The sequence below is a fragment of the Gorilla gorilla genome, chromosome X (genome assembly GCF_029281585.2).
Source record: "Gorilla gorilla gorilla isolate KB3781 chromosome X, NHGRI_mGorGor1-v2.1_pri, whole genome shotgun sequence".
NCBI classification, from domain to species: Eukaryota; Metazoa; Chordata; class Mammalia; order Primates; family Hominidae; genus Gorilla; species Gorilla gorilla.
In genome coordinates, this window is record NC_073247.2 from 85,557,620 (window position 1) to 85,629,708 (window position 72,089).

Sequence of the window (72,089 nt, forward strand, 5' to 3'; positions counted from 1 at the left end):
TTAAACTTTATCATTGAGTGTTTTTATCCCATTATGAAAGAATTAAGGTTTGAAGGACTGAGGTAAGGGTGGATATTTACTCTTAATTGAGTAGCTTAACCAAGTCAAGCCACAGATTAGCTGAAGCCAAAAAGCACTGGCAGCATTTGAAACAACTGAGAACATATTATACTTAACACTTTATTATCTAAGAGAGGCACTTGAAGTTGAGACCTAGAAATTTGATTCTGGGTTCTTTGTTTCTAAGGGGCAGGGTGAACCCAGCTATAGCATTCACAGATGCTATAAAATTATATATATTCTATATATAATTATATATATTACATTCATATTAATATATGTTAATATATTCTATATTATTCATATAGAATTTACAGATAATCCAAGTGCTTTTTTAATTCATTGATACCAAATCTCTCCTGCTCTCAAAAAAAAAGCCCAAGGCAAAAATTTTTGATTAGCCTGTATCTGCAAATTCATAGTGCATGACATGATGGGTACTCTACATTCCTCCTCCTATTGCACTCACTGTGCCCAGATGAACCTAAAGTCATCAGTAATAGTGCTAATGTAGTAATGGGCCCAAGCTTCAAAAGAAGGAAAATTAATATTCAGTATTTAAATGTGGGAAAGAGGAAGAATATAGAAATTATCAATTTTATAATACCTATACATATTCTTACCTGCATTAATGTGAATAGACATCAATGATAAACAGAATAATGCCCCATAAAGATGTCTACACGGTAATCTCCAAAACCTATAACTATACTATATCACATGGCAAGAGGGAATTAAGGTTACTAATCAGCTGAACTTGAGATGGGAGATTCTCCTGGATTGTATGGGTGGGCCCAATGTAATCACAGGGTCCTTATAAATGAAAAAGGCAGAGAGGAGATTCAGTGTCAGACTGATACAATGAGGGAAAGACTACCAGCAGTTGATGGCTTTGAAGATAGAAGAAGGGGGCCCTGAGCCAAGAAATGTGAGTAGCCTCTAGAAGCTGAAAAAGGCAAGAAAACGGATTCTTCCCTAGAATCTCCAGAAATGCAGCCCTGCCAACATTGTGATTTTAACTCAGTGAGATGCATTTTAGACTTCTCACATCTAGAATTGTGTTATTTTCAGCCCTCAAGTTTGTGGTAATTTGTTACAGCAGCATTAAGAAAATGTACAATGACCATGTGCAGTGCCTCATGCTTGTAATCCCAGCACTTTGGGAGGCCAAGGTGGGTGGATCGCTTGAGTCCAAGAGTTCGAGACCAGCCTGGGAAACATGGTGAAACCTTGTCTCTACAAAAACACAAAAACTAGCCTGGCGTGGTTGTGTGGACCTGTAGTCCCAGCTACTCTGGAGGCTGAGGTGGGAGGATGGTTTAAACCCATAAGGTGGAGATTACAATGAGCCAAGATCATGCCACTGCACTCCAGCCTGGACAGTAGAGCCAGAACTTCTCTCAAAAAAATAAAAAAGAAAAGAAAAGAAAAGAAACTATACAATGCTCCTGTGATTCTAGTGCTATGTACATATATCTTTCATAGGGAATTAAGGAGGTTATAGACACAACCAGAAGAGGAGGCATGGAATAGACTAATGTATAATGGATAGGAAAGTGTATCTTTTACAACTTCTCTGTAAAAACACCTTCACCTACTTTATGAGTTTGCCTCAGCTGCCATAACAAAATATCAGACCAAGTGGCTTAAATAACAATTTATTTTCTCACAGTTCTGGAGGCTAGAAGTCTAAGATGAAAGTGCCAGCAAGTTTGATTTCTGGTGAAGTCTCTCTTCCTTGCTTGCCAATGGCCACTTTCTCACTGTGTCTTCAAATGTCCTTCCTCTGAGTATGTGAGGAGAGAGAGGTTTGATGCCTCTTCACCTTCTTATAAGGACACCAGTCCTACTGGATTAGGGCTCCACCCTTATGACCTCATTTAACCTTAATTACCTCCTTAAAGGTTATATCTCCAAATACAGTCACATTTGGAGTCAGACCTACAACATATGAATTTTGAGAGGACACAATTCAGTCTATAACACCTAGATGGAAGGCAATTTCATATAAAGATGATATGCAGTCTATGACAGCAAAGTAGCTAGTGGAAATCACAACCCCTAATTCTATTTTTATGTCATTCCCTAAATCCAGGTCCCATGTGGATATAGCATTGTTCAGGGCTATCTCTTTGCTGTTCTTTTTTTTTTTTTTTCAGACTCACACAAGCAATGTGGAGAAGGAACATGAAAACATCTTTGAGATAGAGCTTAATACAGATGTCAATCTCTTTGTAAATAAGCAATTAAAAGTGGAACCACTGTCCAACATGTGAGAAGAGTGACTGGCTATTGCTAGATATTTTTAAATACACATAAAATGTGGTATAAATGGTAGAATGCCAGGGATAGAAGGAGTATTTTATAAGTTACCTAGTCAAGGTTCTGGCTTCTGGGCGGAAAACTATCTAAACTCAGCCAGATAATCAGTTTCAACTAAATCAGGAAAACATGGAATCATCTTTATCTAGGTAGTGTTATAGTTACATTGCCTCATTTATCTACACATCAGGAAATTCTTTCTCATTGCTAATATTTATCATTCTTATCATAGTATAAGCAAATGTTTTAATTCTATTATGGTAAAGATAAAGCTTCTGTAATTAAAACACTTTAATCTGGAAAGACAGCAGTAAACCCTTCAAGCAAAAGCCCAAGTAGGTTCAAATATAATAGCCAGAGAGGTTAAAGGTAAACCAATAGAGTGATATGTTACAGCAACTAAGGGAGAGAGGCAGGAGTTTTTTAAAAGAGAGAAGAGGAATTATAACAACAGAAACAGGTTAGCCAGCTGCCAGTTTAGATGAGCATAATGAGTCCCTTAGATAGATCATTGGTGATTTTTATCAAAACACTATCAGTGGAGTTGTGGGAGTGGTAGGCTGACTATAGTGGATTGGGGAATTAAATAGTGATGAACCCAAAACAGAAAGTCTGAAGAAATTCCCTTTGAGCCAAAAAAAAAAAAGGCTGGGCGCAGTGGCTCACACCCATAATCCCAGCACTTTGGGAGGCCGAGGTGGGAGGATCACCTGAGGTCAGGAGTTCAAGACAAGCCTGGCCAACATGGTGACTCTACTAAACATTGTCTCTACTAAAAGATACAAAAATTAGCCGGGAGTGGTGGCAGGCAACTTAATCCCAGCTACTTGGGAGGCAGAGGCAGGAGAATTGTTTGAACCCGGGAGGTGGAGGTTGCACTGAGCTGAGATCGAGCCATTGCACTCAAACCTGGGGGACAAGAGGGAGACTTCACTCAAAAAAAAAATTCCCTTTGAGCATCTCTACTGTAGAGATGAAAGAAGAGAGAAGTGGATTCTTTAGTATAGAGATGGAAAGGTATGGAGCTAGAACATGTGGGTTGTGAACAGTGGCTAACTAAACCAGGACCAGTAACCTAGATATCACATTGGGCTTAATTGCTGGGTTATTCATTCATTCAGGCAACATGTATTTGTTGAGAGCCTGAATGTGCCAGGTAATAGAGACACAAAGGTGGTTAAAATAGACCTTGGCCTCTGTCTTCAGGAAGCTTCCAGTCTGAAGAGGGATGAAGACACATATTAATCAAACAATCCCACAAATGCAGGTATAATCTGCATAAACTGACAAATATATCTACTTTGGAGTCAAGAAATTAAGAGAAATCACTGATGTGATCAGTAAACAAGTAAGATTTATTAGGAAGATGGAAGGATGACATTACTTCAAATATATTACAGGAAACCCCAACCATGGTAACAACATCAGGCCTATCTTTACATATGTTTAATAATGCTTAACTTCACTTTTGCTCCTATCCTCCCCAAAGCAATCTTCAAGTTCTTCTGTATCTTTGTTTTATTTTCTTTGTTCTTTTTTGTCTCATTTCCTATACTGTTTTTATTCCATACTTTGACAATTCAGTGAACTCCTTTGATAGATCCCAAGTCCTCCTTTTTCAATATTTACACTTATAATCATTTTTGATCACTCCAAAACTGAGAACTTTGAATGTAGATTTTCTAGGCTTCTTATTTTATTTTTAGACATTATATAGAAAAATTAGAGGGAAGGGAAAAGAAGGATGGCAACATGGTAACTGGGACAGTGTTCAAAAGGTCTAAGTCTTACTTCACACTCCATAAAAATTATCTGCAATTTTTTTATTTTTGAGACAGGCTCTTATCTCTCACCTGGGCTAGAGTGCAGTGGCGCAATCATAGCTCACTATAACCTTGAACTCCAGGGCTCAAGGGATCCTTCCATTTCGGCCTCCTGAGTAGCTAGGACTACAGGTGTGTGCCACTACACACAGCTAGTTTTTAATTTTTTTTTATTTTCATAGACACAGGGTCTCACTATGTTGCTCAAACTGGTCTTGAACTCCTGGCCCCAAGCAATCCTCCTGCCTTGGCCTCCCAAAGTTCTAGAATTGTTACAGGAAAGAGGTCCCAATCCAGGCCCAAAGAGATTTTATTTATGTACTAGTGTGGAGCCTAGCCTAGGGCACATCAAGCAGAAGTGCAGATAAGGTCTGACTCTTTCCAGTACAGCTAGGGTGCCTGGCTCTCCACATGTCCCCAAGCCTTATCTAGAATCTAATGTCTCCAAGGTAGGTACATTGAACAATTTTCAAAAGTCAAGGAAGCAGTTTATGACCTTAAAGTAGTTAGCAAACTTAATATCTGACCTGCCTAATTTAGACCAAATGTTTACATTTTTGAAGATATTTTTATTTTATCAGTAATCTTTAAAACTATTTTTTATTTTCCAAAGATTATTTAAGTCAAATGAACTAAAAGGCATTATACATTTTACTTTTCTGATGAAATATCTGATTTAAGCACTTATTATTTTTGAACCAATTAAAGCTTTTTTATATCACACACACACAACACATATAAATACACAGACAGGCTGGGTGCAGTGGCTCACACTTGTAATCCCAGCACTTTGGGTGGCCAAGGCAGGCGGATCACGTGAGGTCAGGAGTTTGAGAGCAGCCTGGTCAATGTGGTAAAACCCCATCTCTACTAAAAATACAAAAATTAGCTGGGCATGGTGGACGATGCCTGTAATCCCAGCTACTCAGGAGGCTGAGGCAGGAGGATAGCTTGAACCCAGGAGGTAGAGGTTGCAGTGAGCCAAGATTGTGCCACTGCACTCCAGGCTGGGTGACAGAGGGAGACCCTGTCTCAAAAAATTAATAAATAAATACACAGAAGAAGATAAAGGACTTATCCCCTAAGGCAGGAATCAAACCCTGAACACAGGCCACCATTGTGAAAAGAAAAAGCACGGCCACATGGTTACAAGGTCAAGCTCCCAAGGACATACAAAACAAGAAGGAAACCTCATCCAGTTTTTTCAGGGACCTGCAGCAAAGTTTGTAACTGATAAGTTTACTGGGCCATCTTGAACAGCAGGTTTACAGGTGTCCTAAGCTCATGTTCTATCCTAAGATACCCCTCTTTATGACAGAGCAATACAGAAAGACACACAACAGATTTGCTACAACTTAAGACTAGCCTCATAAATCCATTTTTTCACTAATCAAAACTTTACAGAGGAAATGAACAGTGATTTTTGCCATCCATTCAACCAGTTTTATAGAGAGAGAGGAAAGCATTGCCTGAGGCAGGGTGGGGAAGGCCCAGCACTCCGAGTGCCAGAGAAAGCCCCACCGATTGCAGCAACACTGAAAAGTTCATGCAGCTGCTTGTCAGTCATGAATGGATTTTTTCCAGCAGTCCCACCAGCTCTCATTTCCCTTTTTAGGGAGGGAAAAGCTCCCCATGTTCTACAATCCTGTACATGCCTAATTCTGTCAACCATAGCCATCAGCAAAGAGTGCAAGGCAGATCAATCCAAAGAGAATAGCGGTTAACATCCTATAATGCCAAACCTGTTCTTAGCCGAAAGGGACTTTAAGGAGAGGGACTTTACTGAGAGGGGCCTCTAACCCCCTAAATCTTAAAAGGGACTCTAATCCTCTTAAGTTGGGCCTCTAACCCAGTGTCAGTCAAGCATCCTTGCCTTTTATTGAGAGGAAGCTTTAACCCTCTCTTAGGAGAGACTCTAACTCCCCTAAGTTGAGCTCTAACCAATCCCATCCTTTGCCTGAGTACCCCCACCAGTTACCCAAAGTTGTCCAATTAGTAATGCTGCAGTCTATTTCCTTTGTGCTGGGGGGTCTCCTCAGTATCATCCCTTCGAGTTTCACCAGAAAGATGTTATCAGACCCCACCACTTACCCAAAGTTAGCCTTTGGATCGGGGGTTTCTGCATTATAGTCACTTCAGTGGTTGCCAAAAAGATGTTATAGGACCCCCAACACTTACCCAAAATTAACCTTTGGGTCAGGTATTTCTGCACTATAGTCCCTTCTGTGATAATAAGAAAGATGTTATAGGAAAAGGATCCTGATCCAGGCCCCCAGGAGAGGGTTCTTGGATCTTGTGCAAGAAAGAATTCAGGGCGAGTCCGCAGTGCAAAGCAAAACCAAGTTTATTAGGAAAGTAAAGGAGTAACAGAATGGCTACTCCATAGACAGAGTAACCCCAAGGGCTGCTGGTTGCCCATTTTTGTGTTTTTTTCTTGATGATATACTAAACAAGGGGTGGATTGTTCATGCCTTCCCATTTTAGACCATATAGGGTAACTTCCTGACATTGCCATGGCATTTGTAAACTGTCATGGTGTTGATGGGAATGTAGCAGTGAGGATGGCCACACTAATGTGTTTTAAGCCTTTTCCTCAGCCAAACTACATAAAAGCAAAAATTACTTTTTTTCAATATTACCCCTAGTGGCTAACACACTAGCAGGTCATCAGAATATTTGCCATTCCTACAAAATTCCAAGATTCTGTGATGATCCTTTGAGTATAAGAATCACAGAGATACACACAATTGTTACATGCTCTATTTAAGTTTTCTATGTTATATTTTCTCTTTATACCCCCCATCCCATTTCCTGACTCTTTCTTTTTAAAGGGTCTTTGGGATCATGAAAGCAAAATGCAGCATCCTCAGTGTCACACGCGTCCATGTGAAGAGACCACCAAACAGGCTTTATGTGAGCAATAAAGCTTTTTAATAACCTGGGTATGGGCAGGCTGAGTCTGAAAAGAGAGTCAGCAAAGGGAGATAGGGGTGGGGCAGTTTTATAGGATTTGGGTAGGTAGTGGAAAATTACTGTCAAAGGGGGTTGTTCTCTGGCGGGCAGGGGTGGAGGACACAAGGTGCTCAGTGGGGGAGCTTCTGAGCCAGGAGAATGAATTTCACAAATGTCATCAGCTAAGGCAGGAACCAGCCATTTTCACTTATTTTGTGATTCTTCAGTTGCTTCAGGCCATCTGGATATATACATGCAGGCTTGGGCTCAGAGGCCTGACATTCCTGTCTTTTTATATTAATAAGAAAAATAAAACAAAATAGTGTTGAAGTGTTGGGGCGGTGAAAAATTTTTTGAGGGGTGGTATGGAGAGTTACTGGGTGATGTTTCTTAGGGTTGCTTTGAGTGGGATTAGGGGTGGCATGGGAACCTAGAGTGGGAGAGATAAAGCTGAAGGAAGATTTTGTGGTAAGGGGTGATATTGTGGATTTGTTAGAAGGAATATTTGTCACATAGAATGATTGGTGATGGCCTGGATACAGTTTTGTATGAATTGAGAAACTAAACAGAAGACACAAGGTCCCAATAACAGAAGGAGAAAAACAGGTATTAAAGGACTAAGAATTGGGAGGACGTAGGACATCCAATCAGAGTGCCTAAGGGGGTTCAGCATGATTATTTTCTTGGTTGATGAGTTTTGGGGCCCTATCCTTGAGTTTTTTTATATTGTCATATACCAAGCCAGATTGATTTAGGTAAAAACAACACTCTTCATTTAAAAATATACAGAGTCCCCTTTTTTTGAGCAGTAAGTCGAGGCCTCAGTGATTTTGGAGGAAAGAGAAATGCAAAGCCAGCAATCATTTTTTAAAGAAGGATTAGAAACAGCTTGGAGAGAGTGAATGAGATTGACAGTGTGGTGGAGATAGCTGGGGAGAGGTAGAGGGTTGCATAAGAACGGGAATGAGAATAAGAGTGAATATAAAGGTAAAGAATAGGACTTTATTAGGGTGAAAGTATTGGAGTGTACCTTGTCACTGAAGATCTTCTATCCACTTCAAGAGAGACTTAAGGAAGGTGGTTTGAGGTAAAACCAGGAGATATGAGTTATGATGGTTTGGAGGAAAAGTGTAAACTGGCAGTGTAAACAAGGCAGGACATGTACGAGTAGTTGAGAATGGTGAATAGGAGTATGACTAGACAGAAGATAGTAGGGATGACAAGTTTTGGGGGTGCAGTCCAAGTAGTGGGGGTGACTGCATAAAGCCTTGTTGCAAAAAGTAGGGTAATAAACTTAATAGAATGAAAGGATGTTTTAGGCTCATAAGGGTTACAACTGTTCTTCAGAAATGTGAGTGAGTTTAAGGGAAGTAGGGTTGAGTACTTGCAACTTCTAGGAGGAAGAGGAGAGATTAGGCTGGCTGTCCAATGGACACAGCTTTATTCTGGAATGGTGAGCCTAATAGGGAGGGTCTTACAGGCGGATGGCAGTTGGGGTATTATAGATGACTAAGTAGGGTCCGGTCTATCAAGGTTATAGAGTTTGAGGGGTCAGATTCTTAACAAGAACTGATCATCCATCTAGGGTGTCTTTATATGGCTGGGAATATGGAGTAGGCAAGAGAAGATTAGCAGCTTGGCAAATTTCCTGTGTTGCCTGCTGGAGGACCAGCAGATAGATTCCTAGAGGGCTGGTGTCTGAGATGAGGTTGGGGCCAAGCAAGACAGTGTGTCTATATAAAAGTTTAAATGGACTGTACCCTCTAGCATCTCAAGGACAGGCTCTAATTCTGAGAAAGGCAAGAGGTAAAAGTACTGTCCAATCTTTTTTAAGTTGGAGGCTGAGCTTGGTGAGATGTGTCTTTAAAAGACCATTAGTCCATTCTACCTCTCCTGAAGATTGAGAACGGTAAGGGGTATGAAGGTTCCACTGAATACCAAGAGCCTGAGAAACTGCTTGGGTGATTTGACTAGTAAAGGCCGGTCCATTATCAGACTGTATAGAGGTGGGAAGGCCAAGCCTAGGAATTATGTCTGAAAGAAGGGAAGAAATGACCATGGTGGCCTTCTCAGACCCTGTGGGAAAGGCCTCTACCCATCCAATGAAAATGTCTACCCAGACCAAGAGGTATTTTAGTTTCCTGACTCAGGGCATGTGAGTAAAGTCAATTTGCCAGTCCTGGGCAGGGCAAATTCTCGAGCTTGATGTGTAGGGAAGGGAGGGGGCCTGAGGAATTCCTGAGTAGTAGTAGTATAGCAGATGGGACACTGAGAAGTGATTTTTTGAGGATAGATTTTTACAAAGGAAAGGAAATGAGAGGTTTTAAGAGGCAGGATAGCAGCTTGCAACTTACATGGAAGGGGTTACAAAATGACAACAGAATAGAATGGGCCTGTGAGGCTGGAAGGAGATATTTTCCTTGGTCCAAGAACCATTTGCCTTGTGTGGAAAGAGATTGATAGGTGGAAGTTTCAGTGGGAGAGTAGGTGGGAGTGACAGATGAGAAGGAGAAAAACTGGCCATGAGGGACAGAAGTTGGGACACTAGCTGCTTCTTTAGCTACCTTATCAGCATAAGCACTGCCCTGAGTGATGGGATCTGATGCCTTTTGATGGCCCTTGGAGTGAATGACTCCAGCTTCCTTTGGAAGTAAAGTGGCCTTGAGAAGAGTTTTTATTAAAGAGGCATTAATGATGGAAGACACTTGCATAGAGAGGAAACCTCTTTTAGCCTACATAACAGCATGGTGGTGCAGGATATGGAAGGCATATTTAGAGTCAGTATAAATATTGATGTGTAATCCCTTTGCAAGAGTGACAGCCTGAGTTAAAGCAATGAGTTTGGCTTGCTGACAGGTAGTGGAGGTGGACAGAGTGGTAACCTCAAGGATAGATGTGGAAGATACTATAGCATAGCCTGCCTTTGCTAATGAGTGACAATTAGGCCTGATGGAACTGCCATCAATAAACCAAGTGTGATCAGGGTGAGGAACAGGAAAGAAGGAAATATGGGTAAATGGAGTGAATGTCAGGTAGATCAGAAAGATACAGTCATGGGGGTCAGGTGTGGTATCAGGAATAATGTGGGAGTCAGCCTAAAACAGTAAGATCAAGTTGCTTGGACAGAAAGGCTACAGGTCATGGTCCTGGCTCTTGTGTAAGAATTCTGACCACACAGCCCTGCACTTCAGCTGTGTGTAATGAAAAAGGGTTCGGATGAGTTAGGGAGAGCTAGTGTGGGAGCAGCTTCCAGGGCTGTTTTAAGGAATGGAAAAAGGAGTGGGGAAAGGATTTAGGATCTATGGGGTCAGCTAGGTTTTCTTTTGTGAGTTTATATAATGGTTTAGTCAGGACAGTAAAACTAGGTATTTAAAGGCAAAAGTACTGAACCATACTCAGGAAAGAAAGGAGTTGTTGCTTTGTCAAGGGGGTTGGGGTTTGGGAGATTAGCCAGACATGATCAGCAGGGAGAGCATGTGTGTTTTTATGAAGAATTATGTCAAGATACATAACAGATGAGGAAGAAATTTGGGCTTTGGAGGCAGATGTGCAATGTCCTTTTGAGAATAGATTGTTGGAGCAGCAGGAGGGTGTCCTGTTGGGAAGATTTGTAGGAGGGGCTATAAAGTAGAAGGTCATCAAAATATTTAATAAGGTGAGATGTAGATGGATGGAAAGAGAGTAAATCATGAGAAAGGGCCTGACTGAAGTAATAGGAGCTGTCCCTGAAGCCTTGCAGCAGTACAGCCCAGGTAAGTTGCTGAGATTGATGGGTGTCAGGGTCAGTCCAGGTAAAAGTAAAGATGGCCTTGGAGGAAGGGTGCAAAGGAATAGTAAAGAAAGCATATTTGAGATCCAGAACATAATAATGGGTTGTGGAGGGGTTGTGAAGGGAGGTATTAAGAATAAGAGAGTATATGGGTTTGGCACCATGGGGTGGATAGGCAAACAATTTGGTTGATAAGGTGCAGATCCTGAACTAACCTGTAAGACTTGTCCGGTTTTTGGACAGGTAAAATGGGAGAATTGTAAGGAGAGTTTATAGGCTTTAGAAGCTCATGCTGTAGCAGGCGAGTGATAACAGGCTTTAACCTTTTTAAAGCATGCTGTGGGATGGGATATTGGCATTGAGTGGGGTAAGGGTGATTGTGTTTTAATGGGATGCTAAGGGATGCATGATCAGTCCCCAAGGAGGGAGTAGAGGTGTCCTATACTTGTGGGTTAAGGTGGGGAGATACAAGGGGAGGATGCAAAGGAGGCTTTGAACTGGGGAAAAGGCGGCAATGAGGTGTGGCTGTAGTCCAGGAATAGCCAGGGAAGCAGATAATTTGGTTAAAATGTCTTGGCCTAATAAGAGAACTGGGCAGGTGGGAATAACTGAAAAAGAGTGCATAAAAGAATGTTGTCCAAGTTGGCACCAGAGTGGGGAAGTTTTAAGGGGTTTTGAAGCTTGGCCGTCAATACCCACAACAGTTATGGGGGCAAGGGAAACAGGCCCTTGAAAGGAAGGTAATGTGGAGTGGGTAGCCTCCATATTGATTAAGTAGGGGACGGACTTACCTTCCACTGTAAGAGTTACCTAAAGTGTCTGTGATGGTCCAGGAGGCTTCTGAGGTGATCAGGCAGCGTCAGTCTTCAGCTGCTAAGCCAAGCAGATCTGGGAAGGTGTCAGTCAGAGAGCCTTGGACCAGAGCTTTAGGGGCTGTAGGAGTAGCTGCCAGGTGAGTTGGACAATCCTATTTCCAGTGGGGTCCTGCATAGATGGGACATGGCTTACGAGGAATCCCAGGCTGCAGGCATTCCTTGGCCCAGTGGCCAGATTTCCAGCATGTGAAGCAAGATCCTGGGGGAGGAGGTCTGGAAGGAATGCCTGACTGCTGTGGCTTAGGTGCTATGAAGTTCTTGTGTGCTGGAGATGTGGCTGGGGTTTCTCTCACAGTGGAGGCAAGTAATTGCAACTCTTCTCTATTATTGTACACCTTGCAGGTGAGGTTGATTAATTCCTGTTGTGGGGTTTGAGGGCTGGAGTCTAATTATTGGAGCTTTTTCTAATGTCAGCAGCTGACTGGGTGATAAAATGCATATTGAGAATGAGATGGCCTTCTGACCCTTCTGGGTCTAGCTAGGGTGGTAAAGTGTCTAAGGGTTGTTGCCAAATGGGCCATGAACTGGGCTGGGTTTTTATATATGATGAAAAAGAGCCTAAACACTAACTGATTTGGGAGAGGTCAGCTAAAGAAAAAGGAGCATTAACCTTGACTATACCTTCAGCTTCAGCCACCTCTGTAAGAGGAAACTGTTGGGTAGATGGGGGAGGGCTAGCCACAGAACACAACTGTAAGCTGGACCAGGTGTGAGGAGGGGAGGTGATAGAAGGATTATAGGGTGGGAGAGCAGAGGCTGAGGAAAAATTGGGACCTGGCTCAGCCTGGTGAGGAGCAGCCTGGGGAGGAGGGGAGAGGTCAGATGGGTCTGTAGAAAAGGAGGATTCAAAGGACTCAGAGCTTGGGGTGCAGACTGAAGGAAGAGACAGGAGAGAAAGAAGAAAGATTTGGGATGAGTCACATTGGGAGCAGAGATTAGGAAAGGACTTGTTGCAGGAAGTCAGGGACCCCAAACGGAGGGACCGGCTGAAGCCATGGCAGAAGAACGTGGATTGTGAAGATTTTATGGACATTTATTAGTTCCCCAAATTAATACTTTTGTAATTTCTTATGCCTGTCTTTATTGCAATCTCTAAACATAAATTGTAAAGATTTCATGGACACTTATCACTTCCCCAATCAATACCCTTGTGATTTCCTATGCCTGTCTTTAATTTAATCTCAATCTTGTCAGTTGAGGAGGATGTATATTGTCTCAGGACCCTGTAACAATTGCGTTAACTACACAAATTGTACAGCATGTGTGTTTGAGCAATATGAAATGTGGGCACCCTGAAAAATGAACAGGATAACAGCAATTGTTCAGGGAATAAGAGAGATAACCTTAAACTCTGACCGCAGGTGACCTGGGCAGAACAGAGCCATATTTCTCTTCTTTCAAAAGCAAATGGGAGAAATATCGCTGAATTCTTTTTCTCAGCATGGGATATCCCTGAGAAAGAGAATGCGAACCTAGGGGTAGGTCTTTGAACTGGCCCCCCTGGGGCATACCTGTCTCTTATGGTTGAGACTGCAGGGGTGAAATAAACTCCAGTCTCCCATAGCGCTCCCAGGCTTATTAGAGAAAGGAAATTCCCACCTAATAAATTTTGGTCAGACCGGTTGATCTCAAAACCCTGTCTCCTGATAAGATATTATCAATGACAGTGGTGCCCTAAACTTCGTTAGCAATTTTAATTTCACCTCGGTCCTGTGGTCCTGTGATCTCACCCTGCCTCCACTTGCCTTGTGATATTCTACTACCCTGTTAAGTACTTGATGTCTGTCACCCACACCTATTCGCACACTCCCTCCCCTTCTGAAAATCCCTAATAAAAACTTGCTGGTTTTTGTGGCTTGTGGGGCATCACGGATCCTACCGATGTGTGATGTCTCCCCCGGATGCCCAGCTTTAAAATTTATCTCTTTTGTACTCTGTCCTTTTATTTCTCAAGCCAGTCAATGCTTAGGAAAATAGAAAAGAACCTATGTGATTATCAGGGCAGGTCCCCCGATAGGGACTGATGTGCAAAAGAATTCCTGGATATCAGGCACCCCAGACCATTTGCCCATTTTATGACAAGAATTATCTAGATCTTGCAGGATGGAGAAATCGAAAGTGCTGTTTTCTGGCTATTTGGAACCATTGTCAAGTTTGTATTGGGGTCAAGTGGTATTGCAGAAGAAAATAAGATGTTTAGGTTTTAGGTCAGGTGTGAGTTGAAGAGGTTTTAAGTTATTGAGAACACAGTCTAAGGGTGAAGATGGAGGAAGGGAGGGTGGAAGTTTGCCTATAGTGAAGGAGGCAAGCCCAGAGAAAAGAGAGGGTAGAGACACGGAGAGAAGTGGTGGGGGGTACTTGCCCCCCGGGGAGGTGGTACTTGCCACCAAGGTGAAGGATCAAGGCAGGCATCCCCATGGTGATCAGACACCTCTGAAATGTGGGTGAATAATCAGGTAGGCATCCCCGCAGTGATTAAACACTGAGGGAAGACTGTCTTCCCGAGACCATGACCATCGCCAGAGTTTTGGGTTCACACATAAAACATGTCTCCTCTGTCTCTACCAGAAAAGGAAAGGCACTGAAATTAAGGGAAGGGAGAGACTGAAGGGTAGCACAGAAATTGAAGGGAGAAAGAGGTTGAGGGATAGTGAAAGAAGTTGGAGAAGAGAGCAAAAAGAGGCCGCATACCAGATTTAAAATTGGTGAGATGTTCCTTGGGCTGGTTGGTCTGAGGACCAGAGGTCGTAGGTGGATCTTTCTCACGGAGCAAAGAACAGGAGGACAGGGGATTGATCTCCCAAGGGAAGTCCCCTGATCTGAGTTATGGCACCAAATGTCACGTGCATCCGTGTGAAGAGACCACCAAACAGGCTTTGTGTGAGCAATAAAGTTTTTAATCACCTGGGTGCAGGCGGGCTGAGTCTGAAAAGAGAGTCAGCAAAGGGAGATAGGGGTGGGGCAGTTTTATAGGATTTGGGTAGGTAGTGGAAAATTACAATCAAAGGGAGTTGTTCTCTGGCAGGCAGGGGTGGTGGTCACAAGGTGCTCAGTGGGGGAGCTTCTGAGCCAGGAGAAGGAATTTCACAAGGTAATGTCATCAGTTAAGGCAGGAATTGGCCATTTTCACTTCTTTTGTGATTCTTCAGTTGCTTCAGGCCATCTGGATGTATATGTGCAGGCTTGGGCTCAGAGGCCTGACACTCAGCAGCTACTACCACCATTGGCACCACTGGCACCACTGCCACCACCCCACTGCACCCCAGTTGCTTCACTCTCCATCACAGAAGCCTTTTCAGCAATAGCCAACATTTGTACCCTCACCAAGCCCTCTGATTTTCCCAATCACAAGGCCTTCACTACAATATTTTCTTTATTCACAAGTGTCACCTATTCTCCATCCCCAAGGTAAGTCAATTCTAATTTTTTGCAAGGGTTGACAGAAGTAAAACCTGTCCAGATACCCCAAAGGTGTTTCATCTTGGCAATTCTTGACTCTTTCAAGGAAATAAGAATAGTCAAATGTAACTAAGTAAAATAAATAAGAATATATAAGGTCTGTAAACCAAAAATGAAATTCTAAGCCCCCCAACCAACTGAATGGACCCCTCCTCTCAGCCAAGGGCATTCTAAAGTTAACCTGAAAGACTAGTTCAGGCCATGATGGAAATGGGTGGTCAGGCATGCCTCATTATATCCTCCTCCCTTTGGAATTTAGACACAAATGACCAACATTAACATTAAAACAGAGACCTTAAGATTGACAAAGCAGACTCTTTGTAGCAATAAGATATGAACACAACAGATAGCAGGCCCCAAAATATATTTATTCAACATATTTTTAAATGGCCCTGCAAAGCTGTCTCTTGTGGAGAAACCTACATTCTGTAGAGAATGCCCTTCCCTTTCCAGATCTTTTCGCTTATCCAGGAGAGAATTAACTAAGAGTCTGGTACCTTTTTAAGTCTAATAAGAAACATTTACAATCTATTCTCTCTGAAGCCTCCTATCTGGAGGCTTCATCTGCATAAGAGCCTTAGTCTCAGAAGCCCCTTATGTTAATGCAGATACTCCCTTCTATTGATTTCAAGACTTTAATCAGAAAACCTCTGAGTCTTCCTATGACCTGGAAGCCCCCACTTAGAGTTGTCCCACATTTTCAGACCCAACCAATGTACATCTTACATGTATTGATTGATGTCTTATGTTTCCCTAAAATGTATAAAACCGAGCTGTAGCCTGACTACTTTGGGTACATGTTCTCAGGTCTCTTGGAGCTGTGTCATGAGCTATTGGTCACTCATATTTACTTGGCTCAGAATAAATCTCTTCAAATATTTTATAGAGTTTGACTCTCTGTTGACAAGTCCTAGTTTTAAAACAGTTACCTTGTAGATGAAGGAAACCAAAATGCTCCTCTTTAAAATACTGAGGATTGTTGAGCTAAAGAAAATTAAAGTGCAGGGGGACACTGCCCTCCCCCTTCTTGCCTGATGGCAGGATAGCAATTTACAAAGACAAAAGGTTTTCCTGCCCTTCCCTCTGCCTTTTTTCACTCCTTTACAAGGCTTATCAGCTCAGAGACAGTGGCACTAGAAAATCTAGAAAATTTAAGAGCAGACTTGACTTTTCCCATACATTTATCTTCTCACATTTTCCTGCCTCTTAGAAGCCTGAAGATGCTCTCTTGTTTGTCTTGTCACTATAGGATTTATGACTTGTTGTTAAACTACTGTTTAAGGAAGGACCCTAAGCCACTGCCTTAAGGGAGAGATACTTTCAAACTGAAGCTTCTCCTGCATGATGGGTACAGCACAAATCAATAAGCTTCTGCTGGTTTTTCTCTTGTTAATTTGACTTTGATTTTCAGGAGAGTGTCTCAACTAAGAACCTATGAGGGAAAGAAAAGAAATTATATTTTCTCCCCTGCACAGATAATCTGACCACTTCTCTGAGCTCTCCTAAATATAACACAGCTAAATTATCTTAAATAACATATATCCATTAGTCAGCAAATCAGTATAGTGCCTCTGCTGGAATAGCTATAAACTAAATGACTTGTTTTTATTTCATTTATTTATTTTGAGATGGGGTCTTCCCTCTGTCACCCATGTTGGAGTGCAGTGGCACAATCTCAGCTCACTGTAACCTCTGCCTCCCAGGCTCAGGTCATCCTGCCACCTCAGTCTCCCAAGTAGTTAGAACCACATACGTGTGCCACCATGCCCAGCTAATTTTTTGTATTTTTGATAGAGATGGGGTTTCTCCATTTTGCCCAGGCTGGTCTCAAACTCTCTAAGCTCAGGCAATCCACCTGCTTCAGCCTCCCAAAATGCTGGGACTACAGGCATGACCCACAGCGCCCAACCAAAATGATTTGTTTTTAGACAAGAGGTTAGAAATTTTTTTTCCTCAAAGGGCCAGACAGTAAGTAGATTAGGCCAGGGTTTCTCAACCTCAACAGTATTCGCATTTTGGGCCAGATAATTCTTTGTTGTGGAGTGCTTTCCTTTTCACTGTAGGGTATTTAACAGCATCCCTGACTTCTACTCCCTAGGTGCCAATAACATCTTATTCTCAGTTGTGACAACAAAAACATTTTCCAGACATTTCTAGATGTCCCATAGGAGGTAAAATTGCCCCGAGGTGAGAATAACTGGTATAGACTTTGCATTCCATATGCTATCTGTCACAACTACTCAGCAGTGCCATTATAGCACAAAAGCAGCCATAGACAATATGAAAATGAACGGACATGGTACTTTCCCAATAAGTACTATGGAAACTGACATTTAAATTTCATATAATTTTCACATGTAATAAAATATTCCTTTAAAAATTTAAGCATTTAGAGATGGAAAACCCGTTGTTAGCTTGTGGGACAAACAAAAACAGGTGGTAAGCCATAGCTTTCCAACGCCTATTTGTTTTATTTTTGAAAGTTTAATAATATATGTAATTTAAACTACTGTATCCAAATAATATTTTAACATGTGGTAATTATAAAAATCAATTCATAAATTCAGTATGTATTTTACATTTACAATACATCTCAATTTGGACTAGCCACATTTTAAGTACTCAATAGTCATATATGGCTAGTAGCTACCATATTGGGCCATGATGCCCTAGAGTATTTGCTTTTAATTATTAGGCATACTTCCTCTCAAGAGGCCCTAGTCATTGGGAACATGAGGTCACTTTCTCTTTGAAGGTAAAAGCCTCTAAGTCCTGTTATTGATCTAAACTCACAAAAAAAAAAAAACTGAAAGTAAGGTTTAAAAGACCACCATCACAATATTTATCCAATTTGTGACTGTATTTCTGATTGGCAATTCAAAATTTTGTTTGGCTTAGTAAGTTTTCTTGCTATCTTGAATAGAATTAATCCCAGAAGGTCTGGTAGACAATGAGTGTTTTGGTGTAACTGGGTTTCTTTATGTACAAAGCTACAGAATTCCCCTTGAAGACACTGGCCTTGACATCCCTGAAACAGCAAAATAGACTTTTTTGTTTACTCCACGTGTAGTATATGACAGTTAGTGCATTGTAGATAGGGCAGATAGGGCCATCTATTGAAATCTACATGTGATTATACTCTATCGAACATCTACTTTAAAACAGCAAACATGAGAGCCTACAATTGACATCTCACTGTTTAAAAAAAACAATTTCACATATATATTCACAAACATACTAAAGTGGTCAATATTCAAAGTAAAGACTCAGATATTCCTCACTTTGCACCATGGTTTAGTTAAATAATACAAGTACCCCAACAACACAGTTTAAATTTCAGTTACCATGGTATATTGACTGTGATATTAAATAAAGTACAAATTTCACTGCTAGGTTTTCAGTATGTAAATTACTATATAACTAACAGATGTGCATCATGATCAATTATGAATCACATCACTTCTTTCACAGTCTTTGGTGACTGGTCACTTATCAGCTATTCAGTACATGTGCAGAGAACAAACCATGGGTTTGTGTTGCCTCTTTGTCTGCCAGTGATAAACCCAAGTGACATTTAACAAAAACATATAATGAAAGAGGGAATTGGCCAATAAAAATGAAAGCTCAAGAAAGAAACTAAAAGTCACAATGCTGGAAATGAAATTCAAATCAAAGGTAAATGAAGTTATAGAGGAAACAGCTGACTGTGGGAATGTTGACACTTACACTGGTTGGAAAGGCTATATAGATATGAAGCCAGAGGAACTTAGTTAAAGCAGACATTGACATAAATGAGGAATTTGGTTGTGACAAGCAATGCCTATTTTAGACCGATGGCTTGTATCCTCATTAGGGACTGTCAGTATACCAAAAGAATGGGTGTTAAGTCTAGGAAAATTATAATCATCATTAAGTTGACTTTTAGTTCCCAAGATTTCCTATAATTACTGTTTTCAGTATTTAGATATTACTGCTAATGGTAAAATGGCCTATGAGTAGAAAATATGAAATTTACATTTCTCTTTATCCAAATTTCCTAGTGGATCCCTGCCCCTAACAATGTTTACCACTTCTTACTGTCCATTTTCACAGATATGGGGGACATGATTACATGCCCTCAACCCATATGTTTTCTAGGTAACTCTACCACAGAATAAAGCGGTACTCAAATTACTCTCAGCTTGCTTAATATCCACTTTAGGACACTGAAAAACAAACACAAAGGGACTAAACAAGATGAACAGTACGTATCCCATTTCTTTTAAGTCCACTATCTTGATATCATGAGGCCCCCTCACTGGTTTTATGTAGATGGGCTACTGGAATGCATAAGCTAGTGCCAATTCTTATTTTCCAAAGATGTTAAAAGATTAATATAGGATGGGAGGAGAGTGAGGATCAAAAAATCTACCTATCAGGTACTATGCTCACTACCAGTGTAATGAAATCATTTGTACATCAAACCCCATGACACACAATTTACCCATGGAAATTTACCCATTGGCTTTTGCTGCAAAAGTACCCCTTGAACCTAAAATAAAAGTTGGAAGAAAAAAACTTAACATAGCAAATTCTTAGACATCGTTCTGACTTGTTTGCAAGACCTGTGCTTTCTTCCTAAGCTGGTGCTGGATAGTTCTTTTGACTTTTTTCATTATCGATCTTCTCTCTCCCTAGCATTGCCACCAAGGGAAACTATTTCATGTAAGACATTCTTTTCCATCCAGCCATCTGGTTGGCCCTAATTTCTCTGAGCACATCTTTCCCACCTGTATTGTGAACCATAGAGCAGGCCTAAGGGAAGGTTATAAAGAAGGTAAGGTTGGTCTGTATTGTCTCAGTCTCTTTTAATATCTATTCCCTTCTGTATGGTACTCCTTCTTAGAGACTCCTGTTCTCTAGCTTCTTCATAATCGGCTTTCAAAATAGGATCTGCTGTCAGCGATTTATCCCTTTAGTGCTAGGATGGTAAATAAATTTTATCTTGCATGCCAACCCTAAATTATTAGTAGCAGCCACCTGAAATGCTACGTGAAGGATTCTGGGGATGCATCCAGTTGAATTAGTTATGAGAAGAAAAATTGGCTACTATAGGAAAGAGAATCAACAATTCAATGGATTAAACAAAAAGAGTGTTAATTATTTCTTACATGACAGTATCAATGTAAAAAGTTCAAATCAGAGAGGGAATTCTGTTTCTTAGTCATTCAGGGACTTGATTTCCTTCCAAGTCATTGTACTTTCATCTCATAGGGAATCACTCCCATCTGTATACTGAAACTGGGTAGCCATTACATCTGAGTTGCAGCTGGTGGGAGAAAGTATGGAAAGGAGAGCATACCCTATGTCTTAGGACCCAGGCATGGAAATGGCACACATCACTTCTACTCACATTTTATTGATCATAACAATCATTTGGCTACACAGAACTGCAAAAGAAGCTGAGAAATGTAGTCTAGCTGGGCAGCCACACATCAAGCAAGAATGGGAGAATGTATTTTGGTGGGCAACGAGCATTTTTGTTCCTTACTAGGCTTAACAGGAATCAATGCTGTGATTAATTAATGAAATTTTCCACGAGTTGGAAAAAAACTGTGGCATCCACCCATATTATGGTATTAGCTGATCTTGCCTTAAGTGTGAAATGGAAGTCTTGTTTTCTTTCCTAGAGGGTTCTGAAGTTTAAATATAATTCCAAAAAATTTGACAGGCATTTTCCACTATGAGAAAGGTACTTTTGTTAGGTACAAAAATAAACTAGTCCCTGCTTTATCACTTAATGTAGAATCAAAGATTCATCTCCAGATAACAGAATTTCAGACATCAGCTACCAAGGAGGGAAAATATAGGCTTGGGAAAGAAGGCCTTCTTGTGTGAAATCACACCACACAGGCACTAGACAGCTCTACTTATATAAAGTTTAGCTCTATAAAAATGAGATTGGGGTGTTTCAGAGATTTTATTAGGAAATGTACAGAGAAAACAGTTGATGGGGCAAAAGCTATAAACACTAAGGTGAGAAGGAATCAGAATATAGGCAAGAGTTATAGAAGCATCTACATGGCATTTGTATCTGTTTAATCAGCCTATCAGGTAAATCTGCCCACTTTTCTCCCTACCAGTGAACATCTGTTTTGAACCTCTAGGATATGGGACCTCTTGCTTGATACCAGTCTTTCTGTGCCTACCTATTCTAAAGCCTGATGTCATCTTCTGTGCCTTCCCTTATAGGCTTACTTCCTTCAACGCTGACCATTCCTCCAGCATTTCTTATTCTAAAGATGAACAGGTAAGAAACTTCGTTGGAGGAAAAATTAAGCAGGGATTGGCATTAGAGACGGAGCTGTGCACAGTCCCTGTCTCAACAAAAATAGCTTAAGATGAGACAAGTACTTTACTTAGCATAATCTTGCTACTGAAGGGGCTATTCTAAATGTCCCCCCACCCAACACCATTATGTAAACATTCTCTAATATTCGGTACTTAATTTAGATAATCCACCCTTCCTTCTGGCCATTGCATTCCTTATCTAGCAATGCAGGAAAAGGGCAAGAAATCAAAGGGAAGGAATAAAGGGACTTCTGATTCCAGACTGTATTTTGAAGGGAAGTCATGGCTGGTTAGCGATTTTCTTTAGCTTTTGCTTTGTGTTTGCAGAATAGCTAATATTATTGTTTTACCTATGGGAACTGGTATCCAATCTAGTGCCTAATGGGGTTGTTGTTACTAGAGCTATTTTCTGTGAACCTCATAGCAGACTCTCTTCTGCTGAAAATGAGATTTACTATTCATTCTGGGTTCTCTCAAAAGCCAGCCTGCCATCTACAATTAGTGGTCACATCCATTTGGCTATAGTTCAGGTAAGTCCAATTCTTCATGTCCTGCTTCTCAGCTCTCTGCTGCTCAGAACCAAAAACCTTATCTTAGAACCCCAAAATACATGTCTAGTTGCTGTATCAAAGACCAGGTAGCAGCCTTTACAGAAAGTCCCTTTTCTCAGAATCTAGTTGAGCCAATACTATGCAGTGTCCACTATATTCTTCTTGGTTCATTCTCTTTCTTTTGGAGGCAACAGCTTACTATGGTGAGGACAACTGGAATCCATCTCTACCTATTCACCACTTTTTAAGTAGTAAAAGTGGTAGCTCAAAAGTAACTTTATTCCCTGCTAAGTCTCGCTCTTTCCAATTATTATTCAAACATGAGAGGTGACAGTGAGAAGATTGGTTTGGCATTATACGATGGTACCATGCAAGGTACTCTAACAACCAGCCTTCTCTCTCATGGTCTATCTCCCTGCAGATTCAGGTTGCATCAGCTGTCCTCCTATGTCCACAATCCAAATGCTATGGGATACTATGGCAGACAAGTTTTCCAGTTCTTCAGGAAGTAGCAACTGTGAGTATTCTAGCTCACAATGGGAGGAGCACAACGACTGGACTCCAGCCATGAGCAAATACAAGTAAAGGTTTAACTGAGACTGTCTGCTCCCCAGTTCTCCAACCCCTGCCTACCCCAAGCCCCTTTTTGTTTTGATTTATAGTAGAAAAGTAATAGTCGGTCGGGCGTGGGGGCTCACACCTGTAATCCCACCACTTTGGAAGGCCGAGGCAGGTGGATCACCCGAGGTCAGGAATTCTAGACCAGCCTGGCCAACATGGTGAAACCCCATCTCTACTAAAAATACAAGAAAAAAATTAGCTGGGTGTGGTGGCAGGCTCCTGTATTCCCAGCTACTCAGGGGGCCAAGGCAGGAGAATCATTTGAACCCAGGAGGCAGACGTTGCAGTGAGCTGAGATTGCGCCATCGCACTCCAGCCTGGGCAACAAGGGCGAGACGTCGTTTCAAAAAAAAAAGAAAAAGAAAAGTAACAGTCACAAAATGGATATAAAAAGAGAGGTAACAATGGGAAACTACAGGGGGGCAAATTAATACTTTTATAGTTTCAGCAGACCTGTAGTAATAGAAGAAAAACTGATTTTCACTTGGTTCAGACTATCTCCCTGGGCTAGAAAGTATAGGGCCAAGGTAGAGGAATCAGAGGTAGACGAATTATCTTCCTGTGTCTTCCTTTAAGTAGTTCACATTGCTCCCATTTAGGTACCAGTTAATAGTCATAATTACTATAATCCCTCTCTCTGGATATTCTCTAAGACTTTATTTCCTCGTGAGCATAAAGACATAAAATAGTACACTGGAGGTTAGCTATGATTAGGAAGAGCCATTCTAACTGTAAATTACTCATAATCCAAGCTCTTTCCTGATGAGCATGTATCCGTTATAAAAGAGGCTATGATAATATACAGTGAGAAAAGAATTTGTTTAGAAATTAAGTGAATTTGGATCTACGGTCACCTCAGCTATTTTGCACTGCGACATTGATCAAGTTATTTTCTCTGGGTTTCAGATGCCTCATCTTTATTTTTTGCATTTAGATACACAATTCTAATTGGCCCAATGGGAATTACACAGCTAACACCATCATGCAGCAAAACAAAATAAAATACAGTGGAACTGAAGTGAGGGAGTAAAACCACCACACTATGCAGATGAGACTATCTGCCTAGTAACAAGACATTTCTTGGACTCTGGTACTTCAGCCAAATGTCCTCTGGGAGTGGAGAGGCGGGGAGACAATATAGTCCACTGCCAGATAGAACCCACATCTGTTCCACCACTCTCATTGTCATTGCGTTTCCTGGGATACTTTCAGAATAATTCATTAGTAACAACAACAAAAAAAAAAACAGCAAGGAAAAGGCTACAAGGGGAAGGGTTTTTCTAGGTCTTTGGGATATATCTAATCATTTCTTCACGGAATATTATAAAGTAGGGTCCACTCAAAGCTCATCCCTCACAAGCCACTCAACCTTTGACATTCTTCTTCTATTTAATATGAGTCAGAATTCCTAAGATTTTTTGAAATCCTGCCTGCAAAGTCTGCTTATGAATTTTTTTCCTTACCACGGAGTTCCCATAAAGTGACAGGTTCTGCCTAAGTAGTTAGCTACCTGCAAGGCTGCTCGAATCCAACTTTCTTTCCCACTCTACTTTGCATTCTGCTCTCCCTTTGCTCTCCTCTCCTTAGGCCCTCAAGTGATGCCAGCTTTTGTTCTAGCACTCTAGAAAGGAGTTACTATTTTGATCCAGAGTACACAGAGAAGAGAAACTGGAGTGGGTAAAGGAAGCTCGTCACTGAGAATGCTGGTACTGGGAGCAAGACTGTGGCAAACCCAGGAAATACTAACAATAAGAACCCCTCAAAAGTTCACCTTTACCAAGCCAATGGAAACAATATAGCTGAGTGGGGTTTGAATTTTGAGACCTAATGACTCCTCAGCTACCATGTAATTGCCTTGGTGCTCCATTTGCTATAATTCATGGGAAAGGTACTAAGGTCCTTCAACTGGTTTTCCTTGCTACCTCCACCCTTTTCAGAAGTTGGACCTGTGATTAGCACACTTCCTGCCTATCCATTCACAGTGAATAGAATGGCTGGCTAAATTTTAGACCCCATTTAAATTATTCCACTTCGAAATTTGAATGATAGATGCTTGCCTAAGTCTACTAGCCTCAGTAACATTACCTTTTCTCATGACCAAGGGTAAAAGAGTAAACTGATAGGAGGCACAAGTTTTTGTGGATGTGGGTTGGGCTGGCACCAAATCCAACTACAAGCATACAGTGACCACTTCATATACACCACATAAAAAATACAAAAACTGAAAAATACTATCAAATGCTTTGACATTTTCTAAATATTTCCGCTGCCCCTATAAAATTGCCTTGTCTGACCTTTCCTCACTAACCAGGAGATACGGTGTTTTTCATTTCCTCTCCCTTCAAATTTTACAAGAGAATCAAGGAATTTGAGGACCAAAGCACCACAAACACAAGAGTAAGCACAGCAAATATGACAAGGGGACTGAAGTAAGCCCCTATGGGAATAGGATCTGCTGAAGGAATCAAGAGGGATGGACAGAGGAACAGAAGACACTCAAGAATAACTTCAGGAAGTCTCCTTACCGCCTCACCTGCTTTCCCTCTGTCCTACACATCCAGCCTTGCAAAGAAATAAGAGTAAAGAGAAAAGTCCATGTAGCACCATCCCAGTTCAGAAGCAACCCCCAGGATATGGGTCAACTTTATCACCTCAAACTCTACTCATTTATAATGACAAAATTCAACTGTTAACACATAGGTAAGAGTTCTTCAGGCATCGGTTTTAAAGGTCCATGTACTGGGACGGGTGCGGCGGCTCACACCTGTAATCCTAGCACCTTGGGAGGCCAAGGCTGGTGGATCACCTGAGGTCAGGAGTTCAAGACCAGCCTGGCCAACATGGTGAAACCCAGTCTCTACTAAAATACAAAAGTTAGCCGGGCATGATGGCGGGTGCCTGTAATGCCAGCTGTTCTGGAGGCTAGGACGGGAGAATCACTTGAACCTGGGAGACAGTGGCTGCAGTGAGCCGAGATCACACCACTGCACTCCAGCCTGGGTGGCTGAGCAAGACACTGTCTCAAAAAAAAAAAAAAGAAAAAAAAAAGTTCATATACTGAATAACCATCTGGGCCCAAAACAGCTTAAGACTTTCTGGAGAAAAAAAAAAAAAAAAGTTTCCAGTTTAATTTCCAACAAAGCAGTAGGAACTCTTGCCTATAGAATACTGTGCTGGGGGCTGGGCACGGTGGCTTATGCCAGTAATCCCAGTACTTTGGGAGGCCGAGGTGGGTGGATCATTTGAGGTCAGGAGTTAAGAGACTAGCCTGGCCAAAATGGTGAAACCCTCTCTCTACTAAATTAAATACAAAAATTAGCCTGCTGTCGTACTACACGCCTTTAATCCCAGCTATTTGGGAGGCTGAGGCACAATTGCTTGAACCTGGGTGGCAGAGGTTGCAGTGAGCCGATCACACCACCGCACTCCAGCCTGGAGACAGAGCGAGACACCGTCTCAAAAAAAAAAAAAAAAAAATACTGTGCTGGTTCATTTGCCTATAAAGTCACCAATCTAATGTTTGGGTATTTGATCATTCAGAATTCTAGAAACACTGAAGATCCCTTCACCTACTCAGGGTCTGGGCCTCTTTCATGAATGCTTAATTCCCACAGCCTTACAGTCTATATCCTTCTCCTCTCCCACTTTTGATCCTCAAGTTTTTTGCTTCTCACATTTTTTACTGGGTTTGTGCTTCTCAGTATCCTTGACCAAAGCAACTGATGCTGTAAGAAATGAGACTTCAAACCATTTACCCACACTGGGTGATTAAGGTAGTTTAAAAAAAGAAAGAAATGAGGCCAGGCGCGGCGGCTCCCGCCTGTAATCCCAGAACTTTGGGAGGCCGAGGCAGGTGGATTACTTTAAGTCAGGAGTTCGTGACCAGCCTGGCCAACATGGCAAAACCCCGTCTCTACTAAAAATACAACCATTAGCCAGGCGTGGTGGCTCGTGACTGTAATCCCAGCTACTGGTGAGGCTGAGGCAGGAGAATCGCTTGAACCCAGGAGGCAGAGGTTACAGTGAGCCAAGATGGCACCACTGCACTCCAGCCTGGGCAACAAAGCGAGACTCCATCTCCAAAAAATAAATTAATTTATTAATTTAAAAAGAAAAAGAAAAAAGAAATGAAGAACTTAGGGTAATTAGTGTGGTTAGGGACAGTGAGTTAGAAATTGTCACATCAAAATACAAAGTTTTCAAAACAGTATATTTTATTTTACAATAGCAACCAACTCCCCAGTTTGTTTCAATTGTGACATCTAGATGGCTTAAGATTACTTTCTGGTGGTCACCCATGCTGAACAATATTTTTCAATCTTCCAAACAGCAAAGACTCAAAAGAGATTCTGCATTTCACATCAGTTCACAAGTTCAAGAGTCTTCCATTTATCTTAGCTTTTGGAATAAATTCTCTTTGAGGTAGAAGGGCAATGACGAAGCCACTTAATTCCTTGTGTCTGCATAAAAGCAGATTTATTCATCACAACTTCATTTATATGAATAAAGCCGATGATGATAAAATGTTCTCTTATTCTTGTTTAATCAGTAGTGGTAGTGATGCCAGAAACTGTGAAAGGAAGGCTTTTAGTTACTTTCTTCTTTCCATTTTCCAAAAATCCATTCCCCATCCCCAGCTGAAGAAAGGGGTGTTACTGAGTCCAGCTGATACCACACATTGAAAGGTAAACATTAATATTTCAAATCTGATGTCTAACTAAAAATGTACAGAATGAAAACTAGAAAATTTCAACCCCAGATTATCTTCAACCTTGCTCCCTCCACCAGTCATACTTTGACATTTATCTATTTCCTTCTCCACTTATGGATGTAATTGGCTTGCTATAGAAACTACAGTTTAGATGCTTTGAATGTATGAACTACAATGAACAATAAAGTCCTCTTCTTTTGAAGCATATTTTGGCTTCAGCTTTAAGATAATCTTATGACAAGAAGGGTCACACTGATTCACTTAATAAATTCCATTCTTACCTAACACAAGGTTTAGTTGATAAGCACTTGGACAAAAATAATACTTTTCAAAAATGTAAAGCAAACTAGTGAGGACAAAGGATTTTGTCCTCATCTCAGCAATGATCAGCTATTGGAACTGCATGAAACTAAACAATTTAAACCTGGAGCTGGTAATGTTCTTAAGACCAATTCAGAACAAAGGCAGGCTGCCCTTAAAACAGGTTTGACCTTTTCCTTCACTCTTCCTCCTGTCCCACCCTCTGTGAGTGATTTAAAAATGGAAAAGGTCAAAGACCAGCCAGGCCTACACGTAGAGAAATTTTTAAAAAATTTTTCCTTTCAATTTTGGCCAATTATTTCCAATTTTTATTTTATTCTTAAAACTTAAGCATGGTAAAATGTTAAGCTGTTTTCATCCACTGATATTATTCTACTATAAAAAGCCCTTCTTGAGCAGATTTGATGATAAAAAGGAGAACATTTCTAAGGTATAATTAGAGAAGCTGTTGCATGAGAAATCATGTCCCCATCTCCATTTTGCTATGCGTTATCTGAGGATTGTTTCTGAAAAAGATCTATTTAGGCAGTGTATGTATGTGTCAGCATGTAAAAAGTAAAGAACTGAAAATAGACAAACCTTGTAAATGCACTTCAAAACCAATTGTGGCTCAAGTGTTGGTGGTTCCCCAAGGCTGGTACCAATGAGACTGGGGTTTGGGAATTAGTTGGTCATCATCCCTCCTGCTGCCCAGCAGTGGCCAGTCATTTTTCATGAGGGATGGACTAGGAAAATGAAGTGTCTATTATAAGGAGAGTTCCTGTAACTTAAGGAGCAAGCTCACTACAAAACCCAGCTACCTGCTTATCGTAGTGGCCAGAGTGGTAGAAGAGATACGGAGTAGGAATTAAGGGACTAAGCCATGTCCCTAACAAGAAAACAAGCCAAAAGGAAAGTATTAGGCATTCTCTGGGAAGGCATGCATTTTTTTCCCATGTCTCTGGGGCCAAAAACCTTATACCAAGTACCTATTGGCACCCAAATATATTTGTAGAATGAATGAATACATGAAAAAAAAATAAACAGTAACCTTTTTCCTATATTCTACTTTCCAAGCCAATTAATAAGCAAGTGTCTTTTCGTCATGATTTTTTTTGTTTTCTGTTTAGGATTTAACAAAATGGTTGACATAACAGTCACTTCTGTTTGATGAAGAGTATCACTTCATTCCATTTTTGTGTTTTTGTTGCATCTCCAAGTCAGAATAAATGCCTTTTGGAGCAGATATATTTCATTTAGCATTTAGTATCATCTTCATCAATATTCGTATGAACGAAAAAATAAAAAGCCCTCTCTTATTCCCACTCTACAACGCATGTCAAAGGTGATCTGTTTAGTTTTTCCTTAGTATCGAACATATCACAGCTACTCAATGAAGTTTCTTCTCAACTAAAGAAACACAGTCTCTTAGAGAATTTGTTCCTGTGTTTCCACCATAAGATAAATGAGATAAAGTGCACTTTGGTTTACGTCTTTCAAGCACTTAAGAACAGCACTTTATTCAGTTTTAATAAATTTTTACTAAATTGGTAAATGCAAAAGAATCTTTTTTTTATTGCTCAAATGTCTTCCTGTCTCTAAGCCAGACCAATGAGCAAATACCTTTAAAACTAGTTGTTACATCTTGAACCATTTAACTGTAATAAAAGCAGAATGTTTAGTTAATGAATTAAAGAACAAACCCGGAGCCCTTTTATCAGTCTCCTGGCTTTAAACTAAGCCAATGAGGAAGTGATTTGGGGGATTCCTGAAACTAGGAAAAATGTCTCTTTATTTTGAAAGAAACTTGCATTTTTCTTTCTTTTTTTTTTTTTTTTAATCTCAAAGGCAATTGAGTGGGTCTTCTGGGCCAGACCTATTTAATTTACCAAACATAGTACCTTGCAGAGAATAGGCACTGAAATATTATTTAAACAATCAAACCAAAGATGTTCTTCTATCTTCAGCTGTCAGTGATCTAATGCCCTCATCTCTCTTATCCTCAGGACCCAGAATGGTATATTCCACATAAAAGATGCTTTGTTTATCAAATGAATCAAAAAGCATGCCTGAGGCATTTATTTTTACTCCTTTACTTCTGTAGGCCAGGTCAAGGTGGGTCTAATTCACTTCTATCATCAGCACTTAAGAAACTGGATGGAAGACCACAACACCTTGTTTTTTGCAAAAATTTTCCATCTCCTCAATCAGGCCAGGAAGCATGTATCTTCTGGACAGGCCTTTATCTCTCTACTTAGCTTAGTACACTGCCTTATATTAGTCCATTTGTCCCATGTTTTCATCACTGAATAAACTTGTTAAATGACTTTTGGTCTGGATCTCACACCTATATTACTTCATTTCCTTCTGTGAGCACTCTATAATGATAACATCATTTTTATATCCTAGGGCATGTAGTTCCGAGCCCCACAGAAAGTAATCACCATTCAGTAAGCCAATAGTTCATTCCTATCTGTATAGAACTGTAGGCTTTGTAAATCTACACATAGATCTGTGTTGTAGGTTCAATAATGATAATAAATGTTTGTGCCCCCAGTTGTTATCTCTAAGGATAAGAGTAATCAATGATCATTCAGCAGATATTGCTTATATATGGGTGGCAGTTTACAAATTACAAATTGATTTTACACATATTTTCTTCTGCTACCCAAGACACAATAAAGATGGTTTATCTTTGCATCCCCAATGCCTAGCAATGAGATTGGCACACAATAGATAACTACTATAGTGGCATTCTTCAGACAACCAATCCCTTGCATATGCGTATTCAAAAGATAATCATTGTTATTCAAATTTTCCTACTTTATTTGCACAATATAATAACTATCATACGATTTTATAAACCTAGTACCCAGCACCAAGTGAGAAAATCAACAGTTACATTTATATGGTGCCTTAGAGTTCACAAAATGCTAACATGGGTATTGCCTTATTTTTGGCTGTGGCTAAATGAAATATGATAAATTTTCAGTGCCTTTAACAGTGAGTTCACATAGTAGGCAATCAAAATTGATCTATTTAACAGGTAATTAAACCCTTGGTTTGTATAACCACTTATAGAACTCTTCTCACTGTGGTTTAACTATACAATGAGAATTTTGTAGAGACAATACCTAGCTTACAGAAAGTTTTATTCATACAGAAAGCATCGAATTTTTCATTTACAAGTGCTTTATAATTTAGAAAGCACATTCGCAAGCTGAATTAAGTGACTTTCGGTCTGGATCTCACATCTATTACTTCATTTCCTCATACTAGCTCTTTCCTGGTTACCTGGAAAAATGTATCAGTAATAATTTAACTTAACCTCACCAGTAAAGTCTTGATTGTTTAAAATTAAGCAACATATCATTCCTTACATCTGAATAGTATAGAGGATAAACTTTCCTCTTATTACATAGGAGAATTAATCTTGTATTTTACAGTACCCAAAATAGCTGGTACGTAAGAGGCACTTAATATTCATTCATCCATTCATTCATTCATAAATATGTAGCGCATTGACATTTGCATCATGCTTTAGTTTACAAAGCACTTTAATATGCACCTTTCTGAAATTTTCTGTTCTATGAGAATACTTTTCCCCCTTCGGTAGCTCTAGCACCCAGCATGGTGTCTGGCACATTATAGGTGACCACAACAAGCTTAGTCCCTTATGTTTTCAGTATATTTTAAAGTTTAAAAGCAGTTTCCATGTGTTTTCGTTTCTGATACCTGGAATACTGCATTTTTACTCAAAATTACCAGAGCAGCAAACACAAATTGGCCTCAAATATACATATAATTTATTCATTTATCAAACAATTCCTTGTGTCTGCATAGTACCATATCCTTTTGAAAGAGCACTTTTTTATGCTTGCTCCTTTCTTTGTATCCACAATGCTTATCACAGTAGAATACAAGTACTTTACAATTTACAAAGCACATTCACTATTTTTTTTCAGGTCACCTAGATATCAATAATCATTGCATTTTTAGTGCCTAGCACAGGGACAGGCACAGAAAAGGAAACTAGTAGTATTCAGAAATTTTCTCTGAATAACAAATAATACATCAGGGGGTGGTAAGCTATGAACAGCAGGCCAAATCCAATTGGCTCAAAAACTAAGAATGATTTTGACCTTATAAAAACGTTGTTTAAAAAACAAATATGTAACAGAAACCATATGGCCCACAGTCTAAAGTATTTATGATTTGACCCCTTACAGAAAAACTGTGGACCCCTGATTTACATAATGCTTCACAATTTACACTGCACTTTCAAATGTTAACTGCATGATTGCCAATACACTAATTGGTTTTTCTCTTATGTTTTACAGTGCTTTCATACACATCATCAGTCATTTAAATCAACTTCCCACATAAACAGGAAGAAAAAAATCAAGGGAAGTATTAAACGTGCTCAATAGTCCCAGGTTCTCTCGTCTTTAAGCCTAGAGATGGGTATTAAACCCAGGAGTAGGGTTGGCACAGTCCACCAAATTATTTGGCCACTACTATAAGCAGGGAGTTCAGGCTGTCCCCTTGGGACCTCGCTTTGTCCCAGGCACAGTCACCCTTTCCATAACCATCACTAGAAATCCCAAACCCCAGAATCCTGCTCACCTAAGCTCAAAGAAGGAAGCTGTTGCTGGCAGGTGCTTCTCAGAAGTCTGGCACATCTGTGTATTTCTCGTCTAATTCTTCTCATTGGCCTGGAGCATCTCTTCACATTTTTCTCTAGAGAGCCTGGCACTTTTTTTTCCCCAACAAACTGACCATTTTATCTTCCCAGTCTAGGGCTTCTGGGGTCAAAAGAAAGGACTGAAATACAGTATCACCTATATGAATGCCTGCTCCTGAGGGAAGTTAACAAAAGCCAGAGTAGATACTGACTGGATTTTGGTGTCTCTCTCAAGTGGAGAAGATGTGAATAGAAACATAAGTTTACAAAACACTATAGCCTAACAAATAGGTAAAAGCTGTGATTTAAAGCTGGCTCAAGACTGGCCCAGGCATAATACTGTCAATCTAAAGGTAACTGGCAACATCAAAAAGTACATCTCAAAAGAATCAGGCTTAAAGATAAACAGGAGAACTGGAAATATCTAAGAGTAAGAAGTGTAAACAATAGAAAAGAGGTAGGGTTTAGGGTTCTCATCTTGGGATTTCCCCAGGTCTTCAAGCTTCTATCCTTCCTGGGTTCTGGGTCATGGGCCTCCAGATTCCGGCCTTTAGTCTTGAGATACCTTTTTCGCTTGGGTCCTCTATCCATCTAGGTAGGCTTTGTGATAGGGGCCTTCCATCCTTGGGTTGTAGGTCTTCCAGCTACAACCTTGGGCTAATCTTAGGTCGCTGGCCTTGTGTCACAAGTCTCAGTTCTTAGGCCTTCCATGTGTCCTGTCCCAGGTCTTAAGACTTCTAACTCAAGCCTTGAGACTTCCATCCAACTCAGGCCTTCGGTCCAATTCAGGCCACCCTCTGTTTTCTTGGCTCTTGAGGCTTTTGTTGGTTTCAGGCCTGAGGCTTCTATCTATCTTGGAACATGGGCTTTCCATCTTAGTCCTCGGGTCTCAAGTCTCAAACCATCTGTCTTCTACTTTGGGCCTTCTATTCATATGAGCCTTCCACCTTCTGCCCTACTTGAGTTTTGGGTTTTACTGCAGTCTAGGGCCTTGTTTTGGTCTTGGATCATCTCACATGGCAGCCTGGCATAAGGAACCGCTCCACAATGCTTGCTCTGATAGCCGACGTTCTGCACCTATCAGGCAGGGGTTAGGAAGCCCCTCTGCCACACATGACACACACACACGTACACTTGCCCACATATGCAAAGAAATATTTAAGGAGAGATTACATGAAATCAAAGAGAGGGAGATAGATTCATGAAGAGGCTGAAATACTCAAAGGTGAGTAGAAAGGGAAGAAGCAGAGAACAAATACAAGCCAACAGAGATTAATACTGAGATAGAAAATCACAAACAGCAAGAGATGCTGAGGCACGCAGGGGAGGAGAGAGAGAATAGCCCAAGAGAGGCAGAAAGGAAATGCAGAAATGAGAAATGTGAGATAAAAAGTAGAAACAGCAGAAAGGAGGCCAGACTCAGAAAAAAGGTGAAATTTAAAACGAACGAGAAGGGGAAGGGGTAACAAATAATCACAGTTCACAAAGAGAAAAGAGAGGTAGGCAGAGAAAGGAGAGGTAGACAGAACAAGAAAAGGACAAAAAGCACACAGCATGTGACCCAAAAAGGAGACATGAAATAAAGCGTGAAAGAAGAGCCACATCTAGGAGAGCAAAGAGAAATAGCAACAAAATGAAAAATGAGAGATATGTCTAAGACAAGACACAGACCACTCTTGTGAACAAAAAGAGAAAATGAGGCAAAGGCACACACAAAAGAAATTAGCAAGAGAAACATGGAAATGGGTAAGACACACTTTAGATAGAGAACAAAGAGCAAAGACAAGAAAGAAAGAGACAAAGAAATACACACTTGAGTGCAAGAGATAAGCAAAGGCAGACATTCAGAGGAAGTAGCAGAAGAGGCAAGATACAGTGAGGGGCACAAGAGGCATGAAAAGCATCACAGAAAGATAAAAAAAAATCAAAAAGTGTCATTAGTAATTATAATAAACTATTGTTACTACGAATACTACTTATAGTACTACAATAATAATTATAACAACCACCAACACCAACACAGATGCTCTTCTATTTATAAACTTTTACCTTAGGGATTTCTTACATAGAACCAAAGCATGCCAACTCTGCCTGCTACCTGATAGTGCTAGTGGTCACTTATATTGTGGGAAATGAACTTATGAGTCTTCTTGGGTTACCTTTTACTTGCCATGTGCCAGGCACTGCAATAGGTGAGCACTTTACATACATGATTTCATTTAACCCTCACAAACAGACAAGTCTAGAGACTTTAAGTTGTCAAAGGTCATATACCTAATGAGTAGCAGAGGATTTAAAACACACAATGTATGCCTCTTAACATCCTGTTACAACTGTTTACTAGGATTTCTGGAAGAGCCAAATGGGATGTCACAGATGACTAAGTATTTTCATAAAAGGCTCTTTGATAGGACTTGCTCAATCCCCTCCTTTAGCATCACCTTTCCCCAACTCTTTAGAAAACTGACTTCATTCTCACACTTTTATAATGGCTACTTCAGAGTTTAGTTTTCTTTTTACACTAATCTTAACTGATGACAGAGTCTCTCACAAATGGAGATGAGAAAGGGTTACCCTTTCAGCAGAAAGCAGAAATGGTGTTTTAAGCTTCTCAACGTTTAAGGCTCTAAGAATGACAGAGGGCCTATACAGTGAAGACATAGAACACACAAGCAAAGGCTAAATTCTTCTGTGATACAACTGGTAAGAAGACCATAATGTCTTTGAGTTGAACCCAGTCAGTAATATGGAATATGGAATATGGAATGTAATATGGAATATGGAATGTCTTCAGTGAACCCAGTCAGTAATATGGAAGACTGGTCATATTTCCATCTCACATTTAGCCCCACTTCACATTAGACCAACACACCCCATCCAACACCAGCTCCCAAAAAACAGCTGTTATAACAGTTCTGAAGTGATCCTCACAGGACTGCAACATCAACAACTTACTTCATTCAGCTATCCTCAAGTGCTAGAGTGCCAGGCATGTTGATCTTCAGGTGGGAAGGCTGACTTCCTTCAGTGTGTTCAAATTTCTTGGACCTGCTGAAGACTCAGCTCTCTGCACTGCTTGTAGGAAGTATAATGATTTGGCAGATAGGAACAATGAAGAGCTATAAAAAGACATGAGATAAACCATGTAAATGCCATAAATATTGAGTTCTGTGCTAGAGTTACATAAGATTCAAATTAATAAGCAATAGAAAATGTTTCCACAGAACTTTGAAACCTATAAAGTCAAAACTTTTAGGTCTTTAGAGAGAAAATTTCCTCATTCAACAGAATAGGAAACTGGCATAAATGGGAAAATGTCTTGCCAAATATCACTTGATGAGTCACTAGAGACACCACTACCAGTCATAGCCTTATACCTTAGTTAAAGACCAGAACTGCCGGGCGCAGTGGCTCACGCCCATAATCCCAGCACTTTGGGAGGCTGAGGTGGGCGGATCACCTGAGGTCAGGAGTTTGAGACCAGCCTGACCAACATGGAGAAACACCGTCTCTATTAAAAATACAAAATTAGGCGGGCGTGGTGGCGCATGACTGTAATCCCAGCTACTTGGGAGGCTGAGGCAGGAGAATCGCTTGAACCCGGGAGGCAGAGGTTGCAGTGAGCTGAGATTGCACCATTGCACTCCAGCCTGGGCAACAAGAGCAAAACTCCATCTCAAAAAAAAAAAAAAGACTACCATCCTGTTTTAAGTGCCAATCAGCTAGGAAAGAGTCCCTTTAAATGATTAATAACTGAGATCACAAAAATAATAGATATGAGAGGAAAAAACATAAGGTCTTCCCAATGTTTAAGGCTCACTTCGATGTTTTAAGACCACCTCAAGTTTGCTTTATTTAAGTCTCCTGGCTCAGGACTAAGAAAACACAGCCATAGAGCAGCATTTCCAAAACTCATAATATTGCTCTTTGAGATAAAGGTGAGTCACTCTGGAAGGCAAATATTCTCACAATAAGAAAATTCACATAGGTTGTTTAACATTGCAGCTAAAATACAAAAAAAAAAAAAAAGAAGAAGAAAAAGAAAATTCACATAGACTACTGGCCCTAGGAGAATTTATCTAAAGATTCTGAGTACAATAGATAGATCTTCCTAGATAACTCTCAACTTAGCTTTCTACTTCCTAGACTTTCTAACAATTTCTGTTAGTAACTCTCTATTTCTAAATCTACAGAGCTTTCTAGTCAATTATAACATTTCAAGAGTTCTTACCCATGAAAATATTTCATGAAATTTATAGCTACCCACTATTTACGAAGAATGCTGGGTAAAGCCTATACGTTCAGGTTTTATTGCACCGAATGGTCACCTTTATCTGCCAATTCTCACTCGCTAATCAGCCTCTCCCAACACTGACCTAGAGAATGTAGGGTCCTGGTTCTTTAGCTCCTGCCTGATGACAGATAACTTTGTGCCATTTTTAGTCAGGTTTCCATTTGTATTTATGCGGCTTCCATCAATCAGCAACCATAGCATAAAAAGACACACCTCTCACTTGTTGTATTATACCCCATGGCATCCCAAGCCATCCTGAAGTATGTAAATGATTGGCAAAGTTCTTCTATAAGGCTTTAAGAGAGACTTTGGGGACCACATGGAACAGAATGATTTGCCCATGTGATCAATGTCACTGATGTGACAGTTGTCCATGTTCTCCTAAAAGAGGCTGTAAGCCTCTGCCATGTGCTATAGTCCCACTCTAAACACCCGAACACATGCAACCCGCTACCCTCTTTACATCATCACTTTAACCAGTTAATCTCACACCCAGTTGCTTCCCAGGTTAGTTAGGAAGCTGTTTTTACCAAATCATATGCAGAATAATGATGAATACGACCTCAGTGAAACACTAAGTGCAATGTATATTGGAAAACAAAATCAAAATTAAGACTACTTATTATGCTTTTAGGGACAGCTTACGCACCTTGACGTGTGGTGGTGGTTTTTGAGACTTTATCTTCCTATCTGGGACCAGGAAAGTATCTTGACAGAACCTCCTGACCTAGGGTTGTTGCCCAGTGGTAGTGAGCTTTTCCCCTGGAGGATCCTCATGCCCCATCTCCACCTAGGGATCGTCAAAGGGAATGGATCACTAACACTGTAAAGCAACAAGCCTATTCTTCTGAGGAAGATCTGAAAAGAGATAAAAGAAAAAGTATTGAAATGCAGTACACTGGGAAAGTCTGTTCTAATGGGCAACTAGTGGTTGAGTTCAACCATATTTACCCTTTTCTTCATGTGGATTGAAGAGCGGACATTTACAGTTGTGCGGAGCTGTTATATTCTGGCTACCAACCTAGCAAAAAAAAAAAAATTATCCTATTCATGCCAGCTCTATTCTGTATGCTTTCCCTCATTTCCAAGAGAAATTTAGCACTGAGTAATTGCCAATATTCCCATGCTGCATTTTATTCTCCAGTCTTTATTACTGAGCGATCCTCTACAATGTGGGTTGTTAATGCCCTTGTGTTCTCAGCACAAAATATAGTAGGGGGGTCAAGAAATCAAGAGGTTGAAACTAATGGAAGGAGAAGCTAATGCTTTCTCAACCAAGAGAGCCATGAAGCCACACAGAAAAGGTCCGATGTGGTCTAACCCTATGAGTTCTGTAAGAATTCTCCTCCACAATGCCTCTGGCTTCCTTTATAAAGCGCTATTTTAAGAACTGAGCAATCCACCTCTATCAAAGTGCCTGTCAGCTAGTTCTGTAGCATCCCCCTCTTTTAATTTGTACTTTAAGTAGTGCCATGCCATAATATTGCCAAGATAAAGAGAATTGTTTCCTACTCAATCCACATGGTAACATTTCTTCAACAACCTGTATAATAGGGTGCCACCAAAGTTCTAGGATATTCGGAGAAACCAAGAATGGTCACAAGCATATAGAACTCCAGTTATAACAACAGCTGGCCAGGCGCGGTGGCTCACGCCTGTAATCCCAGCAGTTTGGGAGGTCGAGGTGGGTGAATCACCTGAGGTCAGGAGTTTGAGACCAGCCTGACCAACATGGAGAAACCCTGTCTCTACTAAAAATACAAAATTAGCCTGCTGTGGTCGCGCATGCCTGTAATCTCAGCTACTCGAGAGGCTGAGGCAGGAGAATAACTTGAACCCAGGAGACAGAGGTTGCAGTGAGCCGAGATTGTGCCACTGCACTCCAGCCTGGGCAACAAGAGCGAAACTGCGAAAAAAAAAAAAAAAAACATACACGCCACAAAAACAGTTAAGCAAATCTATGCAGAAGGAAAAACAAGGTACAGAAGACTAGGGATTCAGTAAATTCCTTATACAGGCCCCCGGGGCTCTCCTATTCCACTTTTTAACAATTTCAATTGTTTTTCAAGCTAAGAAATTTTGATTTCTTAAACAAGGAAATGGCAGTGATAATGGAATTAGGCCTACCAAAACTGAGCTAATACAGATGAAGTTAGTCTTATTTGTAAACAAATCCTGAGAACTAAATACCCATCTGCCAAAGGAAAGTGGGAATAATTTAAAAGCCCACTAATCAAAAGGTGTTAAGTTCATTAAATCTATCTTGCTAACTGTGTGGTGAGAAAAGAAATAATTTAGTGCTTTGCATCTCTCATTCTTCATTGGGGATCAAGTATGCTTGCCCTTACAGACCTCACTGGAGCCCAGCTCTGAGGGATAAATGAAACAGGCCGAACTCATTATGTAAAGTTAAAATGTATGTGTACATGCAAAAGAAAAAGTATAGGAATTGATGAAAACTGGCTCACGTTCTGCTTTTCTTTCTTTTTAAGAGACTGGGTCCCGCTCTGCCACCTAGGCTGGAGTGCAGTGGCTAATGATGGCTCACTGCAGCCTTGAACTCCTGGGCTCAAGCAATCCTGCTGCCTCAGCCTCCAGAGTAGGTAGGACTACAGGCATGTACCACCATGCCCAACTAATTTTATTTTACTGTAGAGACATGGGTCTTCAACTCCTGGCCTCAAGTGATCCCCCCACGTCAACCTCCCAAAGCCCTGGAATTACAAGCAGGAGCCACCGTGCCCAGCTGTGTTCTGCTTTAAAAAGGAGAGTTGTAGGAAGTTCAATCCAAAGACAGAAGCGCTACAACAATAAATTCCCCAAACTACCTTTTTCTCCAGATAGCTGGCAACCCATCCAAGTAGATTAGCTGGAGCTTGGCCAGATTCTCAAAGGGAAAGATATGATGAATTTGGAGCCTCTTATAGCTGTTTGCAGTCCTCAGGTCTCACATGCTCAGAATGTCCTTAAGAAGAAAGACAGGGTTCAGTAGGCTACCAAAGCACTGGTAGGATACCGAAAGAGTTACAAAAACCCCAATGAAAAAAACCTAGGAAGTATAAACTGAAGCATTAGACATAGGTATCTCCTGTCTCTACTTTCTAGCCTGCTTGGTCTCCCTAAAGTCCTCTATTGACAAGCCCTGGCAGTACACGGGAAGATTAGACAAGTGAAGAAAAAGAACTACATGAAAATATGGGTCAAACCAATACCGACCTTAAGGGCTGACACTAAATTTGTGGCTAATGGTCATCCTGTTGCCGAAAATACTTCAAGATTCAAAGTGGTGTGGCAACTGCTACTACTGCTTAGAGGTGCAATTGTCTTGATTGTTTTTAATAATTGGCTATCTACCTTTACTATAGCATAGGAGCTCACTAAAGCAGATCTAAGCCAAATTTGCAGTCTTGAAAGCACTTTGCATGATATTGTATAGTATGGTGTGAAAAGCACCCAGTATGTTAAACCTGAGTACCTTAAATGAATACAGGCTTCCAGATCCCTGATCAGGGATTACTGTATCATGAGGAAACCTTTATGTCAATGTCAAACAGGAATATATGGAACATCACTTATTCAACTCTATTCTCTTGCTTTAAAAAGGTCAAACTGTTCTATGATGTTCTCAATATAAGCAGAACAAGCTTCAAAATCTCTTGCCAACATCCTTCCACATCCTAATTTAATCTAAGATTAGATACTTCACTTCCAAATGCAGGCTTCCAGTTAAACATGGCGGTTCATACATGTTTATGCATTTACTCTACTGCTTCCTGAAACTCCATTAATGAGAGTAAATGTGCACTCCATATGCAAGCAAATTCACCTAAAGAAATTTTAAATCAACGGATCCTAGCTCAAATTCATTTATACACTGGCATCTAAAAGGAAACAACTATTCCAGTCTCCCCGAGTCTTCTTAAGCATATTTATGGAGTATCTTGCTTTAGCATCAAAGCCCTCTAGTTTTGCCTGTTACTATGGTGATGACATACTCAAAGAGCATTCCCTTTCCCTTAACGGGAATCTAAGGCTAGAGAAAATGGTTACATTTTGGAACTGGGAATCTAAGGCTAGAGAAAGTGGTTACATTTTGGAACTGATACAGAACCATACATTTCACTAGGGTTCAATATTCAGTGACAAGAATTTTGAGAATCTGTCATCTTGCAGACCAACAAAATATCAAAGTTTTATGGAGAGAATAACCGAGTGGCACAGCCAGCCATCTGGTTCAAATACTCCAGCATCAGACAGAATTGTCACAGCTAGACGTGATATTAATAATCACATAGGCCAGGCGCAGTGGCTCATGCCTGTAATCCTAGCACTTTGGGAGGCCAAGGCGAGTGGATCACCTGAGGTCAGAAGTTCAAGACCAGCCTGGCCAACACGGCAAAACTCCGTCTGTACTAAAAATACAAACATTAGCCGGGGGGGGGGGCCGGCGCCTGTAATCCCAGCTACTTGGGAGGCTGAGGCAGGAGAATTGCTTGATCATGGGGGAAGGAGGTTGCAGTGAGTCGAGATCGTGCTACTTCACTCCAGCCTGGGCGAAAGAGCAAAACTCCGTCTCAAAAAAAAAAAAAAAAAAATCACATAATTCAACATTTTCATTCTCTAAGGAAACTGGGAACCCAGAAGATGAAACTACCTCAGTGTTACACAAATAGTAGGTGACCAAGTGATACTTAAACCCATGTCTTCCCTCAATTCAAAGGTCTTTTAACTGTGGGGTCTGTGCATAGATTCTCAGGACATATGGGGAGCTTTCTACAAAACTTTCACAATACTCTCATTTCACTGTAAGGATAGTTTAGATCAGCTATATGACTACTTCATAATATAGGACCACGTTGCCAGATTAGTGGCAAATGTTCTAGTTTTGTTGCCTGGGGATTATAGAAAAGAAGAGAAGCAAACAATATATAAATGTGTTTTGTGCCAAATGAAAGTGAAATAGCATTGCTATGTGCTATAATAGCAGGATTTAAAGCAGTTTGAAAACAGCAGTTTGGTGAAGTGCATCAATACAGCATGTGATATTACAGACACGCCACTCAGAAGAAACTATAATACTATAATAGTAGTGCCATATTTGCATTTTAGTTATCTATTAACTACTAATTTGTACATCTGCTATGTTTTATAGTTGTATTATAGATGTAGGCAAACAGATTTCATTCCAGGTTTGTTCATACACTTTAACTTAACAATTATTCCCATAAACCTAAATAGTACATAATATTTTTCTTTTACAGAAAACGTTTAATCAAATATAGCAAAATATTAATTGTAGAATCTAAGCAGTGATTATGTAGGTGCACACTGAATAATTCTTTTGAGAGAAAACCTCCCTACTATCAAACTTATTATACAGACTTGAGAAACACTGTCTCAAACTAGTATCTAATATAAAATATTAAAATTATACTCAACATAATTTCATGTTATTTTAAATTGCTGATTAATATGCAATGCACATGACAATGCTGTTAATCAGGGCACTTTTTGTAACAGCACACCAACTTTCTTGACTAAAATTGAAAGGTTAAAAATTATATTTGGGTTACAATTGCCAAGGAAGACATCTACTCCTTGGGTCTTAAATAGGGACTTTGGAAGGCTAGCTGGAGGTCAGTAAATGAACCTTTCCTATCCCACGTGTGAACATGCCTTTCCCCTCCTTTCCCACCTCCATTGTTCTCAGGGTCCTTTAGCTCTTAGAAAAAAAACTGAAAGAAGAAATGCATACCCAAGGAACAGCTTACCTGGCGATATCAGAATAATTTAATCTGAAAATCAATGTCAAAATGTGGATTGAAGTAAATTCTGGTTCTTAAGATAAAGTTTGTTTCTGCAACCTATTTTACGTTTCAAAACTGGCAGAAACATTTAGGGCAGAAGGGTCATTTCTAGTTTCAAGAATACCCTACAGCTAAACTCTCCCTAAACTTAACCATAGAAGCAAATGTCAAACACTCACTACCGTAATATTAACAGAAAAATTTCCCAACCAAGCCAGGTTTCTCACTGTAGAAATGGGAGGTAACAGATAAGCAAGGAGGTGAGACTATAATGATCCATGTGGCAATGATTAGAGTTGGAGACATAGGTATAAACACATTTAGTTTAATATAGATACAGATGGTTATATATATTTATAGCTATGTGCATATACACAAGTTAGAATGCAAATATATATCTCCTTGCTCTTGTCAACTGAAAAGGTCTTGAAGGAATGACACTCCAGTAGTAATGAGCGCACCTAGCATTCACTTCTTGATTTCTAATATTACTCTCCAATAAAAAGTATCAAGGCTCCTTGCAGAAATACATCATTTTAGGTCCAGGCAGGAGATATGCAAATGAGTCTGAAGCATGTTGTAGTTCCAAAAATAAAGTGCTCAAACAAAAAACCCACATTCATGGGGTTATATCAAAGCCAAATGAAAGACCTCCCAATGGCCAAAGCTGGAACAATTTGAACAGAATAAAGTAATACTGTATTATAACCCAGAGTATAAAATATCCCTGAGATCATACTGATATAAATGACTGAATAAACACAATACATTGTGGAGAAAAGACATCCTGTGCAAAAGAATTCCAAATAATTTATGTAAATACTCTGCCCTCAACGAGGTGGAAGGTAATTTCCCATTCCTTAAGTGCTGGCTGCACATAGTGACTTCCTATGTGAACAGTACAGTAGGGAAATGGAGAAATAAAGACTAATTTTACGCTGGAGAAACCTGACAAATAGTACCTCAGACAGGTGATTAAGGATAACATAAACAGTGATAAGTCATGTTGATAGTATGTACTCTTGATAAGTGATAAGAATGGCACTCTACCTTTGTGGTCTTCCTCCTAAACACTCATAAACCCAATCTAGTCATGAGAAGAACATCAGACAAATTCCAATAGAGAGACATTCTATAGAATACTGGACCATTAGTCCTCAAAACTGTGAAGTTCATCAAAAAACAAAGAGTCTGAGAAACTGTCATTACCAAGAGGAGCCTAAGGAGACATGACTACTAAGGACACATGCAGCGTGGTATCTTCAATGGGATCCTGGAACACAAAAAGAACATTAAGGAAAAACTAAGGAAATCTGAATAAAATATGGACTCTAGTTAATAATAATGTATCAATATTGGTTTGTTGTGACAAATGTACCAAACTAATGTAAAATGTTAACACTGGGAAAAACTGGGTGTGAAGTACACAGAAACTCTATCTTCAGAATCATTCTGTAAATCTCTACACTGTTCTAACATTAAAAGGTTATTTTTTCTAAAAATCTCCCAACCAGTTGCTGAAGACCTATAAGACACAGTTTTTAAAAAGCAAGCAAAATGGAACCTAAGAACTGGTAAGTCTATGTTCCAGATTTTGCTACAGTACGTACCATCATTGTTTGCAGATCTGACCTAAAGACTTACTCTCTTTCTTTTCTGTTTATACGGATTTATAATAGGTAATTTTGATGTTAAAATATACAAGGCCCAAATAACCAGGTATCCGTAATATCAAAAAGTTATTTTTTAAAAAACATTAGCAATTAAACTTTGTTTTTGTACATCAACAGATTTCCTGGAAAGACCTAGTCAATCCGCTGTAAAAAATAAGTCGTAAGTTAGCAGCTAATTTTCAGTCAAAGGAGATCTATAAGGCTGGAAAACTTTAATAATATATAGATTGTAGAGTGATTATATCCCATCACTGTTCAATGCCAATCACACTAACAGCATACTATAATATATACTATGCAACTAGTTTTCAAAGCTATGGGTAAAGTAACATAGATAATTTTATAATGGGACCTGGTAAAGTACAGTGATGTTCCAGTCATATCCCTATTTTTAAATTCTTATACGCACTCGATTATGTAATAAGAGGGTATTGCTTGGGTCTACTGCGTAACCTCTCATGTTTCCGGGAACACTAGAAGACTAGCATTCTAATTGGTTAAGGAAAATAATACTTTAAGTCTACCCATAATTTAAGAAGTCTAGCACTGGTCAAATTTACATTTTGTTTCAGTTTCTCATCCTAACATGAAAACAAAAATCAAAAGTTATTTCCAATATAAACATCAAAACAGTAAAGGAGAGGCTTCTTTACCAAACTCATTTGTATAAGATGCAGAAGAAGCCCAAGCTCCATGTATCAGTACTCAATTTGGAAAGGTCAAGGAAGAGCTATCAAGTAAAGCCTAAGTCACCAACAAAAACATATCCAACTCGACAGCCTAATACACATATATATAGTGATATATAACTGTACATGGCCACTGAAGTTTAACTTGTTAAATTCAGCAGGCCAGCTATGTCTTAAATACATGAGCTCCAACTTGAGTTGGATTTTTGAAGGAAACCTGTGTAAAATGCTACTTGCCTACAGCCCAAAATATGGTAGTGAGAATATCAATTTTCTCCCAATCCAGTCTTTAAGACAAGGCAGAGGAAGGCATTAGCTTTGTTTAACTAGACATATCATTACTCTTTGCCATCCAAACTGATAAGGTTTGGGGGAAGAGAAGAGGCATTAGCTCAGTTCAGATATAATCATTAGTTTCTTTCTCTTTAAGCTGGTAACGTATTTTTCCAGGATGCTTTCACATATAAGAATATTTTAGCAGTCAACAAAGGTCAACTCTTAATTCATTACTTTAAGACATGAACTCCCTTCAAGCTGTACATTTGATAATCAGGGCACAAACACCCTGAAAAGAAATTATGAATGCCTAATCACAGCAGCCCTGGGTCTCACAGTCTTCTATAATTTAGGGAGGTGGCTAGAGAAATGGAAGTTACAGAAAGATAAAGCTGAAAGAGGATATGAGAAAATGGTCAGAAAACTTCCTCCAATCCTACATGTTAAGGTTTTATAAAGGGAAAAGTCAGAAAAGAAATGACAATAATCATTTAGAGAAATGCCAAAAAAGTTTCCTTTATTAGACTTTTGAAAATTTTCCAAATCACAAAATGTCATTTTCAGGGATTTAGGTATTTGATTTAAGCCCCTATCTTATTTCACTAGCAGTCTCGAGATGGTCAGATTGATGGTGATTTGAACCAAAGTCAGAGCCAGGACTAAAGTCTAAGCGTTTCTGCCCAACACCATAATGATTTCCTTCTGCATCCTCCATAAGAAAGCAAATTCCTTGATATAAATCCTGTCTTTGGTTTTGCTATTTATTCCAGCACCTGGTACAATAATATTTGTTGAATTAACACAAGAATTATCTCTATTTTGAAGATGCCCACATTTCCAGAGCATCCCTTTTTACAATTGCTAGAGATTTTTCTTAAGGGTGGAAATTATTTCAAGCAATGAATTTAAATACAGCTTCAAGATTCACCTTTGGATGCTATCTAGTATAATCAATCCACCTAAAATCAAGCCATCCTTCCTCTTGAGTTAAGGTACAGAATCACCTCCAAATTCATTCATTTAAAACAAATTCCAATAATAATTGTATGTTGACAATGAATGACAATTTAATTAGCAATAGAAGATTTCATAAGCATAGACCAGTGTTTCTCAAATTGGGGTGATAACCCTGGGGATTTGTGAATATATTCTAATGGATCCCCAAGTTCTACATAAGTTATATAAAACACATCTTTGACAAAGACAACGTGAAATTGGAAAACGTATTTACATTTCAAATATCTTTGTTAAGTCAGTGTTCCTCAAAACACATTTTTTTAGGATCTCAGAAAATTTTGTTCCTTTAGAAGGTGTTTCATCATGAAGCATTACTTGGGTTTGAGAAACAACGGCACAGACCATGTTTCCAAGAAGGCTCAAGACCATGATGTATATAACCCCCAGTCAGCCAGACAATGTTGTTAAGCATATGGAGTGGGGGTGGGAGGCACGGAAACAAGCCACGAGGAAATATGGATATGAATTAAAACGGGCTATAAGTGAAGCCAGTTCATTTATATGGTTCTTGTTGCTCCTGCTGTGATGCATGAATGTGCACCAGAAAAAAAGTTTCGAATGTTATGTTAAACAATATTTTTTCAGCTGGAAAACATTAAGGAGGCTAAGCTTCTTTTAGCTTTACGAAAGGTGGGAGGAAAGAAGGTATATAAACTACAGCATAAAGTAGGCAAGGAAGGTCAAGGTTTTGACTTCACTTCTCCACTACCCTCTTGGCAAAAAGATTCCAAACTTAAAAAGTATCTACGATATGCATTATCCATGGTCATCTGTTCTTGGGCAGAAATGTAGTAAAATTGTGGAAGGAGCCGAAGTATTAGATTTATGCCCTCAATCTCTGACCTTTAAAATACTCAAGCTTATGAGATTTAGCAATCACTAATTTGCCAACCTTCGCAAATAGCCAAACACAATGGCTATGCTCTATCCCTTTCATCTCTTTCCATGGCTCCAAAAGAGGTAAAAAACAAATGAAATTAAAATAAACCAACTGGACTATCCAGATGGCTGCAATATTAATCCTATCTTGGCTTAAAGAGAAAAAGCAAACCCACTTCCTTAAGTTTATTCTATCAACTTCAAATCCTTGTGGGTTCCCTTCCTAAAACTACTACTTATGATTCACACAAAACAGCACTTATTATTTTCTAAAGTTATTTCAAATGTGCTCACATTAGCTCCTCAACAATAAAATCATCTCAGGAATGAAATTATATAGGATGATATCATTCCTACCCAGGTTATCAGTGTAACCTAGCATAGAGCTGGGTCCACAATATTAATTCTACAGTTCTGCTGGTTAACTCATATATGTGTATTTATGCATGTATGTATGTATCTATTTCTCTCTCTATATATATATATATTGCAGATGAGGTGGGAAGAAGGAAAGAAACTTACTGGACCCTCTGACTTTTCTATAGGTGGCATCTAAGAGAAAGAAAATAGAATAGGAAAAAGATTACTTAATAGCTACGAAGTAGTACTTACAGTATTCTAAAGAGCCAGAGACTCTTCTTACAGCTGTCCGAGGAGCTAGTAGGGCAAACTGCTCCCTGAGCTGGGCCGATCTTTTGACATCCTTCTCCGAGAAACAATATTCTTTTTCAGTTATTACAAAGAACTGCTGTTGTGATGACTAGTTATTTGCTTGAGCAGTTCCATATTACACAATCCTGTCTCACAAAACACCCTGTACACTAATGGCTGGGATATTATTCATTTCCACTAGGCAGCTATCTCACTGTTGAAATTTATATCCAAAAGAATATTTAATTTTGGCTTATTTTTCTTATAAAATAGGGAACTCGTCTTATCATTTTTAAGTCCTCACCTCAGTGTGGTGCTTCAAACTACTTCAAATTATTACTATAATTAAATGCTTCATTTTATATAATAGATTAATTAATAAAAAAGGTGGCATATGCTTTTTAAAAGCACCTCTGCATATGTTCCCTCATTTAATCGTTTTACTGCAATCTTCTTGAAATAAGTAGGGGCAGGTGCTCCAGATGAACAAATTAAAGGATTATAAAATTTGGGTAGTTTTTCTAAAAGTGAATGCTGGTAAAGCCCACACAAAGATACTGGTCTTAAGAGTTCCACTCTAGAATGTCTTTGATATTAAAATAGCAAGAGTCAGTGTTCTATCCACAGACCCACCACCCTCAGTTAAAATGAGAGACACTGGTCACCAGGTACATAGTATAAGTGGATATTTTGGCTTCAAAAAAATAATGACCAGGTTATCGAGTCCACCCTACAATCCAGATGTCTTTCTTAAAAAAAATTTTTTAATAATAATAACAGCAATTTTTCTGGCTGTATCCTGGCATTTGGCACTTTACAATAACAATATACAAAGGGGACAACAAGAGATTCTTAACCAGGCAATCTGCTCTGGAAAGAAGAATGCAGAGAAAGTGCCAACCTTCCTTCCTGGGGAGACAATTTGATAGTGTATACTGGAAACACAAAATAAAGGATGGCAATCCAGCTCCCTGGGTCTGACTTGCCTTCAGTATTTTGCACAGTAAAGCAGTAACACAGGTGGGCAAGAATGGTTCTTGTCCCCAGAATCTGACAATAATTGAAACTAGGATCATTAATAAATGAAAGAAAATGAGTGAAGGCTTATCCACCTAGTTCAGGCCTGCTTTTCATAGTCAACACTGCACCAACACACCAAAGTGGTAGGGAGATCTTGGACTGATGGGCTGAAAAATGGGACAATCAGTACTGTGTTTATTAATAACACAGAAGGGGCTTTGGGTAGTCAGCATACTCAGAAGCAATGCGAAAGGAAGTAGAGGGGTTCATGTATAATGGGTAGGACCAAGGAAAGTGCAACTGAGAATTGTTTAAGTCCAAGAGAAAGGGCCTTGTCCGGTCAACATTACCCAGCAAAGAGGCAAAAGGGGCAGGGCAGAGGGAAGGGAGGAGGGAGACAGCACAATCTTACCTAATAGCTGGATATATGGACACCTGAAATTGTGAGCAATAGTCTGTAAAAAGGGGCCAAGGGCACACAAGGGGCAGAGAGAGGGAAGACTTCGTATATAAAGCATGACACCATGGCTACCTGTGATTTTACACTGGCGCAATGCAAAAGGGTTGGGAGTATGGACCACTGTTTGATAGACAAGTGCATGGAATACTCCAATGCTTATACTTTATTATGCCATGGGAAACTAAGGGTGGGGTGGGGCGCTTGCTTAACAAGGTCAGGGAGGGAGAAAACCACTGATAACTGCCATTGTGCCTATTCACAGTCCCAGGAGAAGTTTTGAGTAGTCAGCAGCCCCCGCAGTAATGCAAAGGGGATACTAGGGCATAATATCCCACTCTAACAGAAGGAGACATATATAATTGCAAATATTCACATTAGCAGTACAAGGGGCCTTAGTGGGTCAGTACCCCCGATGTAGGCAACGAGGAGGCAGGAGTCTTATCTAATGATCAGTGCCCTTGATAATTGTTATTAATGCTATTAATTGTCCAAGAGCTGAGATTATGAGTAGTTAACACTTCTCAGCAGCAATCCAAAGGGTAATGGGAGGAACATAGGGTCTTTTTCTACTACACAGGTCCACAAATACAATTATGACATTAATATTAAAAGAAAAGGGTTCATTCATAATTAACATGCCCCTGATGCAAGGGGAGTATGTGGAGATCAACTCTTAGTCTAAAAGAAGAGGTGGACAATTGCATTAATGCATATTAAGTCCAAAAGAAGGGGCACTTAGTGAATATCATCCCCCTGCTCTAAAGCAAAGGTGGTACAGGACATGCTTAGAGAATTGAGTTTGTGCACATGAACATTCCAAGTGACAGTCTTGAGTAGTGGTCACTACCTGCTAAAAACGCTAAGAAAGTAGGTAGGATCCTTATCTAGTGCACAGATCAGGAGCAAATGTAATTGCACATATTAACAGTCCAAAACAACAGGACTTTGGTTGATCAGGACACCCTGCTGTACTACAAAGGAAAGGTGATGGGGTATGACCTTAATCTACTGACAAAGACAAAAGAAAATTTCAATTATATGTTGATAGTCCACCAGAAGGGGCCTTGGAGGGAAACAGTATACCCCACAGTAATGCAAAAGAGGTACAATGGTCCTAGAAGTGATAGGGCTGTGGACAACTGCAATTATTCACATTAACTGTTCAAATGTAAAGATCATAAGGAGTGGGCACCCACTATTGAAAAGAGGTGGGGCATCCTTGTCTAGGGCACAAGAACCCACATAAATGCAATTATGCATGTCAACAAGCCAAGAAAAGGGGACTTATGGGGTGAGCAACCCTGGTATACTGCAAATGGAGGGTGAGAGGGTAGAACCTTGTTTAATTAGGATGAACCATGTGGTGATTACGTACATTAATCTCCAAGGGACATTGTTGTGGTCAATTAAAACCATGTACTTTGGACAAATATAAGAATCTTAAAAAGTAGTGGGTACTCCTTGTTGAAAAGCAAAGGGAGTCCATGAGAAGGTGCCCTTATCTAGTACACAAGAATATAGACAAGCCAAGCAAAGAGGCCTCAGTGATCAGCACCCCAGCTATACTGCAAAGGGGGTCTGAGAATAGGACTTTATTCAAATAGGATAAGCCATGTGCAGTTATGCACATAAATTTCCAAGATGCATGGTTGTGGTCACTTACAATTGTGCACCTTGATTGTCCAAATGTAAGGGTCTTATGGAGTGAGCACTCCCTGCTGGGAGGAAAAGAAAGATTATGGGTAGGTGGGATGGGGCAGAGGAGGCTTCCTTGTCTAGTACACAGAAACCTGGACAAATATAATCACACACATAACAGGCCAGGAAAATGGGCCTTGGTTATCAGCACCCCTGCTGTACTGCAAAAGGGGTCTGAGAGTAAGGCCTTATTCAGATGAGATAGGCCGTGTGCAGTTACACACATTATTGACCAAGGTGCATGGCTGCGGTCACTTAGAATTGTGCACCTTGACTGTCCAAATGTAAGGTTCTTACGGAGCTGGCACTCCCTGCCAGAAGGGAAAGGAAGATTGAGGGTGGGGTGGGGCAGGGGAGGCTTCCATGTCTTATACACTGGAACCCAGACAAATATAATCACATACGTTAACAGGCCAGGAAGAGGGGCCTTGGTTATCAGCACCCCTACTGTACTGCAAAAGGGGTCTGAGAGTAGGACCTTATTCAGATGGGATGGGCCATGTGCAGTTACACACATTTATGTCCAAGGTGCATGGTTGTGGTCACATACAATTGTGCACCTTGATTGTCCAAATGTAAGGGTCTTATGGAGTGGGTACTTCCTGCCGGAAGGGAAAGGAAGATTGGGGGTGGAGTGTGGCAGGGGAGGCTTCCATGTCTATTACACGGGAACTGGAACAAATATAATCACACACATAACAGGCCAGGAAAAGGGGCCTTGGTGATCAGCACCCCTGCTGTACTGCAAAAAGGGTCTGAGAGTAGGACCTTATTCAGATGGGATGGGCCATGTGCAGTTATGCACATTAATGTCCAAGGTGAGTGCCTATGATCACTTACAATTGTGCACCTTGATTGTCCAAATGTAAGGGTATATGGAGTGGACACTCCCTGCTGGAAGGGAAAGGAAGATTGGAGGTGGGGTGTGGCAGGGGAGGCTTTCATGTCTATTACACAGAAACTGGGATAAATATAATCACACACATAACAGGCCAAGAAAAATGGCCTTGGTGATTCAGTACCCCTGCTGTACTGCAAAGGGCATCTGAGAGTAGGACCTTACTCAGATGGGATGGGCCATGTGCAGTTACGCACATTAATGTCCAAGGTGCATGGCTGTGGTCACTTACAATTGTGCACCTTGATTGTCCAAATGTAATGATCTTATGGAGGGGGGACTCCCTGCTGGAAGGGAAAGGAAGACTGGGAGTGGGAGTGGGGGTGGGGGCGGGGGGAAGGCTTCCTTGTCTAATACACAGGAACCCAGACAAATATAATCACGCACATAACAGGCCAAGAAAAGGGGCCTTGGTGATCAGCACCCCTGCTGTACTGCAAAAGGGGTCTAAGAGTAGGACCTTATTCAGATGGAATGGGCAAAGTGCAGTTTTGCACATTAATGTCCAAGGTGCATGCCTGTGGTCACTTACAACTGTGCACCTTGATTGTCCAAACGTAAGCGTCTTATGGAGAGGGCACTCCCTGCCGGAAGGGAAAGGAAGATTAGGGGTGGAGTGTGGCAGGGGAGGCTTCCATGTCTAATACACAGGAACCGGGACAAACATAATCACACGCATACCAGGCCAGGAAAAGGGGCCTTGGTGATCAGCACCCCTGCTGTACTGCAAAAGGGGTCTGAGAGTAGGATTTTATTCAGATAGGATGAGCTGTGTGTAGTTATGCAAATCCATGTCTAAGGTGCATGGTTGTGTTCACTTAACAATTACGCACCTTGACTGTCCAAATGTGAGAGTCTTATGGAGTGGGCACTCCCTGCTGGAAGGGAAAGGTGAGACTGAGGTATGTGGAGAGGACCCTCCTTTTCTAGTGCATAGGATCCCAGACAATTATAATCACACACAACATGCCAAGAAAAGGGGATTTGGTTATCAGCAACCCTTCTGTATTGCAAAAGGGGTCGGAGAGTAGGACCTTATTCACATGGAATGAGCAGTGTGCGATTACGCACATAAATGTCCAAGATGCATGTTTGTGGTCACTTACAATCGTGCACCTACACTCTCCAAATAAAAGGGTCTTATGGGGTGGGCACTTCCTGCTGGAAGGGAAAAGTGGGGATGAGGGGAGCACTTTCCTTCTCTAGTGCATAGCAACCTCGACAAATACAATCACACATATTGGGAGGCCAAGAAATGGGGCCTTAGGTGTCACCAACCATGCTGTCCTTCAAAAGGAAGGATACTGATGTAATTGTCATTAGGCACATTAACAGTTTGAGAAAGGAGCCTTAAGTGAATAGTACCCCATGCAATAAAGCAAAGAGGGTGTGATAGGTCAGAAACCCAAGTCTAATTGAAGGACCATTGACAACTGCAATTACATGCCATCTACAGTCCGAAGAGAAGGGCTTAATGTTGATTAGCACTCTCTGCTTTGATAAGTACAGGAGTCCTGATAAAAGGCACAACTGTATGCAACTGAAAATGTGTATATAACAACTAAGATTATGCACGCTAACTTTATTAGTCTAAGGGTCTTAAGTAGTAGGTACTTCCAGCTGGGATGTAAATACAGTGGGTGGGGTCCTTACATGGTAAAAAAGTACAGCAGCAAATATAAGTATGCACATTAACAGTCCAAGAGAGTGAATTCAGGCTAGTTAGAAGCTCCTGCAGTAATGCAAATGGAGCAAGGAAGCAGGATTCTACTCTAACATAGAGGCACATCAACTACTGTTAATTATGCGCATTTAAGCAGTATAAGAGAAGAAGCACTAGCTAGTTAGCACTCCTGCTGCTATGCCAAGGAGGTGTGAGGGGGATGGGATTCCAGGGCAATTGTCTTACTTTTTTTTTTTTTAATGTTGGCCAGGCTGGTCTCAAACTCCTGGCAGTAAGGGATCTTCCCACCTCAGCCTCCCAAAGTGCTGGGATTACAGGTGTGAGCCACCACACCCGGCCTCAGGGCAATTTTGCATAATAGAAGTTCAAGAAAGACTTCAGGAAATCAGTACCCCCTTCTATGATGCTGAGAAGTCAAGATATTAGCTTGATATAAAAGCTAGATATTAGCTTGATATAAAAGACTCAGTTCTAATCAATTAGACATTTGAAATGTCTTAGACAATTGAAATCAATTAGACAATTGAAAATATGCACATTAAGAGTCATGGACAATTAGAAATACACATTAAGAGTCCTAAGAGAAGGACTTTGGGTTGCCAGCATCCCTTTCTATAATGTAAAAGGGGTAGAATATAGGTTTAAAGGGAGAGACCATGAACATTGGAATTTTGCACATTCATAGTCCCAGGGAAAGGTAACATAGGTAATTAATATCCCTTGCTGTAAAACAAGGAGGATAAAATGGATCTGATCTGAAAGACATTGTTGTGATCAGTTGCCATGGTTCACATTAACTATCCTAGTGCAAAGGTCTTGACTAGAGGTCATCCACTGCTGAACACTAGGGAAGTGAGTGGGGTCTTTAGTGCACAGGAAGAGGGACAAATGCAAGTAGCACATTAACAGTACAAAAGAAATGTCCTTGTGATTAGCACCCTCTACTGTAATGCTAAGAGGGTGTGAGCGGTTGGGATCTTAATTTAATGGAAAAGACCATAATTGCAATTATGCGCATTAACAGTCCCAAGTACCCCCTGCTGTAAGACAAAAGGAATATGAGGGGATGAGACCCCAGACTAACAGCAGATAGGGAAATTGCATTTTGCACATCAATAATTTCTGGAGGAGGGGCATTAGGTAACCAGCACCCTCTTGATGTAAAGCAAAGATGATGCAGGGGCTTGATATACAAGACTCAGTTCTAATCAATTAGGATTGTGCACATAAACTGTCCTAGTACAGAGGTCTTGAGTAGTAAGGGTCCCCTGCTGGAAAACAAAGGGAGTGGAAGGGTTAGTGCACAAGATCGTGGACAAATACAATTATGAACATCAATGCACAAGAAGAGTCCTTGGGTGATCAGCCCACATTGTAGCGTGCAAATAGGATACAGAGTCCCTTTCTAATGGACAGGACTCTGGACAATTGCAACTGTGCAAATTAACTGTTCAAGAGCTGTTACTGAATAATCTGCACTCGTTAGCAACATCCCACAGAAGGTGGGATGGGGTGAGAATCCATTTTTATTGCACAGAACCATGAATATATGCAATTATGCATATCAACTGTTTAAGAGAAGGAAACTTGGGTAGTCAGAACTCAGCAGCAATGGCAAAGGGGACATCCTAGACTAATGAGTGGGACTATGGGCAATTAGTGTTTTATATATTAATGCAAGGTGGTAGGTAGTTCACACTACCTAGGAGCAATGATAAGGGCATACACATAAGTGGGTCTTCTCTGTTACGCAGAACCATGAATAATTACTATTGTATCCATTAATATTCCAAGGGAAGGGGCTCTAAGAATGAGTCAGTCCCACTGCTGTTACGCAAAGATGTTTGCAAAGGCCACAGTGTAACTAACAGAACTATGGATAATTGGGATTTTACTCAATAATTTAAGAAACTCTTAAATCTCAGGTAGTCAGCGCTGCCTCAAGGCAAATGCAAGGGTGACTGGTAGTCTTCATGATTAATGGGTGAGACAATTAGCAATTACTACTTTGTTCTTTAATTGTCCAAGAACAGCAGGATTCTCCAGAAGCACAGCAAAAAGCGCAGTAGGGTGCCTTTGTTTAATAGGCAAAGCTATGACAATTGGGACTGAGCATTTTAACTGTCCAACAAAAGACGGGTTGTCTGCGACCCCCTGCTGAATGCAAATGGGGTTCAGAGTGCTGTCTAATCCAATGGGTAGGATTATTGGCAATTAGAATTTTACTCAATGCAAAGAGTTTTAGGTGACCAACACAGTACACAAGAAAAGATCACTACTCAAAATTGGGACTGTGACTACAGAAGCAATGACAGAGAAATGGTTTCTCCTTTAAGGGCAGGGGATCGAGAAAATGATAAGTAACTCAAATTGTGGGCAATAATGCTCGGATAGAAAGCTCTCAATTGACATTCCCTAACTTCAACGTACCGAGTAAGGAAATTCTTTGTTCTGAGATCACAGACAAATGGGATTGTATGCATTAACTGAAAATGGTCAAGGAGTCAGTACTGAAGATCAGCAATGCCAAGGGTAAACGGAATATCCCAGTATAATAGAATAAGCAATGGACAACTTATTTTGAGCACTGAACCAATGAAAATTAGAGTGACTTTCGAGAGAATCTGGGCGGGACTGAGGAACTAGGACTGGGACTGGGGCTAGGGCTGGGGGGTTAGGGGACTGGGGCTGGGGCAGGGCTGGGGCGGGGTGGGAGAAGGGCTGGGGCTAGACTAGGGGTTTGCTGGGAGCAGGGCTGGGGAGGAACTGGATGCTAGGCAGGCAGGATACAACCAAAAATTGAAATACTCCAATATAATAAGTCTGAATAGAGGACACCAGACCACAGCAATTCAAGTTTCCTGTCTGATAAGTAGGTGATTAGTCAATTAGTGCAGCATCAAGGATGGGAACAAAGCAAGGCCTGGACCTGTGTAAACCTTCAAACACTCTTTTTTACATTAGGTCATGAAGTTAAATTTTTTACTGTTTCTGTGCTACAGACTCTTCAAAATCCAAAGGAAAATAGTTAAGTCAATTTCAAAGAAAATGACCAGCACATTTTTAAAACATTAGAAATGATTTGACTTTGACTATCTACTGCCGAAAAAAGGTTAAGGAATTTGTAATGAGAAGCTAAAAACTTTAAGGAATTTTAAGGAACTCAAAACAAAAACTCATTAAATGTAATTAAAGTGAATTCTACAAATAAAGCCTCTTAATACATTTCTATAATAGTCACTTAAGACTTAAATTCAAACACTAGCAAACCACAAAATCAGACTGTATGACTGACATCCAAAAGATAAATATAAATCAAAATCCGACCCCAGCATTAGCCAAGGGGTAGGTGTTCCTCTTGAGGAAGGCAGGAATTCCTCTTCTGCCACCTGTTGGCCAACGATCATCTGTGATCCATTCTGGTCCTTGCCACGGCTCCCCACCATGTCCACACCAAGCAGGCCTGGAGCACTGCCCAGGGCAACAGTGCAGTGCGGGGCAGACCAGAGGGGGATAGGGGGGTAGGGGGGTGGGGGTGGGGGGGTGGGGGGTGGGGGTGGGGGGTGGGGGTGGGGAGTTGGGGGGGTTGGGGGTTGGGGGGGAGGTATACTTAGCCTTAGGTGAGGCACCAATACAGAGGAATGGAGGGAGGTTCAGACCACACAGCCAGATATCCAGCACTGCAAGAGGCAGCACTGGACAGGAGGGGACAAATAAGAGGGGACAGAGGTGGAAAGGCCAAATGTCCTTGAAAAGACCTTGAAAATACCTGGTGTACCGCCCAGTGGGAGACATACACGTGGCCCCTCCACTTCTTTCTCCTGACTGGCTAAAGACAGCTGCGAAGTGCCATGCTAATTCACCCAAGTCCTCGCTGAGTAGCTGGACAGTGTGTCATCAGTCTAATTCCATCTTCTGCTCTAATTGGCTGTGACCAATTCCACCCCCATTTCTAATTGGTTGGGTTATGCAGCAATCCAGCACTGTCCATCCCACCTTTTCTCCCGCTCTGCGTGGCACTAGGCGGCAAAACCCGCCATCTTTAACAATGCGGCAAGCCCGCCATGATGTCCACGTGACAAAAGCCATGATATACATATGACAACGCCTGCCATATTGTCCCTGCGGCAAAACCCAACACGAAAAGCACACAGCAAAGACAAAGAGGCCCGCCATGTTTTACACTGCGGCAAGACCTTCAGCCGCCATCTTTTCCTGTGTGACCGCACATGTCCACCACCATGCTAACCACTTAACAAAGCCTCGCCCATCATGATGTGGCCTTCCCGCCACTTGAACACTGCGACAGAACTGGATCCGCCATTTTGGACAACCTAACAAAGCACAGCCCGCCATGCTGAGCAATGCCGCAATGTCAAAATCGCCATTTTAAGCCCTGCACCTTAGTCTTTCCTAACCTTTCATTTTTAACTAGTTCCTTGTACTGATAAAAGATGATTCTTACTGCCTCCCGATACAACAATCACGCAAAGCTCCTAACAAGCCCAAATCAACTCATTCAGATAGGTTTAGCTCATGCAATGCACATGACTTCCTCTGCCTGACCTGCTATCATCCATCTTGCCTCCCTAGTTTAACTTAGCACAAACGACTAGCCCTAAGCCGAGTTATGCGGCAAATCTAAAATGGCGGCCACTTTTCCTCCACAATCTGAACACGCCCTTAGCTTAACTGCAGAGTCATTCTCTGCCAAAGCCGTAGGTACACTCACACACCACCAAATGATCAGCAGCAAAAAAAAAGTGTAGATATTCCAGAGAGTGCAACAACCCACAAAACCAACATTTTTTCATCCATAAAAAGCACCGATGGGCGATGAAAAAAAAAAATCAAAGCAGGTATCCGCGGCCCCGATGGGCCAGAAAAACAAAAATTAAAGCAGGTATCCGAGGCCCCGATGGGCAAGGAAAAATAAAAAAAAAAAAAAGCAGGTATCCGAAGCCCCGATGGGCCAAAAAAAGAAAATTTTTAAAAAGCAGGTATCCGTCACCCCGATGGGCCAGAGTGTTGGGGGTTCAGAGGGGAAGGGAATCAGCAGGTATCCGATACCCCGATGGGCTAAGGAAAAAAAAATAAAAAGCAGGTATCCGCGGCCCCGATGGGCAAATAAAAAAGAATTAAAAGGCAGGTATCCACGGCCCCGTTGGGCAAAGAAAAAATAATAAAACCAGGTATCCGCAGCCCCGATGGGCAAAACATAGAAAAGAGAGTGGAAGAGTAAAAAACTGATCCACAAAAAACAGAGATGTCAACCAAAAATGATTCCAAAGAAAAATTCCTTAAATATTAAAAATTGCCTCAAAATATTCCAAATACTTTTTTAAAAAAAATATGGAGGACGTGTCAAGAAGACACTAGGAGAAAGTATAGAATTTAAAAAAATATTTTATGGAATTTAGGTGATTTTTTTAAAGAAATACGCCATAAGGGGTGTTGGGGGACTAGAAAATGTTCTAGAAAGAACCCCAAGTGCAGAGAGATCTTCAGTCAGGAAGCTTCCAGCCCCGAGACAGTAAGAAATATGGCTGCAGCAGCGAATTGCAGCGCTTTAAGAACTGAAGCGGGGGCTGAGGGCGGAGAGAGCATAAGAGGCGTGGCCTAGAAGATTGAAAGCCCGACATCTTTGTGATTTGGTTGGTTCAAAATTTACCCAGTAAGGACAAAAAAGGGAAATTTCAAGAAAGCAAAGACATACCAGAAAGAACATTAACTGGAAGTAGACTTCATTTCTAGACCAGGAGTCACAACTTCAATGGGTTTTCCAGTTCTCCTCTATAACATGGGGACATTGAGTAAATCAATCAATAATTAATGCTAAAATCCTCCATAAACTGCATAATAAATGTAAAGATGTTAATTCAGCTTGGTTTTGAGAATGGGGGAAGGGATAGGTAGAGCTTTGATATGTTGATAAAGTATCCAAATATATCATTCAAACCAGAATTTGTAACTCCTCCACCAAACTTTTGAACCAAAGAAGCTAAAAAGGAGTAATACATTGAGGTTAGTACCATCTTCAAGGGACTTCCCATTCCATTATCCAATGTAATAGATAATGGAATATGTATTGCATAGATAATAATAAAGGATTATTCCTGTTTTATACATTAAAATAGAGTCCTATAGAGGTTACATCATGTGCCCGAGGTCACACACCATGATTCACAGTCAATGTAGTTTTTACTCCAACACTCTACCTTGTATGGCTCCCAACCATAAGAGAACGGAAGTGCTTACGAGTCAATTGGTGAGCAAGAGAGAAAAAGGAAAGAAAGACATTTCATAGAATGGCTTTTGGTTCCTAAATAATCAAGAAAGAGTACTGTTTGTGACCTGTTTGTAATTTTTTAACTATGACTCCTTAATCTTTACTATTTTCCTATTTCCTCCATGAATCTGAGGAATCCAACATTGGACCAACCATATGACACAGTAGTGAAGTTGACCCTCTGTCAGTAACTGATAAGTGGTAGGAAAAAAAAGCTCATATAAAAGCCAAAGCTGCCCTCAGAAACCTGGCTATTTCAGTAGGAAGCAATTAATCTCATAAACTCTTCTATGTCATTCGAGAAACAACAGAGAACCAGAAGGGAGACAATGGCAACTTAAGTATTATAGAGCAACTTCTAGAAAGTCAAAGGATACATTACCCTCCCACTGGCTGAACTGGAAAGTGTAACTATCGACCCAAATCTATCAGGTAAGCTTGCTCTTCAGTTTCCAGAAAAATAATAAAGTATGCAAATTTTCTTCCTTAAGAAATACCTTCCATCTTCTAAGTGTCCTTGGAACAAACAAAAAAAGTAATCTGACTTGTCATTCCAAATGAGGGTTATTGTATTGTAAAGTGGTGCAATACAATGGTACCTTTGAGTAAACAATGCTTAACAAAGAGAGAAACTACCTACAGTGACACCTATAAAGCAGCTATCAGAAAGACTGGATTACCAAACCTCTAATACAACTTTATCTACTAGAAGTTTCTACAAGTGTGGAAATGTTCTATACTTTTAAGAAATTTGGTTGGCCGGGCGCGGTGGCTCATGCTTGTAATCCCAGCACTTTGGGAGGCCGAGGTGGCTGGATCACCTGAGGTGAGGAGTTTGAGACCAGCCTGGCCAACATAGCGAAACCCCGTCTCTACTATAAATACAAAAATTAGCCGGGCATGGTGGCAGGCACCTATAATCCCAGCTACTTGGGAGGCTGAGGCAGGAGAATCGCTTGAATCCAGGAGGCGGAGGTTGCAGTGAACCGAGATGGTGCCACTGCACTCCAGCCCGGGCGACAGAGCAAGACTCCATCTCAAAAAAAGAAAAAAGAAATTTAGTTGGGGAAAAATTTTCTAAAGACTCAAGTAGCATCAAATATAAAAGATTGATAAATTTGACTCTGAAATTAAAACCTTTTGTTTCACAAAAATACCTTTTCAAATAAAAAGGCAAAAAGACAATTTATAAACTGGTTGTCCTGGGTTTCTGTGACCAGGCCCTGGTTAGCAGATCACTCTCATTGGTTGTCATTGGAGTTTTTTAAATGGTAACTCTTAAGGCTAGGCATGCAAAATGGTGCTGATGTGCCGTTATGGGGTGACACTCACATTGGACACAGGACATGTTCAGAGCTGTGGCCTACCTAAATCCACTGTTGACCCTTAGGCTAAAGAAACTGCAAAAGCAAGAAATTTATAATTTCAATACAAAGAGGTTCCAGAGTGCCATTGCAAAAATGTAAGTAGTACAGTGTTGCTATGTTTTTCTCGTGGAGGGAGATGTGAAATTAGCTAGGAATGGTGCATTTGACAATAAACACAAAGAGATGATTTCTGGACCTAAAAAGGAAGATATGGTGCAAGGTCATTATAAAAATTGATATGTGAACTGTTGAATAAACAAATACGTAAGCATCTCTTCTCCACCTGGTATTCTAAATTTTCATTGATAAATCACTACACCTCACATGGGCCCATGTATTTGTAATATATTTTTAATCAAACTGTTTACATTAAAAGGAACTTCTGAAAAATATTTGTCTAGGCCTTTGCCCTAGAGCAGTCCTGCCCTCTTCTGCCATTTATCACCTTCAGGTTTTACTTACTCCCCTGCCCTCACTAGCTTTCAATTCACTTTACTTCCTCCTCTTCCCGACCTGGCCTCACCTTCACTACTGCTTGGCTCCATTTTATAAACCTGTTAGGATCAGAAGTATGGAAACTGAGACACTAGAAGGAAAAGTGACTTGCTCAAAGTCAATTAGCTAGAAAGAGTTGGGCTCTGATGGGGATATTTCAGGCATATTTTCTGTGGCCATGCCATAGCTGTGTTAGCATCCTCTTCTTTGGGCTCCCAATCACATGGCACACAACAGGAAGAAATCAGGTCCTCTTTTTAAAGATTCAGATTATTCCAGTTCTAGGATTGTCACTATGTTCATCTGTACATCCTCTCCTCTGCTAAATTAGGCCCAAAAAAAGCCGGCACTGTCGACTTAGCCACCAGATGGCAGCATAAAATCACCAAAGAAGCACTGAGCCTGTCTGCAGGAAAGGAGCCAAAGTTGTATACAGGGCAGGACCAGAATCTGATATAAAGGGGGGAAAGTCTGATTCATACAAGGCAGTATCAGAAGAAAGGGTCAAAGAAAAGTGCTCAACCCCCTCTAATTTGAAGAACCCCTCCCCCCCCCCCACTAAACAGGAGTCTGTCCTTGGCTTCAGGGCTATGCCATTTAAAGAGGACTTTGATAAAGCCTTCAGGATCTAAGTAGCAGCCTGGTGGGGGCCCTCCAAATCATCACCAGTGAAAAGCAGTTAAAGGGACCAGGACATATTATGGAAAAGAAAATAAAAGACCTGGGGAAGGGCTCTTTACAACTCAAAGGGCTGTCTGCAATGGGGGAAGTTGATGAATAGTCTTGTTGTGTGTAGTTCTAATAAATAAAGACGTCTGAATACTCTGAGCTGTCCAAAGATGGAACAGTTAACACCTCCAGAACTGGTGAATGCCAATCTCTGAAGACCTGCAAGCCAATAGTGGATTTTGTGAGGATGCTACAGAGACAATCAACAGATAGAAAAGTTGTGCTATATGCCTTGTAAGGGTCTTCCAAATAGCCCCAAATGCTATGAACCTCATCACAGTACTTGGGCCATTCCTCTAGCCCTCAAACACACTATTTATGATATCCTTCAAAAGTGTATTAGGATGTTGGGAAAGGTTTTCTAGTTTATCAAAAGAGAACACGGGGTTATACATATTAAAGCTCAGTGAGTATATGCTTAACAATTGTATACATAGTTCACGTCAACATTAAAAATACTGTAAATGGGCTGGGTACGTTGGCTCACACCTTTAATCTCAGCACTTTAGGAGGCCAAGGCAGGAGGATCTTTTGAGGCCAGGAGTTCGAGATCAGCCTGGGCAAAATAGAGAGACCTCTGTCTCTACAAAAATAAAAAATATAAAAATTAGCCAGGCGTGGTGGTGCATACCCGTAGTTCTAGCTTCTCAGGAGGATGAAGCAGGAGGATTGATTGAGCCCAGTAGTTCAAGGATACAGTGGGCTGTGATTGCCCCACTGAACTCCAGACTGGGTGAGAAAGCAAACACTACCTCAAAAAAAATTACAATCTATTAAAAACTTCACCAGTGGCCGGGTGCGGTGGCTCACGCCTGTAATCCCAGCACTTTGGGAGGCCGAGGCAGACAGATCATGAGGTCAGGAAATCAAGACCATCCTGATCAATATGGTGAAACCCCATCTCTACTATAAATACAAAAATTAGCTGCGCGTGGTGGCACACGCCTGTAATCCCAGCTACTCGGGAGGCTGAGGCAGGAGAATCGCTTGAACCCAGAAGGCGGAGGTTGCAGTGAGCTGAGATCGTGCCAAGCCTGGCGACAGAGCAAGACTCCATCTCAAAAAAAAAAAAAAAAAATCACCAGCAAACACTAGGGAGAGGGAGGAATTTTATTTCCCAAGGTATCACATTATAATATTAAAACTGTGCAGTTTTTATTAAAAAATTACAAGGCATACAAAAAACAGGAAATTATAGCTAATATATAGAAAAAAAGGTAATTAACAAAAAATGGTCCCTGAGAAAGTACCAACATTAAACTTACTAGACAAGGATTTTAATTAATTAATTAATTTGCTTATTTATTTTCTCATTTTTAGTTTTTCTAGTAGTTCTTTTTCAAATGTATTTTTAGTTCACAAATAATTGTATATATTCATGGGATAAAATGTGGTATTTTGATATATGCATGCATTGTAGAATAATTAAATCAAGCTAACTACTATATATCTCAGCTCACATACTTATTTTGTGATAAGAATACTTAAAATTTACTTAGCAGTTTTTGAAATGTGCAATACCTTATCACTATTGTCATCATGCTCTGCAATATATCTCAAAAACTTATTCCTTCTAACTAAAATTTTTATCGTTTGATCAACACATTTTTACCCTCCCTTCAGATTATTAACCACCAGTCTACTCCCTACAAGTTCAAGTTTTGAAAATTACACATATAAGTGAGATAATATAGTATTCATCTTTCTGTGCCTGGCTTAGCATAATGTCCTCCAGGTTCATATATGTTGTTGCAAATGACAGATTTTCCTTCTTTTTAAGGCTGACTAGTGTTCCATTGTGTATGTATATCACATTTTCTTTATACATTCATCTGTTGATGGGGACTTACCTTGATTTCATATCTTGACTATTGTGAATAATGCTATAATAAACATAGGAGGATAAATGTCTCTTCAACACACTGATTTCAATTTCTTTGAACAACACCCACAAGTGGGATTATTGGATCATAAGGTAGTTGTATTTTTAGTGTTTTCAGAAGCCTCCATGATGGTTGAACTAATTTATATTTCCACCAACACTGTATAAATGTTCCCTTTTCTCCACACCCTCACCAATCCTTAACTTTTGTCTTCTTGAAAATAGCCATTCTAACAGATGTGAGGCAATATTGCATTGTGGTTTTGATTTGCATTTTTCTTTTTTTTTTCTTTCTTTTTTTTTTTTTTAATTTTTATTTTTTTGAGACAGACTCTCTCTCTGTCGCCAAGGCTGGAGTGCAGTGGTGGGATCACAGTTCACTGCAACCTCCACTTCCTGGGTTCAAGCAATTCTCATGCCTCAGCCTCCCAAGTAGCTTGGATTATAGGCATCTGCCACCATGCCCAGCTAATTTGTATATTTTTAATAGAGACGTGGGTTCACCATGTTGACCAGGCTGGTCTCAAACTCCTGAGCTCAGGTGATCTGCCTGCCTTGGCTTCCCACAGTGTGATCTGTAATCACACTGGGATTACAGATGTGAACCACTGCACCTGGCCTTATTTATTTACGTTTTTAGACACAGTCTCATTCTGTTGCCCAGGCTACAGAAAGTGCAGTGGTGCCATCTCGGCTCATTGCAATCTCTGCCTCCTGGGTTCAAGTGATTCTCCTGCCTCAGCCTCCTGAGCGGGTGGGATTACAGGCACCCACCACCATGCCCAGCTAATTTTTGTATTTTTAGTAGAGAAGATGTTTCACTATTTTGGGCAGGCTGGTCTTGAACTCCTGACCTCAAGTGATCCACCCGCTTTGGCCTCCCAAAGTGCTGGGATTACAGGTGTGAGCCACCACACCCGGCCTGATGTGCATTTTTGTGATGATTATTGATATTGAGCACTTTTTCATATATCTGTTTGCTATTTGGTTTTTGTTTGATTGTTTTTTGTTTGAGGCAGAGTCTCGCTCTGTAGCCCAGGCCAGAGTGCAGTGGCACAATCTCAGCTCACTACAACCTCTGCCTCCCGGGTTCAAGTGATTCTCCTGCCTCAGCCTCCCGAGTAGCTGGGATTACAGGCGTGTGCCACCATGCCTGGCTAATTTTTGTATTTTTAGCAGAGACGGGGTTTCACCATGTTTGCCAGGCTGCTATCAAACTCCTAACCTCAAGGGATCTGCCCACCTTGGCCTCCCAAAGTGCTGGGATTACAGGTGTGAGCCACCGCACCCAGCCTGATGGCCATTTCTAAGTCTTATTTTGAAAAATGTCTATCCAGGTCCTGTGCCCATTTTTTAATTGAGCTATTTGTTTTCTTGATATTGAGTTCTTTGAGTTCTTTCTGTATACTGGATATTAACCCCTTACTGGATGTATGGTTTACAAATATATTCTCCTATTCCAAAGGTTGTCTCTCACTCTGTTCATTGTTTCCTTGCCTATGCAGAAGCTTTTTAGTTACATGTAATCCCATTTGTCTATTTTCACTTTTATTTCCTCTGCTTTTGTGTTCATATCTAAAACATTATTGCCCACACCAATATGATAAAACTTTGGAACCATGATTACAGTGTAAGAGTATTCTGAATTTGACCATGTGTTTACTTTTACTGGTAAGTTTTATACTTTCATATCTTTTCATTTCATTAATTAATATCTTGTTCTTTCAGATTGGAAAACTTTGTTTAGCATTTCCTCTAAGGCAGGCCTTGTTTGATGAATTCCCTCAGCTTATGTCTGGGAAAGTTTTTATTTCTCATTCAATTCTGAAAGACAGATTTGCTGATTATAGTAGTCTTAGTTGACAGATTTTTTACTTTAGCACTTAGAATATATCCTCACACTCTTTCCTGGCCTGTAAGGTTTCTGCTGAGAAATCTGATGGTAGCCATATTAAAGCTTCCTTGTATGTGATATGCTTCTTCTGCTGCTTTGAGAATTCTTTCTTAGTTTTTGAATTTTGATAGTTTGATTATAATGTGTCTTGATGAACTCTTCTTTGGGTTGAATTTAATTGCATATTCCTGAGCTTCTTGTAATTCAATATTCTCTTTTCCCAGATGGGAACTTTTTGGCCATTATTTCTTTAAATAAGCTGTCTGCCTCTTTCTTGCGCTCTTCACCATCTGTAGTTTTAGTATCCAAATAGTTGTTTTCTTGGTGGTGTCCCATAGACCTGTAGGCTTTCTTAATACCTTTTCATTTTTTTTCTTTTTCTTCTCTGACTGGATGATTTCCAATCATCTATATTTGCATTCAGTTATTATTCTGCTTGATGTAATCTGCTATTGAAGCATCTTTGGTATTTTTTACTTCAGTCATCATACTTTTCAGCTTGAAAATTTATCTGGTTCTTTTTTCAAGTTTTGAATCTCTGCTTACCTTCTTGTTTTGTTCATATTCTGTCTTCCTGATCTTTTAAAAATATTTGTTTTTTTGTAATTTGCTGAGCTTCTTTAGAACAATTATTTTGAATACTTTGTCAGGCAATTCATGCACCTCCAATTCTTCGTGGTCACACACTGGAAAGCTTCTTGTGTTTTTCTGGCAATATAATGTTTCCCTGATTCTTCCTCATCCTTGTAGTCCTGCAAAGGTGTCTGCACTTTTGAAGCAGCAGTCACCTCTTTCAGACATTATGGCCTGGCTTTGGCAAGGAAAGCCCTTTACTTAAGGAGGAAAAAGGGAGACATACTAGGTGCACTGTGGCACTGGGTCTAGACCATAGGAAACCAAATGCAGGGGCACAGTGTGGCTCTGGGTCCGGTGGTGTGGCGGAGGTAGGGGCCGAGTCTAGTCAGCTCAGGCATGCCTACAACATTGGCAACTGCATGGTCCTTTCTGTCAAGAGCTGTGGGAGGTTCGCAAAGATTATGAGGGCTGTTGGGGTCTTCAGCTATGTATATGTGACAAACAGCTAGGGTCTGGGACTGGCAGCAGTGGAGGCCAGAGCTGAAAGTGTACACATGCTCCACTGTGGAGTCTGGTTGCAGCAGCAGCCTGTTGTAGTCTCACACATGGTAGCAAGAGCTTGGGTCATATGCCGAAGCTGGGCCTGAATGTGAGCATAGATGTGGTGGTAGGTGCTGCAGGTTGCCCATGCCTGATCACAAGGGCCAGATGCGTGGTGGCAACAGGGGTCAGGCTGTCTGCATGTGTGTGTTTGTGTGTGTGTGGCAACTGCAGGGCTCAACTGGAGGTGGGTAGGCATGTGCAGCATGGTGATAAATGCAGGACCCATGGGGCAGGACCAGTGGCTTATGCATGCACCACTACAGGAACCAGGGCTGGCAGCATGCGGTAGTCCTGCAGAGATCAGCCTTGAGTGTATGTGGGGTCAATTTCTGAGGTGAGGGGCTTTGGGGCTCTTTGCAGGCACAGGTGCAACAGCTGCACTGGGCCTCTGGGCCAGAGCACCCATGTAAGCAACATCAGGGGTGGCTTTGGAAAGGATGGTTGTCTTAGGCACCTGGAGTATATGAAGGCCATTGCAGTAGTACCCTGGGCTGGGACAACCACAACAGAAGCAGTTCAGGTGGCTTTGGGGAGGAGGGTGGTTGGTTAGGCACCTAAAGACTTCAAGGCTCCTGGGTTGTGTCACCAGGCTGAGGAAACTGCAGCAATAGCAATCCTGCCCTACATGGCTCCTGGGAATGGGGAGGGGAGGTAACGCCAGCACCTAAGACTATGAAGGTGAAGAAAACTGCAAGGCCTTCAGTAGCAAAAGTGGCAGGGGGTTTATTGCTGGTGTGCTGGCATTTGTTTTTCTCAGTAGTAAAAGCTGCTATGTTCCTCTACAGGACAAGCTGCTGGGCTCCACAATTTCAAACACTGAGGAATCCTCAGCAGTTAAGGCTGTGGGGTCTACACAGCAGCTCCAGGGGCTGTTTGGGTCCTCAGTGGAGAAGTCTGCTGCTTTCCCATGTCAGGTAGGTCACTGGGGGTCACAGTAACTTCCACCTTTTGGCTGATTCTAAAAGAGCTCATCCAGGCCAGGCGTGGTGGCTCACCCTTGTAATCCCAGCACTTTGGGAGGCCGAGGCGGGTGGATCACCTGAGGTCAGGCGTTCGAGACCAGCCTGGCCAACATGGTGAAACCCTGTCTCTACCAAAAATACACAAATTAGCCAGGCATGGTGGTGGGCACCTGTAATCCCAGCTACTCAGGAGGCTGAGGCAGGAGAATCGCTTGAACCTAGGAGGTGGAGGTTGCAGGGAGCCGAGATGACGCCATTGCACTCCAGCCTAGGCGATAGACCAAGACTCCGTCTCAAAAAAAAAAAAAAAAAAAACAACCCTCATCCCTTGTCTTTGTTCTCAGCTGTCTCCAGATATCTCAACTATGCAGGTTACCCCTAGAGATCTGGGTGGGGTGAAACTGAAGCTAGTCATATAGGCAGTGTCCTAAAATACTGGCAAAACTGGTTCTATACCTTGCTCTGCTTTGTCTTGCAAGGCAAACTTAAGCTAGGGAGGTCCCTCTCCATGCTGAGCAGTGTCAGCATGAAGGATGCAGTGATGGAGGTGAAATGAACTTGTTCTTATTACCATTTTTGTGTGGCTCTTCTTGGGTTTTCTCTTCTACTGTATTGTTGTGTCACCTTAAGTGGATCCTAGCCTCTTCCAGAGATATTTTGGTTCATGGATAGTTGCAGAATTGTTCTTCACAGGGAGAGGAAGGCTGAATCTCCTACTCTGACATCATGCTGACCTCACTCCACTAGACAAGGAGTTTAAATTAAATATTTCAAATATGCTCAAAGACATAAAAGAAACAATAGACAAAGAACTAAAAAACACAGGAGAATAATGTCTCAACAAACAGAAATTATACATTAGAAATAGCACTTATAAAAAGGAACCAAATAGAAATTCTGGAGCTGAAAATACAATGACTGAAACAAAAAAATTCATTCCAGGCATTCAACAGAAAATTTGAGCAGACAATAGAAAGAAACAACTTGAATAGGTCAATTGAAATTATTCAGTCTAAGGGGCACAAATACAAAGAATTAAGAGAAATGAAGAGAATGTGAGGGACCTATGGAACACCATCAAGATGCCAACACACACATTATGGAAGTTTCAGGAGGGGATAGAGTGAACTAGCATTAAAAAAAAAGGAGAAATAATGGTTAAAAAAACTTCCCAAATTTGATAAGACACATTAATCTACACATTAAAAAAACCTTAGTGAGCCAGGCCAACCCCAATAGCCCCAGGCTCCAGACCAGCTCACCACTAGGCCAGCCCCCACAGTCCCAGTCTTCAGTTCCACCCCAGCAATCAGCTGTTCCCTGCAACTCTAGTCATTAGGCTGACACCCACAAACCCATCTCTAGGCCAGCCCCTGTGGTGCCAGGTTTCAGGCTTGCTCCAGCACCATGTCAGCAATGCTGGACTTAAACACCAGGCAGGCACCCACAGACACAGGCTCCAGGCCTGCCCAGCACCAAGCCAGTCCCCATGACCTCACACTCCAGCTGGACCCTGTGGCTTCATAGCTTCAGCAGACCCAGGGTCCAGGCCTGTCCCAGTAGACCCCTGTGCTGGATTTGCCACTACAGACACAAGCTTAAAGATTGCCCCAGTGTACTCAGGTCACAGGAACCCTCAAGTCCTCCAAACCCAGGCCAGCCCTCACAGTCTTAGCCTCTAGGCCAGCACCTACACACCCAGCCTCCAGGCTGGGACAAGTGGACATGAGCTCCAGGCTGAGCCTGACAGCCCCGTGCTTAAGACCAGCCCCAGGATTTCCAGGCACAAGGTCAGTTCCCATAGACCTAGGCTTCAGACTAGACCCGGTGAACCCAGGCTTTACACCAGCCCTAGCACCAGGTTAGCCTAGGTTGATCCCAGTGGAAACAGGCTCCAGAAAACACAAGATCCAGGCTTGTTCCAGCAGACGCAGGGTCAAGGCCCACTACAGTAGACGCCAATGTTGGGCTAGATCCCATGGACTGAGGCTTCAAGACTATATCTGCAGACATAGGATCCCGGCCAGGCCCTGTGGGCCCAGGACCCAGACCTGCACTATGGACTCAGGGTCCAGGCCAGCCCCAGTGCCAAGCCAGTGCTTGTGGACTCAGGCTCCAGGATCATCCCAGCACCTGCCCAGCCCCTGTAGATGTAGGTCTAAGGCCCACCCCATCAAGTGCTAGGTCAGCCTCTGTGGACCAGGCTTCAGGCTTGCCTCTGGAGACACAGGTCTCAGCCTCAGACTCATGGACCCAGGCTCTGGGCTCATCGGTGCAGTCCCAATTAACAGGTTCACCCAAGTGGATGCAGGTCCAGACTCAACCCTGCAGTTTAGGAGTCAGGCCTGTCTACCTACTGACCCAGGCGTAGGCCAGCTTGTTCAAGGACTCCAGCAACAAGGTTTTCTTCAAATCACGCCTGAGAGCCTGCCAAGAATATTTGGATGAGCTGATTGGTGAAGGGCTTTCCCAGGCAAAGCATTCTATAAAAACAGAAACAAGTCCCAAATTGTTCAAATCCACAGACATCAACTTAAGGCAACAAGAAACATGAAACACCAAGGAGACATAACATCACCAAAAAAAACACAATAATCTCTCAGTAGGCCGGGCACGGTGGCTCACGCCTATAATCTCAGCACTTTGGGAGGCCGAGGCTGGTGGATCATGAGGTCAGGAGTTCAAGACCAGCCTGGCCAAGATGGTGAAACCCCATCTCTACTAAAAACAAAAAACAAAAAAACAAAAAAAAAAACCAAAAATTAGCCAGGCATGGTGGCAGGTGCCTGTAATCCCAGCTACTCGGGAGGCTGAGACAGAGAATTGCTTGAACCTGGGAGTTGGAGGTTGCAGTGAGCCAAGATCGTGCCACTGCACTCCAGCCTGGGTGACAGAGGAAGAATCCATCTCAAAAATAATAATAATCATCATCATCATCATCTCTCAGTAGCTGACCCCAAAGAAATGGAGATATACAGACTGCCTGGCAAATAATTCAAAATAATTATTTAAGAAAGTTCAGGCTGGCGCAGTGGCTCATGCTTGTAATCCCACCACTTTGGGAGGCTGAGGGGGGTCAATTGCTTTAGCTCAGGAATTCAAGACCAGCCTGGACAACATGGTGAGAACCCGTCTGTACTAAACATAAAAAAAAATTAGTCGGGTTTATTGGTGCACACCTGTAGTCCCAGCTACTTGGGAGGTTGAGGTGGATCACTTGAGCCCTGGGGGTGGAGGTTGCAGTGAGCTGAGATCTCACCACTGCACTCCAGCCTGGGTGACAGAGACCTACCCAGTCTCAAAAAAAAAAAAAAAAAAAAAAAGTTCAACAGCTTAAATAAAACAATTAAAAGTAATAATAATGACTAAAAGAAGAAATTTAACTGAGATTGAAATTAATTTTTAAAAAAATCAAACAGAAATTCTGAAGCTGAAAAGTAAAAGGAATGAAATGAAGAGGAAATCTGTGAACTCATAAGACTAGCAATTTGAAAATATATCATCAGAGGCTAAAGAAGAAAAGGAATGAAGAAAGCTTACTTCATTTATGAGATAACATCAAAAGAACAAATATTCAAGTTATGGAAGTTCATTAAAGAGAAGAACAGGCTGGGCGCAGTGGCTCACACCTGTAATCCCAGCACTTTGGGAAGCCGAGGTGGGTGGATCACCCGAGGCCAGGAGTTCAAGACCAGCCTGGCCAACATGGTGAAACCCCGTCTCTACTAAAAATACAAAAATTAGCTGGGTGTGGTGGCAGGTGCCTATAATCCCAGCTACTTGGGAGGC

The 72,089-nt window shown here is 41.0% G+C and overlaps 1 long non-coding RNA gene across 4 annotated transcripts; it reads right to left on the bottom strand.

Moving 5' to 3' along the window:
* Positions 1–26,953: 26,953 nt before the first annotated feature.
* On the bottom strand, positions 26,954–59,085 carry LOC109025488 (uncharacterized). Of its 4 annotated transcripts, XR_008675656.2 has the most exons (8): positions 56,831–59,054; positions 47,615–47,644; positions 43,768–43,831; positions 39,580–39,716; positions 37,703–37,772; positions 37,401–37,609; positions 35,413–35,576; positions 26,954–34,269 (listed from the first exon to the last, which is right to left on the bottom strand). It is a non-coding gene; the product is annotated as an uncharacterized lncRNA (long non-coding RNA). The 4 variants fall into 4 exon arrangements; XR_004068671.3 differs by lacking the exon at positions 47,615–47,644 and having other exon boundaries at positions 47,705–59,054; XR_004068669.3 differs by lacking the exons at positions 37,703–37,772; positions 47,615–47,644 and having other exon boundaries at positions 47,705–59,085.
* Between the last annotated feature and the right edge of the window lie 13,004 nt (positions 59,086–72,089).